The sequence below is a fragment of the Centruroides vittatus genome, unplaced genomic scaffold (genome assembly GCF_030686945.1).
Source record: "Centruroides vittatus isolate TY-2023 unplaced genomic scaffold, ASM3068694v2 contig_1824, whole genome shotgun sequence".
Taxonomy (NCBI): Eukaryota; Metazoa; Arthropoda; class Arachnida; order Scorpiones; family Buthidae; genus Centruroides; species Centruroides vittatus.
Window position 1 is genome coordinate 2,489,073 of NW_027121123.1, and position 72,089 is coordinate 2,561,161.

General features: G+C 29.9%; 4 protein-coding genes across 6 annotated transcripts in view; 1 reads left to right on the top strand and 3 right to left on the bottom strand.

The window, feature by feature from the left end:
• Positions 1-8,315: 8,315 nt before the first annotated feature.
• On the bottom strand, positions 8,316-9,138 carry LOC136969911 (uncharacterized). The gene is made up of 3 exons (XM_067264221.1): positions 9,003-9,138; positions 8,742-8,921; positions 8,316-8,660 (listed from the first exon to the last, which is right to left on the bottom strand). Exons 1-3 carry the CDS (start codon positions 9,100-9,102, stop codon positions 8,473-8,475), a joined length of 468 nt encoding a protein of 155 aa, XP_067120322.1. The 5' UTR covers positions 9,103-9,138; the 3' UTR covers positions 8,316-8,472.
• A 3,378-nt stretch (positions 9,139-12,516) lies between these two features.
• Positions 12,517-15,127, top strand: LOC136969912 (deoxyribonuclease-1-like). Its single transcript, XM_067264222.1, has 9 exons — positions 12,517-12,703; positions 12,779-12,867; positions 12,941-13,030; positions 13,101-13,201; positions 13,268-13,383; positions 13,452-13,606; positions 13,676-13,772; positions 14,623-14,674; positions 14,854-15,127. Exons 1-9 carry the CDS (start codon positions 12,536-12,538, stop codon positions 14,856-14,858), a joined length of 873 nt encoding a protein of 290 aa, XP_067120323.1. The 5' UTR covers positions 12,517-12,535; the 3' UTR covers positions 14,859-15,127.
• Positions 15,128-21,407: 6,280 nt separating this feature from the next.
• LOC136969871 (very low-density lipoprotein receptor-like) lies at positions 21,408-28,770 on the bottom strand. The gene is made up of 12 exons (XM_067264175.1): positions 28,714-28,770; positions 27,683-27,728; positions 25,967-26,119; positions 25,766-25,897; positions 25,037-25,186; positions 24,342-24,497; positions 23,302-23,466; positions 22,203-22,319; positions 22,025-22,138; positions 21,820-21,945; positions 21,625-21,747; positions 21,408-21,542 (listed from the first exon to the last, which is right to left on the bottom strand). The coding sequence occupies exons 1-12, from the start codon at positions 28,768-28,770 to the stop codon at positions 21,523-21,525; spliced, it is 1,359 nt and encodes a 452-aa protein (XP_067120276.1). The 3' UTR covers positions 21,408-21,522.
• Positions 28,771-48,425: 19,655 nt separating this feature from the next.
• LOC136969874 (LETM1 domain-containing protein 1) overlaps positions 48,426-72,089 on the bottom strand; it is a 28,217-nt gene continuing 4,553 nt past the window's right edge. The window contains exons 3-9 of one of the 3 annotated variants that reach the window (XM_067264179.1): positions 71,934-72,046; positions 71,779-71,861; positions 71,515-71,701; positions 60,657-60,758; positions 60,437-60,580; positions 50,577-50,673; positions 48,426-48,735 (exon numbers count right to left, since the gene is read on the bottom strand). In XM_067264179.1, the coding sequence (XP_067120280.1) occupies positions 48,656-48,735; positions 50,577-50,673; positions 60,437-60,580; positions 60,657-60,758; positions 71,515-71,701; positions 71,779-71,861; positions 71,934-72,046 (806 nt within the window). In that variant the 3' untranslated portion in view covers positions 48,426-48,655. Of the gene's footprint in view, positions 48,736-50,576; positions 50,674-60,421; positions 60,581-60,656; positions 60,759-71,510; positions 71,702-71,778; positions 71,862-71,933; positions 72,047-72,089 lie in introns of all 3 variants that reach the window. The other 2 variants (XM_067264178.1, XR_010879884.1) reach the window with 2 other exon arrangements.

Here is a 72,089-nt window from a genome sequence, read left to right on the forward strand (position 1 = left end):
AGTAACTGGCGATAGAAATTTAAATTGAAACGTATTTAACGCTTTAAATTTCAAATTTCACTTATAACGTAATTTTTTTTCATTTTAACGTTGAATTAAATTAATTAACTATATTATACATAAAATTTAGACGGCAACCTTCTACTTCGTAAGTGTATTAACTCCCCTTATTATGATTTAGGCAGGTCCGAAAGTGAAGATATTATTATTTTTTTTTTTTTTTGTAACTCTTTCCGCCCAGTGGGCACTAAGAGGCAGGGCCGGATTTACCAATCCAGGGGCCCTGGGCACAAATTCGGTGGGGCTCCCCTTTAAGAGTAGGCAAATCTGATGATTTAGAAAATTTACACAAAATACTGTACTTTCAAGTAGATTTTAACTAGGAAGTTGTAAATTTCATTTAAAAATAAGGTTATTGTGAACATACGTATACTTTATTGTGTAAAACTAATTATTTTAATTTAATTGAAAAATACCCATGTAAAATTTTTTCCCGAAATTTTCCGATGTTTTATAGGTTTTACCCGGGTTTGGTTTTCTTTGCCTGTAGCCCTTATGATTAGACCACACTAGGCTGTCGCAGTAATAGGAAAAAAAAATTATGTTTAAACATAGTTTTGTAGGGGCCCTGGGCACCGGCCCCAAATGTCCCTATGTAAATCCAGCCCTGCTAAGAGGGCCTCTTATAGCAAGCCCATTATGGGTTCGGCCAGGCCCACAATGGGGCGGCCGGGTGGTGAGGGACGGGGACCGACAAGTGTGAAGATATTGAGGGGAGTCGGAGAGGGGTGTGTCTTTTTCTGAATTTTGAGCAATGACATCGAGTTAACAATTCGTAGTGATTACTGACTACGGCCGGATGGCCGACCGGTCAAGGTGGCAGCCTACTGCTCTGGGGATCCGGGTTCGAGTCCGAACGGGTCAATAAATTCCCAGGAATTTTTCGGGGGGTGGTCCGTCCGGATACGTCGGGTCCCATCTCTCATCACCCAACCGCCCCATTGTGGGTCTGGCCGAACCCATAATGGGCTTGCCAAAAGAGGCTCTCGCAGTGCCCACAGGGTGGAAAGAGTAAAAAATAATGATTAGTTTCTTTTTATTTTTATTTTGAATGTATTTTAAGAATAGTTCGAATCGAATTATATTATATTGGCAATATTCGTTTATTTGTTTTATTATGGTAAATTATCTTTACTGAGTTTCATTGTTACTTGTTGTTCGAATATTGCATCCAACTAATTTAATACTGAGAATGTTATAAATGTGTTTTGAAATATGAGTTAAGACGAATGAAACTCCCAAAGTGATGTTTGTCACGTGTGGAGTTGCATTTTTTCTAACTCTTAGTGGAACTCCCACACAGCCACCTCCCCGTAGTGAGTTCGGAGTTGTCGTTCGTCTGGAAATGAAAAACGGCATGCGAAGAGCTGCTTGTTCCATTTTATCCATTCGGCTGCTGCTGCGCAGCTTTCTTATGCAGTTTGATGTTGAAAACCCAAAGTATTTTGGTGTTTCGTTGAAAAAGTCGAGTACAAAATCAAATTTAAATTTATTATGAACTGCTGATAAGTAATTTACAATTGTCCCTTTTTGTGATTTATTAATTCTAAAATTGAAATATTGGGGATACTATAGATTACCACCTATGGAATTTCGGGACTTTGAGTATATATCTGAACTGAGGGGACCGAGACGAGTTCAACGATACCCTACTTTTGGACCGGAGACGAAAAATAAAAAAGTTATCATACTTTTTTCGGCGATCGCGCGATGATCGGGAGTCGAAAAAAACGTCATGGTTTGCAGACTTTGCCGCAAGATGGCGGTACTAGCGACTACTGCATGATAGCATTAAAAAAAGTATGATAACGTAAAAAGTATGATGACTTTCTTTACTTTTGGACCGGAGACAAAAAATGAGTATCGTTGAACTCGTCTCGGTCCCCTGAGTTCAAATATATATTCAAAGTCCCGAAATTCCACAGGTGGTAATCAATAGTACAGCCGAGAAATATTTTGTTAAATACATTTTATCTATTATACGAAGTATTAACTCCGAGTTTCTTGACGGGTCGATATTGACCAGTGTTGCCGTTCCTAGTACATTTGTACTTTTTCGAGAACATTGAAAGTACACTTAGATTTTTAGTACATTCAGTGGTGATATTCGAAATATTTAACAAACGGTTCGCTAGCAAAAAATTTTTCCCTAACAATCACGGACAAACAAAATGGAAGTTTTGGCTAGAAATAAATACAATGCCTTTTCTTGCGATATATCTAATTATCAGTGGCGTATTTGGAACGTAAGGTGCCCTGGGCGAAGACCAGGTAGCAATAGTTTTTTTTAAACTCTTTCCGCCCTGTGGGCACTAAGAGGGCCTCTTTTTGCAAGCCATTACGGGTTCGGCCAGACACACAATAGGACAACCGGGTGGTAAGGGACGGACCACCCAGTCGGGAGTCGAACCCGGGTCCCCCAGAGCGGTAGGTTGCCACCTTGACCGTTCGGCCATCCGGCCTAGCGATAGTATATTAGTGCTGTCGACCTTTGTTTTTCTTTTTTTCACCAGAGCAGAGAGACCAGACGCAGAGAAAATTTTTACCCCGAATGTGCCATTCGGGGTGAAAAATTTCTCTGATAATAGACAGATGTTATCATCTCTCGAAATGAGAATGCTCGTTTCAGCGGGTTCGAGACAATTAGAAACCAGTTTCAGCGTGTTCGCTGTAAAGCGCTTCTCGAAAGATAATTCACTATATTTCTCATGTCTCGTGCTGATAATAGACAGATGTTATCATCTCTCGAAATACAATATCCTTTTTATTTCGCTGTCCATAGCCCGACACGTGTTCCACAGCCATCTTGTATTATCTCGCGCGCGTGAGATTGTGGGATCTCTCTTATGACTGGATCTAGTTTCAAGAACTCTCTTAAATCGATCGCGATTAAACCTCGTTTCGGTCGAGATTGAAACGGTCGAGAGAGGTCGCACCAAGGTATAGTCCCCGACCTTGCTCACAATCTAGATTGAAATGCTCGGTACGAACGAGGTATAAGGCTCTAGTTTAGTAGTGTTACAGAGTATAATACGTATATTTTAATATATTTTTTAAAAGAAACAAAACCACTGAGAAATGTTACGTGTGTTTAACAAGGTTCGGGAAACTGAAAATTTTACCAACGGGTTCGGCCGAACCTGTGCGAACCCGCTGAATATCACCACCGAGTACATTATAATATTTCAGTACCATTTATGGTACAAAATAATATTTCATGCCTTAACGAGAAAATGCGAAAAAAAAATTAGTTTAATAAAGTCTCACTAGTATGACTAGTGTCACTGCTTGCTAATTGATTTACCCCACGTTTCTTTATGCAGCGCTCGAGAAGCGCTTTACAGCGAACACACTGAAACTGGTTTCTAATTGGCCAATATTGCTCGTGACGTCATTTCGCTACACTCTCGCTGCATAAAAAAACGCGGCCTTACCCAATCACAACATACACATGGCATGTGTCGGTCGACGTCAACAACGTACAGATGCACGTGCAAATGTCTTGACTCAATGGTCCTCTTTCACACGTGTGTCAAACGTTTCAGTCGTCTGCACATTTTCATGAGGATCTTGACAAAATTTTTCACGCCACGTGGTCCAAACAATTCAACTCTGTCAAACAAAAATAATGGACAAGTAAGGAAATCAATGATTTTAAACTTTTGTCGTCAATAATATCAAAATATTCTTTAAGTCAGAATCGAATTATTACAGAAAATAGTTTTGAAATTGTACTGTACAAGTATAAATAATATAAATACTTTTATATTATTTTCTACCACTATAATTTAATTCTTAAATTATGAACTTCAATTTTAGTAATCTTAGTAAAAGAAATAACTTTTGTTAATTTGAATCTGTCCATGCATATTTAATTTATAATTTTTTTATCCATCACTTATATTTTAAAAAAATCAACTTTTAATGCTGTAACTAATAATTAACGTTAACAAAAAACCATACAAACTATTTTCATGAAATCTTTTTATGAAATATTTAATTTTAAAGTATTCGTATTTAACCAGTATTCATGAATATGAATTTGAAATAAGCACAAAAGTTGAGTATGATGGTATATTAATATCAAAAGCAACCAACCATAAAAATAGTACATTTTAAAGGAAAATAGTACATTTTTTGAAGGAGCTTCAGTACGTTTTGAAATTTCATTACGGCAACACTGATATTGACCTTTTAGAGGTCGATGAAAGTTTGCAGGAATAGCTAAAACTTTGCAAATATTTAAAATTTTATACATTTTTCCTGCTCTTAAATAAGTGATTTTTAAAAATTATATAAGAGGTTATATTATATATAATATAATATTGCATAATACATACACATACACACACATACTATATATGTGTATAGTACATAGCATTGAATGGGTCGACAGAAAAAATACTTTTAAAAAAGGGGACAATACACGAAAAAGATTAGGAACCCTTGCATTAATTGGTTTAACCATTCATTTTTATTGGTTTGTAGCAGTGGCGTGCTGTGACATTTGATGATAGGGAAGCTGTGTTTCTGTAAGAAGCCGACTTCCAGGGGCAATCAGTTAATTGCGCGTCAGTGATGGCCTAGGGTCCATTTGTACGTGCGTGGTGGCGGAAGAGACGTATCTGACAAAACCGACAAAAAAGAAACATAAAATAAACATATACTATGTACACAAAATAGTTTGCTTTAGGACAATCAGCCGTTCGGACATCCCGGGCGTCGATGTGGTTCTTTTGATGGTCGATCGAAGATGGCCCCGGGACAGTGGCGTTGACAAGTCTGTAGGGCACGGGGAGACTTCCTCTGTTGGCGTCGGGGACACGGTCTAAGTCCGAAGTGGCATGGGTTACAGGTTGGCACAATAGACGAGAAAATTGTTTTTTTTTTTTTTTTTTTTTTTTGCACGTTGACACACGGCGTTTTGGTTATTCGGAACGTTAACAGAGTGTCAGGTGTCCTCGATTGTCGGGGATTATATTAATCTCCGTTCTTTCTTTCGTCCATTTTGATTGGTCATTCTCTCTCAATCACGCTTCCCGAGTGGTTGGTCCCTCGTTACTAATTGTAACGAGACTCTTACCCTGGGCCGGATTTACCAATCCAGGGGCCCTGGGCACAAATTCGGTGGGGATCCTCCCTTTAAGAGTAGGCAAATTTGATGATTTAGAAAATTTACACAAAATACTGTACTTTCAATTAGATTTCAACTAGGAAGTTGTAAATTTCATTTTAAAATAAGGTTATTGTAAAAATACTTATATTTTATCGTGTAAAACTAATTATTTTAATTTAACTGAAAAATACCTATGTGAAATTTTTTCCCGAAATTTTCCGATGTTTCATAGACTTTTTCTCGGGTTTGGTTTTCTCTGCCTGTTGCCCTCATGATTAGGCCACACTAGGCTGTCGCGGTAATAGAAAAGTTTTAGTTTTGTGGGGGCCCTATTTTGTGGGGGCCCTGGGCACAGGCCCCAAATGCCCTTATGTAAATCCGGCCCTGCTCTTACCTGGAGCGGGAGAAAAGTCAAAATCGAAGATGAATTCGATCTTCCACCGATCTTCGATCTTCTATATAGAATCAATATATATATAAAATTGCTTGATTATGTATCAAACTGGACTTGAATACTTAAATCATTGGACTGTTCAGTTTTTGCAATTCAAAGTTTTTAATTGGATGTAACTTACAAAAATCGCTTTCTGGGAGGATGATAAGGAAAGTATTGATTATCTAAATAGAAATATTGCAGTTGACGATTCGAAGTGCGTAAATCAGTATAGTTCTTTGAAAAATTATTTAAAGGCAAATTCTAATGTAAGTGAAAAATGGCTTGTTTTTTTCCGGCAATAGGCAATCCGGAATTACATTCTGAATTGCTTAAAATTTGCCAATACATGGCAATTGCCCTGTTTTCAATTCCCGCTCACAATGCCACCACTGAAAAAGTATTAAGTCTGGTGGAATCTCAGTGGACGGATGAACGAAACAGAATGACAATTGAAACAGTAAAAAGTCTGGTTATGGTGAAATTCAACTTTAACGATCGTAATTGTTTAGAATTTTATGATAAAATCTGGAGAAACAAATAACTACTTAACAGAGTTAGCACACCAGAAAAATATGATTTAGTGCAGCAATCTTAATTAAAATGTGAACCATTAAGTTTGTGTTTCTAAAATACTTTTAAAAAAAAGGTATTAGTATTTATAAAGGTTTATATTTGAAAAGCATTCGTATTTGTAAAGGTTCAATAAAAAATCCTTTTTTTACAAAAATTTTTGTCCTCCTATATGTCCTATTTTTTACTTTTTCCTACAAGAATTGTCCTTCTTTCGCATCTGGTTATATGGTAACCCTACTGTTATCAATAAATAATAAATGCTAATAAATCAATAAATAATATGAGTGAGATTGATATCCTTGGTGGAAAAGATCCAAAGATCCATAAACTTATTTCGAAACAGCAATAAACTTGATACTTATTTGTTGAAATTAAACAAGTAGATTTTGTATTAGTAAAGTAAAATAAAATGAAACGTTTGCGATTATTATTCGATAGATGTTTGTATGGTTTAAAAACTTTATGATAGTGATCCATGGAATTCGAAATTGTGAGTTTAGTGGTCAGTGAGGTGAGAAAGGTTGGGGACCACTGACTATTTCCCTAGTGTATACAAAACTTCTCAACAGCAAAATTTTTACTGTCAGATATGTTTTTGTAGTCTATACTCTTATTATAGACTACAAAAAGATTTTACGACGCTATTTTTGCATCAATGAATGCCTACTTTTGTATAACAGGATATAATATGCTTTTAATTATTCATTTTATTAATAGAGACAAAAGAATTTTTTAAATTTAAAAATTAATTTGATTTAACAATTTATTTTTTATACTGAATGATCATAATTAAAATACATACTCCTATTCAACAGTGTCTAAATATTAGAAATATAAAAAGAAAGAAATATGTATTAGAATAAAACAGACATAACTTTAATGCAAGTTAAATTTTCTTGTCACGTTGTTATACTTTCTTAAAAATAACTATTATAATTAAAGAAATAACGAAATATGACTTATTATTATTTATATAAACAAATAATTAGCTTCCCTTTAAACTTCGTTAAAATATGATTTATTAATAATATGTTTTAATTCACATTTTCCAACAACCTACACGTAGTTAATAATGTAATGTATTTTAAACAAATTTTTATGTATAAAACTAAAAAAAAAATAATTAATTTAAACAATATGTTTTTACAAATTTTAGTAGAATTAATACCAGGACATCCAAAGCAATAGCTTGATTAAACAATAGCTAGCAGTGTCACTATATTATTCTACATTATACTATGAGTCACGTACTGTACAGTACAATAGTCTTAGTATGTGCAAAAGTTAGTTAAATTTATATTACGAATGGACTAAAGTTATAATTTTAACCTCCAAGTACTTATCTAAATTTTTAATATTTTTAGCCCGAACAATAATAATATATTCAATTAAAGAAAGCACAAAAAAATTTCTTTACTCTGTGAATAAAAGCTAGTTTCTATTGCTGTGCTGTTACTATTATTTTCTCGATAAAGGAAAATAAGGTATGATGACAAATTCTTATTCTCCTTTGTTTTATGAATTGGAGAAATAATTTTGTTATTATACATACGCATTGATATCCGCAGAAGACAAAAAGAGGTAATACATTCTGTTCTTATTCAAGTTGAACCCATTACATCAAGCCGCCTTGTAATAGAGTATTTACGCGTGTTTCCTGTTTCCATATTTAAATATGGAAACAGAAAAGAAACTCTTGAATTTAATTTTCTGTTTGCAAGATGATCAGTATTTCTAAATATAAAAATTTAATCTTTTAAAATAATTAAACGTTATCAAAACAATTTGATATTATAAGTTCAGTTACATATACAGAGGACATTTTACAATAATGTTCTGTATGGATTCTGTGTACAGTATTTTTAAAATTTGTATTAAGATGTGCTTTATTTTAATCATATAAATTTTAAATGCTGTGTAAACAAATGTGTTTATATAAACGTGGATTTGAATTGGGTATAAATAAATATTTTTTTTAAAAAATTACAAAAATTTGTATATTAAATATTTATCAGAAAAATATAACAGTGTCTTATGAAAGAGATTAAACGTATTTTTAATAAGAAATTTACTTACATTCTTACAAAAATAACAATAAAACATAATTATCAAAATTATAGAGCCAATCCCATGTTTAAATAATTAATTTATATTAAAAACAACATTTCTATCGAAAATAAAATAAATCAAAACGTTTTAGAATTCAAAGTAGATATTTGTATTTAGAACGAAACTACATATTTAGAAAAACAAATTTAAATGTAAATTATCCAGAATTTATGTTTAGTTACGGTGCTTGGCATTGGGATACTGGAATACATTCATCTGAATTGGCTCCACTCAAAGCAAATTTATCCTTACATGTGCAAACGGGTTGAGGTCGGAACGGATATCCAGTATAAGCTTGGCCTGGACCGATACAAACTGTAAATCGTCCACTTAAATTTAATTCTGTATTCGGTTCTTGGCAGATACCTGGTAAAAAGGTAAAAATATTTCAAAACGTAAAACGCGTGGCTGTATCACATTAATAAATTATGTAAAGAATATACTTACGCCGACTACATTCTTCTATAGAAATGCAATTATTTGCACTTTTTTCTCTAATTAAATCAGCTTTACACATGCATCCAGAATATTTTGGTTGTCTAAGACAAGGGTCTTCTAGTACATTTTCGCAGGGCGATTCGCAACCCACTTTTACGTATACTTCGTTCGCTCCACACGTTTCTTCGGCTAATTATTTTAAAACACTAAATTATTAAATATCTGTAGAAATTTATAAACTACTTAAACTTTAATGACGATTATACTTACTTATATTGCTCCCAACTACAGCCCAGAGGCTGAAAATCAGACAAATTCCGCAACTGAGAACGAATTTGTACATTTTTATAATGGACAGAGCATGCAACATATGATGCGCGAATAAGAGAATCTACACCGTAAATGATTATATGTTGATAATTTCATGAATTGTGGGAAAGTCCCCGAAAAAATAATTACCTCAATTCTTACAGAAGATAATACCGTATATCCGGATCAAAGTTCTATAAACTAGTTCATCCTAAATATATTTTTATAATACATATATGGTGCTATGAATATTTATTTTTTTAACCTTAAAATTATGAAATTTTCAAAAAATAAATCGCATTGCTTTGTTTCCTCTTCTGTAATTCTCGTGTCGTAATGCGTTGTACGTTCTTCGTGCGTTATCCTCACGCTACAGTCTACAAGTCAGTTTCAAATAAACCGGATACGGTGTCAAAAAACTCTAAACCATTTTAAAAACAATGAAAAGTAATCCTCGTTAGTATTAAATAATTATAACAACAATGATTCGAATGGATGTTATTAATATTTTTTTCATATTAAAACAAAATATTAATAACATCCTTTTTGAAAGAGGATAAAAAAACAAAAGAACGGAAGTTGTGTGGAGTGCATATTTTTGAAAAAATTAAAAACGAAAGGAACTTTCATAATCAGAGAATTATATTTAATTGTATGATAGATCAAGGGACTTCAAATAAATTATTCAATGAAACTTTTCATTCGATCACTGAATTTATCAGAATTTGGAAATAAATATATAAACGTTTATGCTGTGTTTCGGGAAGAAAAAGAAATAATGTTACAATTAAATATCATAAAATTAATTTCGAATTATAATCACATAATCAATTTACCGAAGTTTTACTATTTATACAGTAAAATCTGAGTAAACCCGAATTGCATCCTACTGAATTTTTTCTCGTTTAGGCAGGTTTTCGTTTTAGGTAAGTTTTATTGTATTTGTGTTCGGAATTATTAATATACGAGTATTATGCACATTCATAATTCCATAATATGAATACCTTTATATTATATTATCTTACAAACCATATTCACAACTCCAAATACAATAAAAATCTGCAAATATACATATTTTCATGCTGAGACAATATCATATTCTGCATTATTACATCTCAGCTGAAACTTTGAACCGAATTGAAACTTTCTCAGCACCCTTACGTTTCTGGTTACGTACACATCTATCTAGCTAGACGTTGGCTAAAAAATTAAATATTCACGAAAAATACTAAAAAAAAATAGTTATTTTTATCATTTCTATTAATTTAACTTTATTATATTTGCATTTTTATTTGCATTTATATTACTTAAGAAGAACATTTAATTTAAAGGCCCTATTACATTTTCTATAAGTAAATACGACGATTTTTGAACTTTTATATTTATTATTTATTTCACAAAATTAAATATGGAAAATTCTTATGTTTTCACATAAACGTTTCGTACTGTTGATTTACATTTTAAGTTAAAATTCTGGATATGATTCATCCATTCACAATCGAAAGTAGAAACTACGAGTTCAAAAGCAAAAATTCGTAAATGTTTTCGTTATTAATATATTTTATACATTACGATTAATGTCTTGTAAAAATCATGGAGCGGTCATTTTTTGCCGATCGCCATACTTTCCATCTGTTATATACAGTATAACAGAGCCAAAATAAAGAAAAGCAACAAGAACTTCATGATTTTTCTATTATCTACTGGAAAACAAGAAGAGAAAACCGTAATTTTCAACTGCTACTAGCAATGCAGAATATTCTTCTGTTAACACGTCTGACGAATCCACAGATGCAAAATTGAAGCTGTGACGTCCTGTATAAACAAGGTTATGTAAAGGCAGAATTTGCATTTGTTCCAGTTGCTTATTTAACATACATATTTATTCGAATATAAAGAATAAAACGATTAAATTGCACCTGTAAATTTTGAATATTTCATAGCTTTTATTCGTACAAGCAGTCGATTTAATATTTTAGTAGTGTCTTTTTCCTGTACAGTGCATCATACTTTTCCTATTAACAAGGGAATCACTCCTGTCATCTACCTAACTTCGTTCTGGAGAAAATTTTGAATTGAAATAATCCGACTTACAATCAAAATCGGAAGTTCCTATAAAATTAATGGAGACCTCCAGCTCCTAAGCTTTCCATATCTGGTCTCGACTTTCGTCTATCATTAAGGAAGGACAGACACACAACGTTCACCAGTGGGAATTTATAGGTCTGCAATTTTAAAATTGCAGCCCAATTATGCAGCCTAATTATTTTAATGATTTTTTTCCCCTGGTCTGAGAATAGTTAATTTTAGTAGAATATTTTCATAAATATGAGTAATTATTGTAAACCAGACTGTGCAATAGGAGTTTCCCTTTTACTGATATTTCTACGATGTAATTTTAATGGGAATTTTTTAAAGTCCATTAATTTAGGATACTTACAATCAGAAGTTTTTAAAATGTGAAATTATAAATTCGCAAATAAAATGCATTAGTTGAAATTTAACGAGTAGAATTAGCTACTTAAATATTTAATTTATATTTTTTCTCAACTTTATAGAAGATATATTAGATATAATAAGCAATTAAGAAACTGCAGTAGGTGTGAAATCGGTAAAAAAAAAAAAGACCCCTCTCCAGATTTTTACATTTTTGGACTCAGAGGACCTTGAAACATCAAGAAATTCAAAAAAAAAAAAAAAAAATTCGGAGGTTTTTCATGTATATACCGATGTTTGTGTATGTAGGGGGGCACGATTTTGTTCACCCAATTTACAGCTTAATAACTCCCGTGCTTTTTGTCGAAAGCTCCTGAAATTTTGCAGGAAAGTTTGTGTATTAGGGACATTGATGCCATTAAAATTTAATAATTAAAGATTAAGGGGTTGGAGAGATAATGGGGATCGTGTGTATTTCTAGTAGGGTCGGACTTAATGACGATTTTATTTATTATTAGCATTTGTAATATTTTATAAAACCCACCCCTACTCTTAAAATTAAGGTTTTTGCAATTTTATAATAGTTAAAAATATAAAAAGTTTTAAAATAAAATATCATAACAGATGGCGCCACTAAAAATATTATATGTTGCTGGGAAAATTGAATAATTCGTTGCTGGTTTAATATTATAGCTATTAATTTACTTTTATTATATTTGCAGTAGGCCCATGTTTCACATTCCGTACATGAAGGAGAACATGATTTAATTTAATAAGCATATATTACATTTTTCTATAAGTAAATACGACGATTTTTGAAGTTATTTTGTATTTATTATTTATTCACAAAATTAAATATGAAAAATCCTTACGTTTTCACACAAACGTTTCGTACCGTTGATTTACATTTTAAGTTAAAATTCTGGATATGATTCATCCATTCACAATCGAAAGTAGAAACTACGAGTTCAAAAGCAAAAATTCGTAAATGTTTACGTTATTAATATATTTTATACATTACGATTAATGTCTGAATAGAGTTAAATCTTACATTTGAAATGTTCTGGCATTCATTGTTAACTGTATCTGTGTTATTCCTGCGCGGTTTGTGTTGTAATGAGGGTTCGGCAGTGATTCATCCTCATCTAAGTATCGCCTCATTTAACATTCAGAATTTCGGAGATAAAAAGTTCTGTAAGAAGGATGTTGTTAATGTTATTAAAAAGGTATTGCTTAAATATATTTATTTTATTTTTAAATTTAAAATAAGCATTTTATGATAACGTTTTAACGTTTTGTAGATTATTACACGTTACGATTTAATTTGTTTGCAAGAAATTGTCGCGCAGAAACGGGACTTTTTATCTAATTTGCTGAATGATATTAATCGGTAAGTAATAAATAAATAATAAAAGATACGAAGAAACTATTGAATTTTAATTTTTTCTCATTTTTTTTCTTAGAATTTCATCAAAGGGACAATATGCAATGGCAATAAGTGAATCTCTCGGAAGAAACTCAACTAGTAAAGAGAATTATGTATATTTTTATAGGTATATATTATTCTTTAAATGTGTTATTTAGTTAAGCTGTATATCATTTAATTAATTATTTTGTAATCAGAACGAATCGACTGACGGTTGCTGAAGTACAAGTCTATCCAGATCCAAACAAATTCTTCTTTCGTCCTCCTTATATAGCATATTTGCATTCGCCAACAACGAGTAAGCCAGAAAATCATTTTTAAAAGGAACTTGTGCTATTTTTAATTTTATGTATTCTTTGTTTAGGATCGTTGTCCTCATTTATCGCAATTTGCGTCCACATAAAACCCAACAAATCGGCTAATGAAACCAGTGCATTAGCGGAAGTATATGACTATGCCAAGAAATTATATCGTAACGAAGTAACCGCACTTTCGTCTGTGGTATATAAATAAACTTTATACATTAACAATATAAATATATATAACAGAATAGTGTTATTATGGTAGATATGAATGCTGCTTGTAAAAATCTACGCGTCAGCGAATGGTCGAATATATCTTTGTGGACACGACCAGAATTTCTTTGGTTAATTAACAGTAGTGTCGATACGTCTACGTACACATCTAGTTGCGCCCACGACAGGTAACTCTTGTATTTATTTTTTATTATTGTAATGCGTATCGATATATATTTTTTATTTTTCGTACGCAGAATTATAATAACTGGAGACGAAATGAAGCAAGATACTATATATAACTCTGTTAAAGCGTTAGATTTTCAAGCTGAATTTAATGTGACAGAACAACTGGTGTGTATTTTATATATAAATATGAATTGTATTATAGACACTATATAAATCTAAGATGATCAGGATCGTCTTTGTGCAAACTTTCAAAAAACTGTCCCCTTGAAAGTCGATATAAGTAATTAAAAAATTAAACAATTGATTGAATTGTACATAAGGGGTTATCCATAAATAATTTTTATACTGGAAGGGAGAGAGGAGATAATGACAAGTTGGACAAAATCAGACAAGGGGAAGAGAGGGTTGAACTTTAAAAAACTTATTTTATTAAGTTTTTTATTTATAAAATGGCAAAGATTTTAGGAGGGTTGAGTTTTGTTGGACGTTCGAAGAGGGGAGGAGTTACAGAAACTTTGACAAACTGGAACAACGGGAGAGGGAGAGTAAAAATTTCAAGAAAATTTCGTAATTTATGAATCCTAAGATCACAGAAGATATATAATAAAGACGCAGCAAAATTATGACGATGTCGAATGTAGACGACAGATTCGACCAATCACTTTTTTTATTTGTCAAAGGCAAAAGAGACGATTGTTTGCAGCAGTCGTTGACATCAACATCAGCCTTAATTTTGCCGCGCCGTGTGCATCCATTTTAACATAATGACAATATCAGACACGAGCAATCACGGCCATATTATGTCTAAATGAATACAGACAGGATACATCATACGGACATTGTGTATATAATTCTTGTATTCCACGGTACAATGAAAATAACTTTCATTATATATTAAATAAATTAAAATTTTGCAGCCGCCCTTGTACAGTGAACAATTGCACACTTACATGATCCCTGATACTTTGATATTGTAAAATATTGTTAAATCTTAATTGTAATTATATCCTTGCAGACTAGACAAGTATCGGATCATTATCCCGTAGAATTTCACTTAAGAGGAAAAGGTAATTTTACAATTTAAATGTAATACAGTACTTAATAAATACAATTATAAAATTTTGTTTAATGTTTCAGTTCCTAACGTGTTCGTTGATAATATTCTCACGAATATCTGCATTAGTGTTTATGATAAAAGACCAAGCAAACACGTGTTTCAAATTTTAGAAAATAACAATATTCGTAGGTTGAATTTTAACGTGTACAAGGACTTTAATGGAAGTAGAGCGAGATTAACAGCCATTAAGAAAGCGACAAACGTTCAAGATGTATTATCTTTTCTGGAAGACTTCAACAAAATGTCGAATTACGTTTTAAGTCCCGAAACAATTGAAACTATTCGTTTTAAAACAAAACATGGATCTCTGCTGGACTCGGGAAGTTACAGTTCTATTGTCAATGCAAAATATACTTCAAATATTGACTGTAATTTAATTACTGGGTTGTGTGTAGTTTATACCTGCAAGCAAACATTTTTAAATTAATTTTTGTGTAAATTATGTATAATTTTAAATTATATAATTGTCTGAATTGTATATTCCTTTAAAGAATTTAATAAGGTAATAAAAAAATGCATGATATGTAACATTAATTAAGCATTTATTCGTGTAATTTTATATACTTCTGAATGAACTATTGAATTATCTATAGGATCATTGCTTAAATTAAATTAATTAATAATAATTCTTTTCACACTATCATATACCATTAATAACAATACTTGTTTTTATTAATTGTACGTCTTACCAATTTCGTTTCCTTTGAATAAAATTATCGGTTTTTGCTTTTCAAGGCTTAATTCTAACTACAAATTTATCTTATTGTTTATCCATCTGATATTTAAAAAAAAATCAAAATCAAAGATCTTTTAATAAAATATTCAGAACAATATCGTTACATTTGTTAAACTAATAAACAAAATCTCTACTAATCATTTCAACAGAATGTAGTAAACATATTGTTTGAGATAATATATCATATAAAATGGGAAAGCCAGGAATTAAAATTTATTAAAGATTAACAAACTTAAATTACAATAGTCATATATGTTCTTATATTACTAAATTCTAACTCCGTTCTCGAGATTAAGGAAAGACAGACCATATTTTTAAATTTAAACAAATGTATCATTTTCATATATAGTTCTTTGTTTTTAAGTTTTAGTTTATGCTTAGTCTCCATATGAAGTTTCACAAAAGATAAATAGCTTGATCTCATTTGTATAGAAATAACTCATATATTAATTTTTTTTTTTTTTTTGTTTGTTTTCACGTTATAGTCCAACTGAGCTAACAAAAATACATGCCATGTCTCCAATAATCGCTGTTAATATTCTAATAGCAAGCAAAGATACAAAAAATATTAACCATCTTCTAAGTATATGTGGGAGGAATGAGAGCGAAGATAATCTGAAAGAAGTAAAATACTGAAAATTTTAAATTTTGAGTAAAATATATCTTCCAGCCCGTTTTAAACAGGAATCTAAAATAGGAAATTTCTTTAAAAAATAAATAAAATAACCTACTTTTCAGTTAAAAGTAATAAAATGTGAAATATAAATCAATAAGGATTGTATTTTCTAAATCTCTTCCATTAATATTCATGGTATCTTTGAGTTGTACGATCCACGTTTCTGATTGCAGTCGAAGAGAAATTAAATTCACATCATTGAATCTAATTAGTTTCTGAATAATATTCTGAAATTCTGCAAAATAAAATTAACAATATTATTTATTAAAAATTGATTTAATAAATATTATCTTCGTTTATCGTCATCATTTGTTATGGTAATTATTGTCCTCCACATCACATCACGTCCACACTAAAGTCTTTTTTATGGAAAGCGGATTTATCAATTGTTCTCCATTTATAACGGATATACATTGATATAACATCTGCACCATGTTTTCTTACAACAGATATTGAAATAGTGCCGACATTCTCCTTCAGAATCATACAACTTTTTTAAATTCTAAAATGCCGGGTTATACAACATTTATAAAAATGTTAAATTTACTTATAATTGAAATGAATACAGTATAACCAATGTAAGGGTTGGAAACTACTTTTTTTTCCTATTAATCTTCTTCTGCTACTACAGTCCAATTCTTTTTAATCTATTGAACAATCCATAAAAAATTACATCTTAGTATACAACAACAATTAAACAATCATCACAATAAAAACAAAATAAAAAATTGCACACATGCACATGCATCTTTAGTGGCATATTCTATGACTGTGAAGCATGGGTTTTTCACAAGGAAGCCAGAAGACGACCAGATGCCGTAGAAAGAAATGGCATGGACGAAAACTACTCAGAGTAGATTGGCATAATATGGTCACAAATGACGAAGTCTATAAAAGAGTCCACTCAGCAAAAACGCTATTCCAACGGGTTATCCAAAGAAAACGGCCTTCTTGGTCACATCTATAGAATGAGTGGCAACAGAGCAATTAAAACTATATTACTTGGAATCATGGATGGGTCAAATAAAAGAGGTAGGCCACGTAGGGAATGGATGGACAATATGAAAGAATGGTACAAGAATAGGAGTTGGATTACCGTGCCCAAATAGAGAGGTGAAAATAGCATCAAGACTCCAACGGGCACTGGTCTCATGGCATGGGCAGTGATGATGACATAGGAGTCCAAAGTCTTTAGGCTTATTGAGGAGATGAGGTAATATAACACATGGACAATCTGCCAAAGAGATTGTCTCTCAGAAAGACTTTCCAATTTAAATTGGCTCTGACTTAGATTCGTTGGTCAGCGCGAACTTACAACCAGTGTTCAGTGTTTTTTTTTTTTTTTTTCATTCGGCCACTGGTGGGCTCAAATGATAGTGAAAACATAATGTGCAATAAACTAGGCCTAAAAAGTTTTATAAGTAAAAAGAATAAATAAACTCCAAAACCCTCTTTAACCTCTAAAAATCAACGTGAATATATTGTAATTAAAACGTGTTGCATTAACAAAGCACTATAACGCAGGTGTACATAAAGGACTATAAAATAATAACACATGCTTCTAAAAACTTTTATTATTTGTTTGTAGAATTTTTTCAATTCATATACGAGTAATTCGTATAACAATCTAAACATAACTATATACTAAACCGAATTATTTATTGTGACATCACAATGCAGGGCTGCAATTTTTAATCATATTTTAATTTATTTAATTTAAAATATATGCTCTCCTTCTCAAATTAGTAGTGGCTTGCCCCTGTACAGTACATCATACTTTTTCTTTAACAATAGAGTAGTGCCAGTCATCTATTTAACACCGTTCGGTGGAAATTTTGAATTGAAATAATGTGACTTCCGGTTTGCATCGGAAGTTCTTATATAAATGACCTCCTCCCAAAAAGACTTTTGGACTCGAGACCTCGAAACGTCGAAAAATGAAAAAAAAAAAAAATTAGGGAGTTTTACTGTATGTGTGGATGTTAATGTGTGTATGTGTGAAGTGGGCACGATTTTGTTTACGCTGTTTGAAGCTTATTAATTAAATGGTATTTTATCATATAACAACTAATTATTAGTATTTCATTACCACATCATTTTGATATTTTGAAGAAATAATTTTAAATGTTAAATTTATTTACAATAACTTTTAATAATAAATGAATGAATGAAGTAGTAAATTGGGCTACTTTTAGTGCTGTTATTAATAATTAACTACTGAGTAATTTGATACTAGAGGTAAGCGTTAGGCGCCATCTCTTATTAAATTTAATAATTATAACTAAATTAATATTTACTAAATAATTTAAAATATTCTGGAAAAGATTAGTCCGATTCATTACGGTCATCGTTTGGTTTATTAATAATAACTTTTAAATAAACCTGATTAATTCTTTTTTATAATATGTAAAAAGTATTTTCAGTAAAATATCATAACAGATGGCGTTACACGCAGTTTTAAATGTCTCTGGGAAAGTATAACATATTTGCTGGATATTTATGATGTTACTTTCAAGACGTCTTTTCTCGCTTCTTACCCGACCACATTGTGTTATATTAGGAAAATTTCATGAATTTTGAAGATTCGTGATTGAATTTATTAAATAATATTCTATTTTAAATAATGTTTTAAACTTAATATTTTAATTATTATATTTAAATTACGAAAGTATAAAGCAAACATTTCAATAGTTCGTAATAGAGAAATTCAAAATTTAATTACCATGTAATCCACCAGATGGCAGTCACGATAGGACGAACCTTTTAACCACGTGTTAAACGCCATCTTTTTCAATAGTTTAAAAAGAAATTTTTACATTTTTATTTCATTTTATTTACTTGTTATTTGCATTGTACTTAAACATTTACCTATTTCATTATTACCAATTATTTTTATTGCCAATTATTTTTCTGTTTTCCTTATATTTTTGTACCAAACATAAAACTTTTTCGTATTGTTATCTTGTTTTGTGACGAAGCTAAACTTTATTTTATTGTTTGAAAAAAGGAGAGATAAACCAGTTTCCATTTATATAACTTCTTTATATATTTTTTTTTTTCCAGTTTATTGTAATTTGGAATAATATGTTTCTGTATAATAAGTGAAATCAAATTTCACTTATTTATAATTCATTAAGTGATAATTAAAGGGTTTTAAAAAAATGTTATACAGAATACATGTTAATTAAAACGTAGATTTAGAGTGGTAAAAGTATTTTAAAATTTATTAAATCCTAACATATTTAGTAATTACTAAATTAATTAAATCCAAATTAGTAAGTACTGTAATTAAAATATCTTTAGAAAAATATTGTATAAAATAGCACAGAATCTAAATATTTTCTATAATAAAAAATAATTGTGTTTTATATGACTTCAAATTAAATCTTTCGTGTTACATGAAAATGCATTTTTAAATTTTATTTCCTGTTTTATTTCTCGTGGAAAAGGGCGGGTTTATGAGAAATTAACACGTTAATGTCCGATAGAAGCGATTAAAAATGTTTTACTTTTCCGGCTTTTTTAACAGAGGGAAAGTATAGAAATCGGTCGAAAAATGACTCTCCTCTCCAAGGTTTTTACATTCAAGGACCCAGGAGACCTTGAAACGTCGAGAAGCGCAAAAAAATAAAAAATAAAACAACTCGGGGGGATTTTTCTGTACACGTAAAAGTTTGTGTGTGGCACAATTTTGTTTACCCACTTTAAAGCTGAATAACTCTTGTTTCTTTCGTCGAAAATTTCTGAAATTTTATTGGTAGGTTTGTGTATTATGGGAGTTGATGCTATTAAATTTTAGAGATCAAAGGTCGAGGAATTGAGGAGATGAAGGAGAAGACTTAATGACTATTTTACTTGTTACATTTACATTATTTTATATAAAACTCATTTCTATCCTCAAAATTAATCATTTTGTCATTTTATAATAATTAATAATATAAAAAACTTCTAAACATAATCTCGTAACAGATGGCACCACACACAATTTTAATATTTTTGCCGGGAAAGTTACACAACTCGTCGCTGAATTTCTTTTTTTTTTTTTTTTTTTAATTCGAATTTTGAAGGTAACCGTCTTGTAATAGTTAATTTTTTCTCGGTTTTCAGAAAGGTTTTGTGTTTTATTTTATATAATATAATATATTCACATTATGATATGATTATTAAGTCACTTATACAATTGAAAGAATGCTTACAGCAAGATCCTTTCTACAATTATCAGAAACTAAAAGTTAAATTAAGCTCATATTTTATTGTATATCTATTAAATATCAATATATATTATTAATAAATCATGCAAACTCATTAATTTATCATATTTTACGCGTGAGTTTCTTAATTATATTATTATACAGTGACAAAAATAGAGAAGTCACGCAACATGAGCGCATCGTACGATAGCTCAAGATAATTTTTAAAGCTGTGAGAACTATTTAATATATTCAAAAAGAAAACTTTGAAAGTGGAAAGTTCATTTCAGGTAAGATAAATTTAATATATTATGAATGAAACAGAAAGATTAAGTCCATAGAAAAATTCTGTCAGAAATGAAGATATATGAACAGAAAACAAGTCAAAGGCTTATGATTTTATCAGTTTCATCCAATTATGAATCCAGTTTGTAATGTTACATTTGGACATGAAGAAGTCGTGATAATCATAATGATGTGCTGTAAATGAGAATAAAAAATAAAAAAAAGCTAATCTTCCTTTAATCCTTTCTGGTGAAATAATAATTTACTTAATTGTAACTCCCTCCAGCAGTACTTTCAGAAGAATTATAATAATCATGTCTTGTATTTTCTGTAGTTTTTCATAAAAAAAATTAATTTATTTTAAATGATAATGTAATATATCAACCATATAGATCTTAATATTATAGAATAAGTCCACTTTTTCACAACTTAAGAGCATAGTTTATGATAAAATGCAACGACCAAGGTTAAAGTTGCAAAACTTAAAACAATAGACAGAGGAGGCCATATTTCTTAAAGAATTTATGGAGTAGGCTTGAAAACAAGGCTTTCAAGAGCCTACGCATCGACTGAATATTTAAATCGGTTGATTAAAAATAAACATAATATATTGTTAATTATCTTCGGGTCAAAACTTTTTATTCAACAGTGGATTGTACAAGATACATAAAACTAACCAGATAAAAACTTCCACCCAAAACCAGGATACTTCCACGAGTGGTCGGAGCAGAAGATAAATGACGTGCATTATTTACAGTGGAAAAACATTAGCAAATAAATAGAATCGTTAACAACTGAACCGAAGGAACTCATTTTTTTTATGTTCTGTTCTTAATTGTAAAACCTCGGTTCGGTTCGACAATAAATGAGGAACCAGAGAACACCTTTGAATCCAAGAAGTTTCGATAGTGTCATTGTGGTTTCTCACAATCTAAAACAAAATAAAAAAAAGGATATTGCTTAATCTCTATTTGAGCATATAAATTATTAAACAACTGAGATTATAGACTTACAACATATTTCGCAATCCGTTTCGTCACTGTTATCGCCGCAACCATCCATGCCACTACATAAAATGGCGGTCGATCTACAACGATTGTTTTTGCATCGAAAGTGATTGGAAGGGCAAGTAATTCCTGTATATAATCATAATTTTTAATTTAAAATCGTCTTAAAATTTATATACAAATTATTTTTAAGATATTTACCTTTCTGACAGACTTCGTACGTTTCGTCACTGCCATCTGCGCAATCAGAAACGGCGTTACAAAACGAATATTGAGGTAGACACTGTCCGTTGGAGCATCGATGAGCTTTCTCGTCGCACGGTATTCCTGATTTAAAAAATATATATATTAATCTACGTTGATTTAGTATTTAAAATTAGAATTTTATTAAAAAAATAAAAGTTACCTTTGTAGCATCTAGCTTCGTCACTACCATCAGGACATTCCCATCTTCCATTACAAACAAGACCACGCGAAAGACATGTGCCATCGTTACATTGGAATGCTTCTTTAGGGCATTCTACGGAGATTGTTAATTGAGTTTATCTGGAGATTATTCCATTTAATTCACTTTAATTACTTACTGAAAGGAATGCACTCGTCTTCGTCGCTGTTATCTGGACAATTAGTTTCCTTATCACAGACATAATACCAGGAAATGCATTGACCATTTCTGCACTGGAAAGTGTCGTTGTGGCATCCTATTAATAGATTTATAATTTGCTAAATAGCTCGACAACAATCTCTTAAATTTGATTGACTTTCGTCAATGCCTTATAATTTTACCACATAAAATCACACTTGGACGTTTTATTTTTGAATAATAATGCTTTTTAATGCACGCTCTTAATTGTCATTAAATCTGTTTATCTTAATAAAATAGTTAATGGGTGTAACGTGCTACCAAAAAAAATAAATAAATAAAAATAAAAACATCAAATAGAAACTTTAATAAGTAGTAAATTTCAGGTGAAACTGAACAAAGAAGCCAAGTAATCATTCATTACATGCATCGTACACATAACGAACATTCATCATCATTACACAAAAATGCGTTTTTGTCATTTTGCCAAGTGGCACTTCCTTAACTTACACGGGGAAAACGGATACTTTACCTCTAAATTACAATGCAAATTGTTTCTTTGTTAGCGAATACAGTTTAAAAGAGCTTCAAAAATTGAAGAAACAACTATGGGCAGTACCTAGACGATACGAAAGAGAAACGAGGAAATTTTGATATTGAGGAAATGGAATGGAGAAGCAGCATTTACGAGGTCACGCTGTAGAAAGTCAGACCGGTCAAAACAGTCTCGATCTCATTAAGCGGGACGAGCAGTCACTATTCATTACCAGGATCCATTTACAAAGCCCAGTGACAGTAAAGAATTTGAAGCAGGAAAACTAACTTTTAACTACGTTAAAGACGTTGTAATTTAAAAAGTGTGCTAAAAAATTACGGAAGTAACGTAAAAAATTGACTAATATATTAATACAACATTACGTATACATTTTCTTGTACTTTAATTTTTAAAGCATGATAAATCAAGGTCGACCATGCGAAATGTGTCATACTTTCTTCAAAGATGGAATTTTAATTTTTTTTTTTAATTATTATTTTTTGATTAAAGAAGAGGAAAATTTATAAAAGATAGGCTACTTTATTCGGGTGAATTATCTTATTACCTCGGTTGCCAGAGTTGCAGTTTGGTGTCGGCTTGATGCACTCGCAGATACCATCGATGCATGAACTGTACGGATCGCGAACTTGACATTCTGAATGTGATTTACAGGATCTTCCCAGTGAGACGGGTGCTACGTCTTCTTTGACGGACAATACCAAAGGTTTATCTGACAGAAGAGAAAATAAATCACTACAAACGCAACCTTCCCCTATTGTTTGTTCTAATGGAGGAGTCAATCAAACTTTGTTATTCTTTCTCTCCTCCCTCTTGTAAAAGTTGCTAGACCGAAAACATTGTTAGAAAAATATTTATAGATCGAGAAAAAGAAAGGAAAATATTAATAATTACTTTCTTCGCAAAAATTATAAATTGTGGATAGAAATTTAAATATCTCTTCTTTATAAATAACTAGTCAAGAAGAAAATATATATGTGCCAGTCGAGTAATTATTGAAAAGTAAAAACTTGTGGAGCATTTTTTTAAAGTTCTTTTACAATTCTTCTTCTTTCACTAATTTATAACAAGAAAAATTGAATAGAAATTAAAAATCATATTATACGTTTCAATAATTTTACACTCGTTTATAAAAATATTATGGTTTTTGATATATTTTTTCCCTTCTTCTTCTCTCTAATTTATTTTTTTTTAAATATGAATAAATAAAATTATATATTTACATTTGCATAATAATATGCAATAAATCCATTAGGTTATAATTTCAAGTTGTTAATTCTCATGCAGGAAGATTGTATAGATTATTTATAGAGTTAAAGGCTAAGAAGATCATTTATAAGGCTGCACCTAAGCAATCTTTGACTCTATTTTATATATTATACACAAGTATGGAGTCATAAACACCGCCTAGGCAATTCTTTCGTCTCATTTTTAGGCAGAGTTACAAGTGCATAAGTCACAATAGATCATTTATAAAACCATGATTAAATGGTCTATCAGATTCTATTTAGGTTTGTGAACAAAAATTAGTGCCGGAGAGACCGCCCAGGTCATTCGTAATAAAAGAAAAAGAAAAAAATAGTGTACCTTCTTCGGTGTCTGGCTGACAAAACATTTTATTCTTTGATATATGAAACCCTTGACGACACGAACAAATGGATTCTTTTCCCTTTTGCTGTTGGCAATAGGAGTTTGGTGTGGCATATTCGCAATCTTCGTTGCTTTGGCACTTATTCTCCAAATCTGTAATTATTAAAGTTTGCATCATTAAAAAAATTCTGTAATAATAGTTTTTTTGTGTAAAATTTCTATTACAGAACGTATCTTTTGTTAGGTGTTTTTTTTAAATTTCTTCAAGGAGGAAAAAAATTCAAAAGAATGGTTTCACTCAGATGAGTACATAACAGCAATGAATAAAAAAATTGAGAAAAAACCAGGAACATACAAAAATAATATAGAAAAATATGAATTTTTTTATTATTTTAAAACTCGTGTTCAGGCACTAAGAGATGAGACCAGAAGAACAAGACGAAATCTCAAGTTTTGTTTGCCATTCAACCAGTTTATTTTAAATTCCAAATATCCTAAACCAAATCCAATTTTCATATCAAAAGATGAGGCTATTCAGGATCTTTAAAGATTTAAATGATCTTACATGCTTATATAAATGTCTGTCTTAAGGACCTTGAATATAATGAGATAATTTGTGGTAATGTGCTTAAAAGGTCAAAGTTGTTGCATGCTTTCTATTTAAAAAAAAAAAAAAGTAAAGGCTTACTCACAAGGAAGGCATTTATCATCTTCCGTGACTAGATAGCCATATGGGCATTGGCATTTTCCGTAGATCCTTGGTATGATGTATTTGCAATAGCTGAAAGGGCTGGATAAATGGCACTGAACATTATTCAGACAATAATCTCCAACTGTTGCAGCTGTAAAGGAAGAAAAAAATAATAATGAAAATTGGTATATAGCTTACATTTTTCCTTCTCGGTTATCGTAAATTTGATTGCAAAAGAGAATAAAATTATTCCCGATGCATGAAAAGTATCGTTACAAAATATTACGGTTGGGTTACACATCCTTTTTATGGAAATCATCTCTATTATTCACACTCCATTGAGCTAACGTAAATTTTACAGGATGAAAAATTGATGCTATTATTTTCTCCTTTGCGAAAACCGGTGCTAAATCTAACAGTAAAAAGCATTATACGGATGGTACTTTTATATAAATGATGTTTAAAAATGCTATTCATATCCATTTTGAATAATGTCATTCTGTATAAACGTTCAGAATATCGTATGCTAAATTAATTTTAATTAATCTAATCACTTAAACATAATTTACACTTTAAAACGATGACAAATTCAACATTTTAGTATGTAATTAAGCATGGTATAGTTTGAAATATAGTTAAGTCCGCCATATTTGATTAATTATACTTATAAAAACAAAAGTTTTTATGTAATTAGTTATAGTTCGATGACGTTCTTAACTAAAATACTTACGTGGAAGGCATTTGTCTCGACGAAGTGGCACATGATTGGGTTGACATTGACATAATCCATTGATGCATTCACTATGCGGTACTTTCAGAGTGCATTGCTCATCGACCGCACATCCGAAACCAAGCAGCGAAGCTAAGGGAGAAACGAACTTTAACCCTCAAAACAAGACAATTTTGCATTGTTAAAGTTCATCATCTTTACCTGGCAGACAAGCGGTATCATTATATCGAATGTGGTAAGGTTGGCAGGAACAGATCCTATCATCCCAATCGCAGAAACTATGTTGGACAAATAATAGACATTCTAACGATGATCTACATGGATCGTCTAATTTCATACTCGTGGGTAAAGGTGCTAATGAAAAGAAAAATAATCTCATTAGTTAATGTATTACAATACGCGATGCTTAGTTTACCCCAAGCAACACATACTACGCTTTAATTTGCGTTAATTTTGAGTGGACCTTATCCACAATAACGTTTAAGATAGTTGAGGGATGAGAAATAATATCCCTTTTCTAACTATCTATCCTGAAAATATATAATGATTATGCTCAAATTTGAACCCAGTCCATCAAGGCATTTTATTTCTTTAATTGTTTCCTCCCTGTATTTGTTTAGAGGGTCTCATTCTATAACCACTATTGGTCTACAATGAGAGTGATTGGATAATGAGGAATGGTTTTAGTTTCATGGAATAAATCAATGCAATACAAGAAAAAAAAAATGCCTTCAAGGATGATTTCTATGAGAAACTGGCCCCTATTTGGGTGTTTGACACGTGATAAAAACCCGGAAACTCTGCGGCCAGCCTTTTCATCATACACGAACCTAGTATCAACTATCAGGGTTCAGTGATTCCAGGGCTTTTGGTGGTCAGCGAGGGACATGATATAACACATCCAATCAACTCACACGTAGAAACTTCTTATTCGAATCCGGATCCCCAAGAGATTGTGTTGTTGCCTTTTATCGCCTGAGTCATCTACCCATCATCCTTACGAAATTAATAAGAGAGATACCATATTGAGCCTCATCCGGCAAACTTAGATAAAAATTTTAAAAATATTCTCACGAATGTTGAAATTCTAACAAGACAAAATTAAAGGAAACGATCACCTCCAGCAATAATTTTAGGAATTTTGGTCACCCGGAGATAGGGAAGCCTAAAATTAAATTGGTAAATGGACGAGGAAACATTTTATAAATAAAAAAAAAAGAATAAACAGGAAGTGAGAACGATGAAAACTCGTGCTTAACCCCGAAGGGACGACGACGCCCTAATAATCTGTTAAAAAATATATATATTTAAGGGAGAGTGAAAGATCGATTTTTGTCTGGAGGCAACACAAACTGTTGTCGAACACACCTCGATTCTAAATACTTAAAATTCTGATCGTATCTCTCCATCGATTATAAACGAAGCGAGCATCGACGGCATTACTTTTGTAAATTTATATTTAAATTTACTAAAAATTAAATATATATATTTTTTTAAATTATAATTTAACACTTAAAACACAGACCATTATCTAATACAGCCGTACAACCAATCACGAGCTATATTTTTAAATCTCTCTCGCAAAGAGATCTATTTCTCGCGAGATTTTAATAACGAAGCACGCGGATTCGTTATTAATTTATGACGTCACTACACTTTAAAAATTTAAATTTAACGTAATTATTAAAGCATCAAGCCGAAACGAAACGTATTTATTGAATTTAATAAAGTTCTTAAGCAGAACCGAAGCATCCGGATGCTAGGGAGACAGTGGTATTAAAAAAAATATGAAATTTTCAGTAATTAGTAAAAGAGAGGAAATAATTTAGTTGATAATTTAAGAAAAATGACATTTAAAAATAGTATTTGTTTTAAGTGTGGAGGTCAGTCGGTCGAGTAGCGAAAATAATTTCTCACCATATTTAGCAGCTATAACAGGATGGACACCGATGAAGACAGTTACCTGAAAACAGAAAGGAAATCGCCGTTACTGTCATATTTATCACAATTATTATTTACTTTAATTATTTTCTAGTCCGTCGGTTGGTAAGACATTGATTGAACGTAGTGTGACGTCTTTGTTCCACATACGAACACGTGCTGCGCCTCTCCCACTTTCGGTGTCAGTCTCATCACGTTGGCCTATTATTCCTAAGGTTAGATAAATATATCTTGCACTTCGCACAGAAATACAATTATCGTCGCCATTTCCGGCCGTATGTCAAGATTTTGAGAAATGTTTTCTAGATAAACGCTGTCTTGCTTGTTTTCGTATGCCTTCTGTTTCCTTTTGTGGTTGTTACAGTGGCTCTCTTCTACTCTATTATAAAATATTTAAAGGATGATACGAAACAGTTCGTTGCTTGCTTATCTCCCCCGTAGTTTAAAGATGTAATTTTATGGTAGTGTGTAAAGTTTTGCCCTCTAAACACTACTTTATCGCTGTATAACTAGTATTTTTCTTGTATTTTCTCACTCTAAATACAAATAAAATTTTAACACATTTTTATATTATCCTCACTTTTACATTATTCAACGGTTTAATAATTATTGCAAGGGCCTCTTAGGGCCCGCTTAGAGCCTATAATAAGTGTAAACTGGCGTTAAATTATCGCATGTTTTATATTGCCACATTACGAGCAAGACCCGATTTAGACTTATAGGCTCTAAGCATAACATACGAGAGGCCCTTCCAGTAATAAATAAGTTTTCAAACTGATGCCGTAAGCTGTAGCTTGTGTATAAATTCGCCTCGGGTGAGTACTAAATTACTGCCATAAATTCATCGCATGTATTTAATACAGTTTGTAACATCCCGACAACTTCCTTATATTGGTTAAAACGTATTTTTTAAGACGAAAATAAGAAAATATATTAATATTATAAGCCGTATAAGGTAATTAACCAGGTAAATTATGGAAGAAACGATTTACTTTTAATGTACTTACCAAATACAGTAACTTTGTCGTTAAATCGTAATGATTCGGATCGTCTTTCAAGACCATTCTTCGCCGAAAACCTGAAATTATGAAACGATAAAAAGTTGTTTAATTGAAGACAACTTCCTCTAGTGAATGAGATGAGAGTATTTTCTAACATTGACATTATTTTTGACCCATTTTTTTTATTATTATTATAAATAACGACACAAATATCGAACGATTCGAGGAATTTTAATATTAATCATTTTTTTGCTTAAGTTTATTTGATTTTATATTTAATTATTAGTGAAAGAACAGTAAGAAAGAATAATAGAAAACAATTTGAGTTAGATTTAAATGGGTCAAGAATATAATAATTATTTAACTATAAATATCCTCTCGCGACGAGTGTAAAGATGTATAAAATTAATAAATTTCGTTCGAATAAACATGCGTATTATCTAATGGAGCCATTCATTTCACTGTATAAGTTATATTTAGAGTTAATTTCTTCTGATTTAGGCGTTACGCGGGCTTTGCCGGGGATGAAGTTGGGTGAGAGATGATAAAAACAATGGCGTTTAGTAACTAAAATGTGCATTAATTGATCCGTGTTTACAATAATGAAACTGCAAAATACAAAAAAATTACTCGGGCTTAAGTGGGAGGAACCACCATAGTATTTTTGCTAAGGTGTCGAAGAATATTCGTCCCAAATTTGGCGCGGATACGTTGAATGGTATAGAAGGAGATTAATGTTGAAGTGCGATGTGACACGTCAGTAAATATGAAGAAAGGAGAGTGCTGCATCACACGCTGTACACCACGATGTTAACTGTAAATTTAGCTTGAAGTAGTAGCTGTTTATTCTTAAAAACTTCAATTTTTCCCGTTGGAAGTAAGATAATCTATAAATCAATATAGATGCAACGTGACGTCGTGGGTGTAGTTTGAGCGTGTGGCTAATTTATCTTCGGGCTTAGCGATCAAATTTCATTTCTTATTAAAGTGGACTTTCATATTAATCGCGGATCAGTCATTTCCTATAAAAGGCATAGATTTTAAAATAATTTTTATGCGAATTTTAAGTAGAAATATTGAAAATTTATTATTATTACAGTGAAGCGCGCCGTACCGCGCGACGAGCGCAAACATAAGTAACGCGATAAGAGTATTTCTAATTGATATAAAAGCTACTTTAAAATTATAAATAAAAAAAATTTATAAATAATTTGTCTAAAAACAATCTTAATTTAGTATTTTCTCGAGATAAAATCTCTGTAAATAGTCGCATTTTCGTACAAATTGCTGAGCAACAATCAACAGACAGTGAAGTCTTTGTTGAAGTAAGAATCAAACCAACGATTTACTTCAACATCTCTAAAGAGAGATGGATAGGTTTTAATAAAAATCGAATTAAAGTTGCCTTTTCATGTCTGTTATACCTTACAAATGTAGTTCCAGACTTAGTTTTCCCTATAACAATTGTATATACCAAAGGATTTTTTGGTTTAACAATCGCTCTATTCTTGTCTAGAACCGTTCCGAATCTTTATTATAGATCGAAATTACCATTCCACATGTCGTAAGATATTCGGAATTGTTGTAGGAATTTTTCTTTTTTCTTCTTTTAGTAATGGGCTGGGTTCGCAAATCCCATCATCCCGTAACTATAGGGTGTTTTGAAAGATTCTAAGCGAAGAAAAATTACATTTTTCGGTTCTCATTTTCAATACCGAAAGACAAAGAACTGTTGTGCAAAATACACCCTTACTACTACTAATAGTGTCTGGATTTATATTTATATATATATTACCTGTTTCTCCAGTATTGAATGAGTCAGAGAGTTTCGAGTTTCTTCAGGTGTGTGTAGAGGGGGTTGGAAGAATTGCATCATTACTCTATTGTGAGGCATTATACAAGATCAAAGATATATTACATTATGTTTCTAAAGGCAACGTGTACGAGAAACGTATTTTATTATTATTAATACTTGTTTGATATATCCGTTGCTTACACCGTAAAAATGCTTACGGACGGGAAGAGAAATCGTCCTATCGCTTTTCTATAAAATTAACGCAGAAAGAATACTTTGTTTGTTTTAATTAAAACATAGTTTTTGTCTCTCCGTCTAGCTCTAGCCTATGGCTAAAGAAAATAACAGTTCGCTGAACTCAACGACCCATCCTATAGCATTCTTCCTGTCGTGTTGGTATGTTGTATATGGATCCGCAATATCCTCGATGTATTTAAATCCGATTAAATCAAACTTAATTTCGAGAAATCTAATTACATTCTGTTGGTAGTAACCAGGTGAAAAGAACTTTTTTTTTTATTAATAATTCTTCTTAGGTGTTTACGAATCGGTGAAAGGAGCCGAGTGAGAAATAAATCATCTCTTCTCGAAGTATAAAGAAAAAATTATTCCGGTTATTGACCGGTTTAAATGTATTCAAGGAGCCAAGACGTAACTGTAGAAAAATGGAAGACGTCGATGATAAATGTAAATTCCCCCCCTTTTATTTTTTTTAATTATAAAATATTTCTAAAGGTGTAGACGGATCCTTAATCCACGCAACTCCTTTTATCTGTACGTAATCTTTCATCTCCTCTTAAGATAAGAACAATAATAATAACTTTAACAAAGGAGAAGAAACTTTCTATAAGGTGTCCGCCATATTTAATACCGAAATAATTGATCTTAAAGCTGATGTTAATCGAAATTGTATATTTTTATATGAACTTTGGTAAAATGACGTCACGGTCGAAGCGACGTCACCGAAGCGTCGGCCAAATCAAGGTCACGGTTCAGAGGTCGAAGAAGTGTGACCAGGATATATCCGTACTAGGTGAGGCAATTCAGGAAAGAGAAAATGGATTTCGTTCGAAAATTACTATATTATTATTATTCCCGAGGTGAAGACACTCGAAAATAATTAATACACGTTTTATATTGTTATTAAAACTTACAAATCCTCCCCCCAACCAGACCGGAAGCCACTGATGTGTACTTTAAGAAGTGTTAGAGATTCGAGCAGGTTACAGTGATAGATTCTCCTTGAACTCTTTAACTCGAAAGGGGGCTTCATTTAGGGACCGAAGACTTCTAATTGCCGAATGGCGATTGTGTCTAGCAAAGTGTGAAAGGCATAATTACCCCCCTTTTTAAGAGGAAGGGCGGTGTCCTTTGCTAATTACAATAATGTAACTAGTGATAAATAACCTATAACCTATAACCCACTAACATACAGCACTCGAAACACTTAACTGCCAAAGGTCTTTGTTCGAGTTGTAAGATTGGAAAAGGTTTGACACGACCCTCGAGGTCGATAATCATTAGTTAATGTCCGATGGTCGGTATTTTTTTTATATCAAAGAGAAAGTCGTTTCTAGATCTTTATACCAAGGTCGTAACCCAAATGTTGTTGACCAGATGAATTTTATTAATTATCTTTCCTGCTCTCTTTTTTTTTTTTTTTTTTTTTTTTAGTTTTCCCTTTCCAATATAATAAAATGAAATCAAAAAAGTAGGCATTCTAGTTGGAAGATGCGCTTATAACTCGAAGATTAGAAGGATTTATTGATCTTAATGCTATTGTCTTGCTTAGAGACATACTAATTTATATCTGGTGGCAATATTTAAGCGGTTAATAGATCCAGAACTTATTAAATTGGGGTGGTTTTTTTATAATTTTTGCAATTTTAATTTTATTTATTAATTACAATAACATATTCTCTATAAATTTCAATATATACATGTTTAATTTTTATGCTTTTGTGTATTAAATTTTTATACTAAAGCTTAAAGTTCTGACGGGTTATCGAACAAATTATACATAGAGATAAATTGATCTATAAAAGCAAAATTTATATATATGAAGGCCGTTTTTTTATGTTTTATTGCTCATATATTGTTCAAATTAGTGTTTACAGGTCGATGTTTGTTTTGATTATTTAAATTTTATTTAAATATAAATATAAATCTTCACGAATGGATAAAATTTACATACTACACAGTGCCTGTCGACATTGGATTCTATACACATTCATTAAAAAAAATGAAATAAAATGATGATAATTAACTTCAATTGCCCCCTTCATTGATTTTGAAAACAGAAAATGCAAATGATATGCAAAAGTAATGAATTGCAAAAAGCACTTTGGCGGCTTTCTCGTTCATCGAATTACCAACAACTGAGACCTGCAATTCATTTGCATGCATGGCATATTACTTGATATTAACAAGATTTAATTTAATTTTCTTTATTTATATCCTAGTCGAAGGAATTTCTGGTAAATCCGTATCGAATTTTTCGGTACACAGTATTTTTTTATTTTACACGTAAAGTTGACCTATGCGATGAAAATGTAGACAGTGACAACTGGGCTTTCACGTGGCACTCTATCTGATCACGCTATCATCATTTGCAGATGGGCGTAGGACTGAAACATGTCGTCGGATTGATAAAACAGGATAGAGTGTTGAGGATATTTCCTTAAAAAATGATCCGAAGACACACAAAATTCTTTTGACAAAATCTTATCCAAACAACGATAAAAGGATTATTTTTTTTTCTCCAATTAAAGTGTATAACCGCACAATATGAGGAGGTAACTTGTAATAGGGAATACATAGATACTGGGATGCAGGAAGTGAAAAAAGAAGAGAGATACGCTGCACCCACGACACATTCCCAAGAAAATTATCTCACGTCTTGCCTTCATCTTTAACTAAATTTAGACATTATCTTGTCAGTTGGAATATACTGGACACTTGTCTAGACTTCAAAGTACTTACTGTGAAATCATTGTTTTAGATCACAGGAATTACCTTGTTTATGAAAGCATTTTATGCAAGAGAATTGATTATTAGTTGATTTTCTTTGTAATTTTTCCCCTTAAACTACTAACTTCCGGGCAGTAAAAATTGAAATTCTTGTACGAGTAACGGTTATTTTTTCTAAGACACGTGAAAATTCAAATTCAAATAGTTGTTTTTAAACGAAAAAATCGTCTGTTTATTAAGATAATTTGCTTATTTTCCTTTCCCCCCCCTAAAATTTACTAATTTTAGCAATGAAATTCTAAACTAGTAACAAGTTCGATACTTTTTCCGCGATGTACTCGAATTTTTTCAACATTCACAAATTTTTTCCTCGTTCTGTACCACATTTTTTGTACAAAAAAAGTTACCAGATAATTAGCTTACTACATAATTAACTATTTCAATCGATAATTTCTTTAACCTTCATCAGCCTTTTCCTATAATGAAGTCTTTTTGTTACATGAATCAATGACAAATCGCGACCAGGAAGTAAGCCAAAAACAAAAACAAACAAAAAAAAAAATTACTGGACAAATATCGGGACCTCTACATCATCGTCACCATTAACATCTTTATCTTCATATTTTGTATGCATAACATTATTAAAATGAATGAATTTTTTTCTTCACCACACTCGTTTAACGTATCCGAGAAATTAGTATGACTTCCATGACGTACGAGATATTATTCGCATGCTGAAAGTTGGCATGGCATAAATAGTGATGAATGTTTTATTATAAGTCACTTCACGCTTTATTATCCGGCGACATGCGGACTTCAAACCATTCTAAAGATTGTAGACTGATATATCGTGACACTTCTCAACAACTTCACCATACTTCCGGGTGCTGTAGAAAACTTTTGCTCCTCACGTGACGTTTTCCGGTTTATGGTAATGTTTTATTATTTCCCCCCCTTCCTAAGTTTCTGCGACGAAGAATGGCTTTTCACAAAAAGACATAGTTTAATCGGGGCGCGGTTTATAGCCCGGCTCCACCCAATCCATCTTCCTTAGACAAGAATCTACTCTATAGACCTATCGAAAGGGTCAGGTTACAGGAGGGATGTTTGCTGATGGCCACCTAAGATGGCAAAAAAAAAAAGGCATTCGTTACAGGACACGTTCTTGTTTTAAAGGCCAAATTACGCTCGTTTATCATAACCGAACAGGAAAATAAATGGCCATCTTGGGTGCTAGTTTTGTCTTTGGGGTTCCTTACCTTTGTCATTTGCCTCACGCACTCTAGCGTAAGATATAATTTAGTAAAGGTGTGAATTTTTGGTCGGAAAAACTTCCGCAGCTGAGACAAAAGTCTCTAAGAGTTTAAGAATGTTATGCACCGACTGGTTTTTCTAACGAAATTTCTATAAACGGAAACGTTGACTCGACTTGGCTTTTGGGGTAAAAGTTTAACTGTTTTGTCTTCTTTGAGGGGAAGCTGGCTTACGGATTTTTAAGAAGAAAGGAAAAAAAAATTAAAAAAAAAATTATATCAGTTTAAAGAAAAAACGACTTCTAATCTCGGTTATAAAAGTACAATTTGAATTCAGTAAATGCGCATAATTAATATCCAGTTGCGTTAATTACCTTCATTTATACATTTTTATAATGAAATTTAAAGCTTAAAATAATTTATTTTTCTCTGCAATTCACTTTATTAAGTAATAAATTATCTACATTTTCAAAATTTCGTATAAAAATTTGAATTTTTTAAATGAAATAAGTGGTTAAACTTTATATTTTTAGCCAAATCGACTATTAAAAATTGTCGTTTTTAGCGAAAATAAATATTAAAAAGTTAACGTTAATTAACATAAAACGAACTAATTACTAAAATATTAATTTTTTTAAAAACAAATTTAAAGCACCAAAAACTTATAATTCGGCATTAAAAAATTACATTTTCAATTTTAATTTGTAATTTTTAAAGGAAGCGTTTATTAGAATTGGCATATATTTAGCAACACAACATTATAACAAAAGAGTGAGGTATTTAAATAATTTTAAAAGAAGAAATTCTCGAGCGAAATTGCATGAGGAAGGAAATTTCAATTCGAGAAAAGCTACGTTTCACGCAAGTTTCATATTAAATAAATTCAGCAAACTATAACGGCATAAAACTACGATAGTTTTAAACTAACGTAACCTTAACAATCTAAAAATATATTAAAGTAATTACAAGCAATTCCATACTATTATTAACCATTAAATAATAATCAAGTATTAAACTATTGAAGCGTAATGAAATTATTTTTATAATAATCGATGCAAATTGTCACTGAAGGCTGGCATCCAAAAAATGAAATAAAAGAAAATTAATGTAACATTTTAACATTTTCAATGTCTAAATATCAGTATTATACGGCAGTTTCTACTTATTCCATCAATTTTAATCAATAATTAAAAGTAAAATTTCGACTTGTAATTATTACTGACCCAAATTAACATGGCACAGAATTGATGTTGCAACGTGTTGGGATATTTTTTTAATTCTTTTTAAAATTATGCACACCCCCTCGAGTTCAATTTCTATCGGTTCGAAAGCAGAAAACATGGAATATACTCCGATATGGATAAATATATTGGCTCCATTTTGATATGGATAAAATTTACTCACCAGATGTGTAACTCCAGTTCGAACTCCACTTTTCTATTTTCGTTAAATTTCGTTAGGAGTTAAAAGCACGTGATGTGTACCGAGTCAAGTTCAGGGTTGATGTGAGCATCCAGGCCGTTACACCCGACCTATAACTATGAGGGAAAGCCAACCAGTTGAATGTCAAGTTTGAGACAAGCAGTTTCCATGCATGGATGGTTCGCCAGTGAATTACTGAGATGACCTTTCGTCACGATATAGCTTGTTTTACCTATCAGTCTGAATTGCCTTCCCACAACGTACCAGTAAATGGTGGTATTAAGAGGGTGGTCCGAAATTCGACAACGTAACGGATCTTTGGACTTTATTTCCGGTTGATTGTTCTTTAATATCAAATTGTTTATACCTTTAAGAAGACATAAATTGAAATTATTCTGCCCGGGTCATAGTTTCTTTCTCATATTTTGCTACCATTACAATGTCCTCGTGAGTTTCGAAACTTATCGAAAGCTCGAGTGCAGTTACTGTACTTTTCTGTACACTCTTCGAATGGATTGCTTGCTTTCTAAATGCAAAAATTATAAAATTTCTAAGTTTTCGATTCGATTCCGATGTAATTTTCAATGTAGAACGTTGCAGTATTCAGTCATTAGAATAATTACTATAAAAATGGCTGAAAATCAACGATAAAACAGCAATTTCGCATGAGTAAAATTTAATTATGAAATGTATTTTCACAAAATTATTAAAATACTGTTCTTTTTAATAGCATTATACATAATTGCTAGCAAAAAAATGGGCCTGTAGAACATTCTCTTGAGAAATTTCGAAATACGGTTTCTTTGGCATAAAAACAGTTATAGAAGATTTACAATACATCATCTAGATTATAATTAAATATTTGAATTAATTACAGGATGTACTTCCGACGAGAAATTCGTACAGTTTACCACACGTTTTCAATAGATCGAACTTATTTCGGTGGCATTATTATAAAATTTTATTACTTCTTACTACATTCTAATCATTCGACCATTACTAGTATTATCTAGCCCGGAAATACGTCGTATAAAAAGTGGAATTAAATCTATGTAGGCTTTTGTCTGTAAGAAAAAAGAAAAAATGTTTAAACATACTGAAATAATTAGTTTGGCTGAATGAATCTGGTTCATTGAGGCACGGAAGGAGTAAGAGAAAGATGAAAAATTGACTTTCCGACCATTCCACTTGCTAGAAATCGAGGAACTTTTTACAATTTTAGGTGACATACTAGTTTTTAAAAGGCTAAACGCTTGTTACAGAGTTTAATTAAAGTACAGTAAGTACGGTACAGAATTACGATCCACACTTTAACAGATCTTTATGTAAGGATCCAATCGTAAATCGGCATTTAAAACGTTTAAAAAAAATAAAATAAGAGCTTTATTTATATCAACAAATCACGTTTATGTGGCATCGGAGCTGGTTCAAAACGTTGAATATTTTATCCGAGTATCTAGAAAAAGTTGTTTTATTAACTCTTATATATTCTTCAGCTTACAAGTTAGTACAAATCTCGAGTTTGTTATCCAACTATGCGGAAGAGACGTTGGAGTTCGTGTTGATTCATTCACTCTAGGATTCTTATAGATATTTTTATTGCGTTATTTTTATTCTTTGTAACTTTATATGGATATTTGTAACACGATTGTATGAAAAATTATGATTGAATAAGTTATTAAAGATAAGTTCTTAAAGGTCGAGAGCATCCTGTTCTCAAGAATCAATTTAAAGTGATGTAAAACGTAAAAATACCCAAATTATAAGTTAAAATAACAATTATTTATTTTAAAACTACGTCTTTAGATTAACAGCGACCAATCTAAAGAAAACAAACACGTAATTTTCCAGACAGTGAGTTCATAACCCGATCCAAATCGTGCAGAAGCGGCCTTTTGTTCACTCGAGATAACTGACATTGTGAATAAGAACTAGATAAAATATACTCTCATCTCTTTTACTTTTCCTATCGATCTATAAAAAATGGTGGCCTGGTAAAAGAATCTAAAAATCTGAAGATTTTTTATTCTTTTTAAAATGGTACACCACTCAAAATTGCAACTTTTAGAGGAATAAAAAAGAACCACACGTACCTGTCACGGCTCCTATAGAAGCAATATGAAAAGTGAACAATATTGAAATTTATAAACGATTCAATATATTAACGGAAGCCTAATGGTCCAATCACATTTTGGTTTTGCATCATTACTTTAACGACGTGACCATGGTCAATAAATAGATTGCCGGAAAAAGACTAAATTTCTTACTTTAACAATGAATCCTTTTATAAAAGTATTCTCTTAGTTTTGCTCTAGTGAGTTAGCACGAACGGGTTTTTTTGCTACAGAAAAATCTGGAGATATGTAATTTATATAATTCAATGTTTGGTATACAAAGGTGGCATTGTAACGTCTCCTCTCCCTCTTATTCATATGCATCCGATCCATAATCCCGACACGAATTTGCTACTTCATAAACTAAGGAGTGAAATTGCATTTTTAGAGCTCGTTCATTACGCCAAAATGGCGTTACCGAGAACATAAACAATACTTTTCATGCTTTTTTTATCTCGTAAATTTGTTCTAAAAAAATACATATTGCAAATTATCCGATGCAAAAAAAAATCAAAGTTTAGTTGCCATAGGTGAAGGACCCAAAAGCTTAGAATGTAATCTTTACGGTAGCACCATTGCGACTGCTTATAAAAAAGATCGGATATTGAAAACGTAACTATAAATTATTGGATTAGTAGAACGGGAAAAGAGTGATCAGGTGTCACGGAGGCCCTCGCTGCGGGCTGATTTTAGCGATTTTTTTCAAAAAATCCGGCATAAAAAACCAGATAATCACTGCAATGAATAGTCGAAGTTGCCACGCCATTATCCAATGAGGGAAATTGTTTGATAAACATGCGATAAGAGATAACGAAATTTAACGAGTCATACAGCACCTAAGAATAATTAACAACCGAAAAATATCGTATGCCAAACCGTTCTTTTAATGTATTCTGATCAGAACTTGATTTTTAAAGACCGGATGCCTTCGGGTATTTTCAGGAACCCGTACAAACTATACATTATCGGGTCACAAGTCGCGAGGGAAATACTAGATTTCTAAGGGAAAAATGTGTCCTCCGATTTGTCGTAAACATCCTCCTCGAGGGGATTTATTCTTGCATCACGAAGAGGCATAACCTAAAGTTGTTCCTACTTAAAAATTTTTCCTATCTACGATATTTTACATTACCGTTATCGGTCACGGATACCGTAGACCACGTCGTTGTAAATATGAATTATGGAAGATCCAGGCATCGAATGTTTATACAAAATAAGTGAGGTCATGAAAAGCAACACCATACTTCATAATCTTTTTATTATTGTTACCGATAGCGTTTCTACAGGAACTATTAAAGAATATACTTATATAAGAGTGGCATTCATTTTTCATCAAACTTCTTTAGCGTAATCTTACGTTCGATCTGGTTATAGTGGCTTTACCAACCGAAATGGCAAAGCTCTCTTGAATATTATAATCACCACCAACGACTCCCAGCAATAAACTCAGTCGAGATAAGATATACAGTTAGGCGTGGTTCCATAGACGAAACCTTTTTGCAGTTCGCTCACGCGAGGTGTTAAGAGATGTTTTCCTCTCAATTTTCTTAATGGTTAGTAACGAAAATATAACTATTAAAGCAACTGATAATTCGGTAATCGTTCGAAAGATTTAGCTTAAATAATTACATTGTGTCACTAAACATTACTTTCCTAAAGTGAAGAAAACGTTCAACATACATTTAACTAGAAGAAAAATAGGGATTTATATCCGGTAAAGGAATCGTCACACGTGTATTGCTAGAAAACTTATTTTTTTACTATTGTTAAGAATGGCTATTGTGAAAAGTTGATAAAAACTTCTAATTTATTATTAATACTTCTTTCCAGATATCAATTTTCTTCTCTGAGCCTGGTAGTGCGAATATCTGCATCCCGTGATTATTTTAAGAACACGATTCAATTTATTGTGTGAGTGCAGAAGGGAGTAAGGATATATTCAAAGTTATAAATTTATATAATTACAATCGAGTGACATTTGATTACGCAGTTCGATTATAGCCCTACACATTTGTACTGTTGGAAAGTTTTAATTTTATTCTCTAACATCGTTACTGAACGAGATAAATTCGTTTAATATTATAACGGGGAAAATATTATATAACAAATTTTTCCTTGTTAGTATAAACTATGTATTTAAATTTATTCAATATTTATGAATTTAGACTTAATTAATTTTCATATCTCATTCTCTAGTCAAGCTATGGCGATACAATTTATATGTTTTTTAGAGAGAAGAATAATATTTACTTTTATGAAGAACTATATTGTTGGAAAGATTGTTAATATAATTACTTCACACTGTTGGATATAAATGAATACATACGAAAGTAAGTACTTTCGTATGTCTTAGTTAATAACGGAAGGATATCTTGGGTGCCCTCCTAGACATCAACGCTCTAGTGACTAAATTCATAACCATGAAATATGTGACCTTGTAGACTGTGACAGGTGAGCATGAATGACAAGCGTATCCCACTGACAACTCAGTAGCAATATTTCCTCCCAATTTATCATTCTCCTACCGATTCTCCCCATTCACATTGCACTACTTAAACAAAATACTTACTTAACTGTGTTTACATTGGTTAATGGGTGGCTTTCTTCTTATCCAGACCGATATATATAATATATATATACTTTTTTTTAAAATAAATATAATTGTTCTCATACATCATACTTCTCTTCCTACACTTTTTTGCGTGGGAATTGGTGCAGTTTCACTTTTCCCACGCATTTCTGTTATCATTAGCGATGTTGATCGAAATTGCTAGACAAGATGGGGGAGAAAAATCTTTGTTAAACAGCGCAAATCCGGGTATTTAGTAGGGTTAAATACAGTATTTCGGTGTTAAAAAGTTGAATATATATAAAGATGGGTAGCAATATAAATCGAATTCTTAGAAAACTGTTTATTGGGAATAATTATGACTTCCCACAATATAAAAGACAGGAGGTTCTTTTTTTAATTCATTGTATAAGGCAGAAAAATGAAAATTCACGTATTATACACAATAAGTTATTTTTCTAGATAATTATCTAACTGGCAATTGCTTCAACTGCTATTTTTATTACTGAAGGGAGCTAATCTCGCCAGTGCGTGTTCGAGATACAAATGGCCGTATCTATACAGCAACTATACATTGTTTGTTGAATATTATAACAATAGACGAATCGGAAGTTAAGTTTAGATGAAAACCATGATTAACGGTTTTAAAATGCATTTAAATCGTCCAATAGCATTCCTCTTAACGCACGCCACCTGTTGGAATGTTCTGTTGCACCGAAAAAATAATCATAATCATAATCATGCTTTAATAAACACTAATCAGGGGATTTTCTGTTAGTTCTTCTACGAAATCATTCAAATTTTTTCAACAATACGAGCTTCTTATCTAATTTTTATTATTTTTAGACTTTTTTGCAGTGGTCGTTCCGTAAGATTTAGTAGGGGGAAAAAATGATAATCGAGATAATAGCGAAATTAAAGGATTTGATGCCATAAAAGGCGAACATTGGCACCGAAATTTTTACCAAATGCGAGCATTTAATGAGCATCTTGGGTAATATAAATACACGTAAAAAGAAATTCGGTTGAGTTGTAAAAATGATCGCGAAGGAAACATTTTGGTTCATATGACTATCAGCGATCTTGAAACTGAAATAGCAATCAGTTTCGCCTTCCTCATTGGCTCACTGAACCGAAAAATGCAGTCTTGTATTCTTATTTTTAAAATTGCTAATAGAGCATGATGCCTATAAGAAGAATCTAATACACAGAACCTCGTTAACCTCCAGTTTTATAGAATTTCTCTTTACATTATCGAAAAACTGATTCGGTCTAAAGCTTCTATTGACTTAATTCAGTTCTTGCTTTTAGATATATACATTATACAATTTTCACTGTAGCTCGAGTTAAGATCCCACTTAAATATTCTCCAACAGGATGTAAATAGCGTGGTAGTCTGATGGATTGCATCCCTCGGAGCTTGGCATCAGAGCAGCGATTATTCAAAGTTTTATCGTTTCGAAGGCCGTCATTGCACTGATACGTTGAAAAGCTGCAATATATTCTCTTCCGCACACTGAGAAGTTTTTAGATGACCTGACAAAATAAAGGATAGAGTTTTATTTCGTGTTTCCTGGAATCAAAATAAAAACCTGTAAACCAGAAAAAAGTGCACGCGTGTCGATAATGCGGGTGTCGCTCTTCCAAAATAAATCGTAGTGATTTATTTATTTAATTCTTTTTTTAATGTCATTTGCTTCGTAGATTTTGAGAAATGATTGCTTCTCGACATTGAGTCATAGCTAAAGATTATATATTTTTAAAAAATTTCCTGTCGAAATCTTAAAAATGATTGACAATGAGTCACAAAGCTGGCACCGAGAATTATCTGCATAACCAGTATAATGCAAACCGGCTCTTGACCATACTTTTGGGTACGTGAATGTTATTTTAAGTTGCTGAATTGGTTCCTCCTGTTTTATGGCAAGTCACTATAAAACATGAAAGAGTCATTTTTAACCGCTTCATTATTTTATAACAGTATTGGGAGAAGGTTAAATGAAATCTTTATACAATTTAAGTACTTATTTAAAAATATTTTATATTTTAATTGAAAGCATCTAACCACATTGAAAATACGTAATTAAGAATTAATTGATTTTAATCATTCATATAAATATGATTATCAATTATATCGAAATGAATGTTTTATGCATGTTTATGTTAGTAATAATAATTTCCTCGGTGTACTGTCAACAGCAAGTTCAATTCTCAGTGAGACCTCGGTTAAGTGCTACTAGTGATGAAAACTAGACGTAATTCTAGCTCCTCTTGACTAGAAAATCAAGTAATCTTTCATTTTATTACAATGATTAATGCAGTTTTTTATTTATACTATTATAATAAAGAAGTTAATGAATTACAAATCTTCAACTGTCGGTAATTCCAGTTTGGTAATTAACCTATGTTTACAATTTGATCAAGTGTTCGTTTCATTTATCTTTCTTTTCAGTCAGAAATAAATGTTCTGATGCGGCAAATTTTTTTCTTTGTTCAGAACTATTTACTGTAACTTTTACAATATGAATTAACATAATTTCTTTAATACATTTTATATTTAACAACGATCCAGTCACTTGGATGGCAAAGATCTATTTCATTCAATCCTTCTGAAGATATAAATCAGTTGCTTCTTGTATTTGTTAATAAAGAATTGACCCAAAAATAATTTGAAAATTTAAATTTACACGCCAATTTTTTATTTAGTTACATAAACAAAGGTGTATTTTCTTCCCAAGACAGGAACTACATAGCGATTGTTTTACCGAAATATTTTACCATTCATTATAAAACGCGTTTCAGACTCTCTTCGAGATTCTCGTCAGTTGCAAAGTGATACCTGGACATAATTTTTTCCAATTTTAAAAATTTCCTGATACAATCGTTTATTCTACCTTACAATAAATTTGTTCATTTGATAATATTCCCATTCGAGCCAAGCTCACTAAAAAGTCCAAATCTAGTATTATAATCGTTAAATCGACCCCCCGCCGCAGTTTCTATTTTAAATTTACAAAATTTTGATAGTAAACTGCTTAACAATGCGATATTTTGGACATGGAATCTATTAGTAAAGGTTAAAGCGTTAAACTGATAAAGGTATAAAGGTACTTTGTATAATAAGTAAATAAAATTCAAGTTCGACTGGGGATAATATATATGACCCGATGCTCGTAGTTACTAAACAGGAATTACCTATATCAACATTTTTACATTCGTTGAAAATGCCTAGAAGCATTAAAAAAAGTCAAGGAGCTGTAATTCATCTCTAAAAATGAATGGAATTTCCACGATATAAAGAGTTACGTGCATAAAAAAAACCCGACATTTTGCATAAACGAAACAAGAGATACTTTCTTTTTCGGTTGTACGATCAGCAACCGTATCAATGTGAAATTTCAAATAACTCATCCACGAGTAGAATCGAGGAAAGAGTATCAATAACCTCTTTTTTTTCTAACATATCGCCTCGAGCTTTTAAATCGATAGTTTTCGGGGAACAAGCGGAGATTCTAAATTGATAAAAGTTAGCTTGTTCACTATTGTTTGTTTCTTTTAGACCCAAATATTACAAATTGTAGAATTTCATACATAAATGCATAATTATTCCATAAACCTAGATGAAGTGGTTCATAATAGCGACACATAGTGCTTAAAGTGTTTATCATCATCATCATCATCAAACACGCAACATGCAAAACGTAAAAAATTTTTAAAAAAATTCAAGATTCATTTTCAGATCGTTAATGAAGTCTTGTCAGCACCATTTCTTGCATATGACATAAATAAGTTCCTCCGTATCATTTGTTACAGATGAGAGCCATCTTATTCTGTAAAGTATGATGCACGCGATGAATATAAATTGTAGCCCGGAGCCAAAGTGACAATCGAATGCTTTTTATGCACACACGACAGTAAATATGTTCTAAGTGTTATGCAATTTCACAACTCATTGCTCGAAAGTGCCGCTTTCAATTTCGTTGGAGTACACGGGTTTCAATTAATCTCCTAATTTGAATGTTCCAAATCACTTTCTAATCGACCTAAACAGGTGCCGGTTGTAAATATTTCGTATCCAGAATCGATCTATCGTTTGACAAGTCGTTACCATATAAAAACTGTAACCACGCGTGGACACGTGGCGATAGTCAGGACACACACACAAAAAAATACAGTAGCGCTAAGCACCTTTGCTTGATAGAGTTCATTACACTAAGAAGCCAACCGAGTGTGGAGACGTACAGTATTTGTACTACTTACAATTATTGTGTTGTCAACGAACAAGATGTGTACTACCGCTTAAATATATTATTAGTAGAGAATATATGATCATTATATAAAAAGCGTGCTTCGTATCTTGATAATTGCAGGATAATATGATCTATCATCATCTGTGAGAGAATACATGAATACGTAAGTATTCGCTTCTACGATTATATCTTCATTTGTAGCTAAAAAGATTATAAACTGCTTGATGATATATTGTTTTGACGTAAATGGAGGAAGATATCTAGAAATTATCTATTCCCATGTTTTTAAAATTTCTCTGTGATGTTAAAATGCATTAAATTACCTTGTGAAAATTTTGAATCACTTCAATCAACTTGTTAATTAGTGTTTTCAAAGGAGACGTACAGAAAAATAAACTGAAGAAACTATTAAAACAGAAGGATTTTTGGTACTTAGTGATCATTAAAATGGAGAAAGTACTATAGAGAAATAAACAATTTAAATAATAGAAAAACAATGCAAACAGAACAGTTTCCGTTTTCATAACTGTATTTAAATTCTGTTCTCTCTCTAATTACATTTCTGGAAATACAAGAATGCAAGAGTTATCAGAAGGAAATTTTTTGGGGAGAGCAAAAGAATTGCGCTTAAATGAGAATAAATTTAAAAATAAAAATCAATACATAATTGTATCGGAATAATTATAACAAAAACAGCAAAACATAAAAATAAACAGACGTATAATTGGAGCGTAGGTCGTGGTACAAACTAGAAGATTAGAGAAAGACAAGAAGATAAAACAGACAGTTGAATATAGAAAAGTATATATAAAACAAGAGCAACAAATTTTGAAGAGATGAAAACAAGACTAATTACAAGCTCTGAACAAAAAATATCAGTAAAAGATGGATAAATTTAATGTAATAGACGAATATTTGAAGCAAAATTTAAGCTCCGGACTGGATTTTAAACGCAAAAATGATGAATTGAATCACGATCAAATACACTTTAAAATGTTAAGTAATAGAAAAACATCTCAACAGCATAATGACTGCAGCATGACTGTTTTTCAAATATAAATGACAAAATAATCAAAACAAATGTGGAGTAACTAAAATTCTTTCGATAGAAAACGACACGATTTACCTTAAAAACAAGAAGATTGCACAAAAACATCAAAGAACGTTCCAGAGAAAAAGAATGGTACATTATAGAATGGAAGCAGCGAAATAGTTGAAAGAAAATTAAGGGCGAAGAAGATACACAAGTTCAAGTCGACGTTTAGGTTAATGGAATCACATCGATTAAAAAAGTTTATACGTTTTTACACAATTCTAAAACAACAAAAAAAATATTCATAAAATAAACTGCAAACATAATAAAGATCCCATTAATTGTCAAGAAAATGCCACCATTTAACTTGATTACGACGATAAAAAAAATTAATTTTAAGTAATATTTTCGCATCTGTGTAATGTTTAGCCATGAAACCAGCTGTTAGTACAGTAGACGAAGAGGAAACAAGCGAAGAAAACAGCTGTCGCGGTGTCCGAATCAGATTAATAAGGCACAAACGAGTCAAACCATAATACTATATATTATAGATCATCGATGTGGCGATTCCTAGTAATGGTTTCTAACCATTCGCTGGTTAGTGATCCACAGCCACACGGAATCACTGTTTGTACAGAGAAGCTTGCGGAAGAATTGTCACTCTAGCAGAACTAATGATTATTTTCAAAAGACGAACTTCCTGCTGCAATGAGAGTTTCCCATGTTCGTCCCCTAGCTCTGTCTCTTCTTACTCATTTTTTTATTTACAACTTAATTGTTTTGTCATTTAAACTAACGGTTTAATCTCGTTACAAATTAACTTCTTTTTTTCTAAAAAAATCAAATACAAAAAGTCTTTCTTTCTAGTAAAATTACGACATGACCAACGGAGGATGTTTACTTTTATTTTCGGAACTTTACGGCTCTAATTAAGTAAATTTGTATGACTACTGGATTCCAGCAGAAGGTAACAGTGCTTGAAATGAATAGATATTTAAATAGAACTCGTCCCTATCAAGTAATTACTCTCCAATGGCGGCCAGCATCAAAGGAATATCAATTTGCATGGCTATTTTTGTCTTTTTATGTTGATGTGATTTATTGACCAAACATACAGGAAGGAATGTTTTTATTATTAAAAACTAATTAGTGATAGTTACGATTCGGGTTACCGACTTCTAAAAGAAAAGGAAGTCCGCACCTAAACTTCATTAATTCCTCATTCTTTGTGTTCCGGAATCAGCGAAAATATTTAGATTCTGATTCAATTTACGCTAAATTACGAATTACCTGAAGATCTTTAATGTTCCAATTCTAAAATAATAAAAACTCAATTCTTAAATCTCTCACATTTTAAATTTGAGATGCTCAATTCAGATAAATGTTAAAACATGTCGCTTATCTTTAACATTCCAAGTTATTATTATTATTATTATTATTATTGTTGTTCTGCTTTATTATAAAATACTAAAAATCAAAACTGAGTACGTTCAACTTTTTTTTCCTTCAACGACGTTAGTGCAAGGTCATATTCTAATTATCTTTAACGTAGACATTCTCGAAAAGTGAGGTTAACCATTGAATCGAAGTGTTAAAAAGTGTCATCTACATCGACCCAAATTTTTCACTCGCCCTTCAAATTGCATGCCTTTCCTATAATATACATAAACTTAACTATCGTCTCTTCATATACATGTAAATTTTTTCGTGTTGCTTATGGTTCTATCATTCTCTAAACCATTCCTAATTCGTCTTACTCGGAAAAATTAACTCATGAGAATTCTTCTTCTTGCATTTCATTGTCAAAACTAGCCGAACTTTCAAGAAAAATCTTCACAGATAATAAAATAATGACGATTTAAAAATTACATCCTTTGTTTTTAATTTTAAAACAGGAACTTTCTCACACCAGGATATTGAGATTTTTTCTTTTTAATTTTCTTTTTGGGTGCGTGTAGAATCCGACAGATAGCGGATCGTTTCCTAAATTTCAATTGAGACAGATAACTTCCGGCTTTGTTTAGAACTGTAGTATTTCCGCCACTTAGCAGATGTGAAGAATATTTACAAGGAAATAAACTGATGCGTCATTGACCTCTGTAAATCTTTAAAATAAGGAGGATGATTGGCAGTTGACTTCCACTAGAAAGTAGCACCTAACTCCGTTTCAGATAATGTTTTGTTTACTTTAAACATCCCTTAGAGAGGACATAATGTGGAAAAAAATGCAATGGCGTTTCCAGTAATTTCTGTAGATATTCGACTGTAAAAGTGATGAATGATGTATTGTAAAAACGGAATTTAAACAAAAATAATAATTCCTTTTTTTATTATATTATTATTATTAACTTCTTACAGAAAATAACTAAATGACTTACAATGAATGAATAAATTAAATGTTGGAAAAAATTGACAATAAGCAATTTTTACATTCTCTGCTTAGAGTTTTGACAGATTTTTTTGGATATATCTTCTTATAATCGACATAACTATGTACAGTGTCGATTAATAAGTATATAAATTATTTTCGTATGGGAGAAAATTAATGGATGAGAATCCAATTACTGGAATAATTGTAAGCTAGAAGAATAGGACAATGCAACAATAAGGAAAGAGATCTACCTGCAGAAAAAAAAGAGAGGAAATTTAATATTAAAAACAAATCTTCATTCTGAAATTAAATAGTATTTTGATAAATAATTATAAGTACGAAAATAATTAATTCTTCAAAATATTTTGTAGTTTGTAACTTAACAAACCAGAAAATATATTCTGTTATGCTTACTAACTTCGTGAATTACTGTAAGAAAATAATTTCAATCTCTTGCCAACTGTCCGAAGATAATAAATATAACCCAAAGTAAACAGCGTGTGAATCATATGATAATTAATTTTTGCAAGTGTTGAAAATGACGTGCAAATATTAATTTTGTGCCCTTAATTTATCTTAGTTTCTGGAACTGCTAAGAAATTATTAACAAATAAATTGTATACCTTTATAAAAAAGAAGAAAAAAGTACAGACTAAATAATAGTATAGAATAACATGTGGCTATTTTAAAAAAAACTACATCTGAATGTATCTAAATATTCTTTTTACTTTTCTTAATTGTCACTTTGTATTGTTTAAGCTGCCATCATTAATACTTTTTGGTTCTCATATGGCGGATCAAGATATTTAGCTGTCATAGCATCCTTTCCTTCATTTACCCTCGGGAAAACTTTGGTATTCAATTGAATTTGGGGAAAAAAAGTCAAGAAATGGCTACATGACAGGAAAGTTGTTCAAAAATTTATTGATGTCAAGGTATGTGAGCCATACTATAATCATTTGTGCAATAATGATCTATATACTATATACTATCAAGACAGTCATTTTTTAAACAGAATTTTGATAATGAAATAAATATAATTTTCTACTCTAGTATGAGTAATTGTCGGATACCACCAAGTATCCATTTTCTGTATAGAAAAATGACAGTTCGGATAGTATTATTACTAATAAAACTAATAAAAATTTTTAAGTATGCAAACTGTAATTTCAGTTGTATTTAATCGTTGACATATATATGTAGAAAATATGCAATATAATGAGATGTTATTAAAATTTTACAGGTAACATCCATAATAATTTTACACATTTTTCTCATCGCTACGGGCATAAAGTGTACCTTAAATATAATTAGCAATTTAAAAAGGTCGGACCATAACAAACTGATGAGTCAAAGTGACTAAATGTCATTCCAAAAAAGCATCGAAATGCTAAGACAAAAAACAATTTGGAAAATCGGAGCGTAATTATTGCCCAAAGCATAGTTAAATGAGAGTCAGAGGTGGTTAACCAGTTGAATGGCCATAATTAATAAAAATAAATATATTTAAAATACAGCCAATTTCAAACAATAAGACTCTGCAATCACTCATTTTGCTTGAGCATGAATATAATTTATCTGAAACCTGAAGCCATTACTATTGAACTTTATGCAAATTATAAATTAATGTAATTTAATAACTAATTTTTAGGAATGTGATAAAATTATTTAATTATTTCCCTAATTAAGCTAATCACTTTTGATAGTAAAATAACTTACGCGACTGAAAGCACTAATAGTTAAATTTGAAACTAATTAAGTTTGAATAGTTAATTGTCGGAAAAAAATAATACAACTGTCAGGCTAAATGATTGAACACAAGACCTCAGTCAGTTTTTATTTATTTTCTGTTATTAATTATTCAAATGGTGCAGAAAGAATGAGAATTTTTCAAGTTTATCCAAGTGGTGAGAATGAAAAGGAAATTGAAAGAAATGGACTTTGGCTAAGACTTAAATGATCGAAAGAACAGTTATTATTTTTTTATAAAACATTAATTAATTAGTGCAGGTAATTTGCTTTAAAAATATTTAAATTTAATATTACTAAAAAAATTGTTTTCTTATAAATAAACCAGCAAAAACATATTTACTATCTATATTTTTTGAAACTAAGGTCCATTGATTTAACCAAGTAATCATTTCATCTCTGTGAAGGCCTAAGGGGCTTAATCCTCTCATAAAACAAGCCTAGAAAAATAAAAAATTAGAATATATTAGTATAAGTTTAAAAAATGCCAATAATAGTTATTAATAGCTAAACATTACATTAATTTTGATAAATTTTACAGTATAAGAAACAAAATAAATCAAAATTATTTCCTTATTGCACTGTCCAAGCTGGTCAGTGAGTAGATCAACTTGCAAAGATATTCAAAGCATCAGTTGTAAATGGATTATTTAAACAAAAAAAAAAAAAAAAAATCAAAAATTTTATAAACTATACAATTCCCTAATATGCTTAACTTACACTCAGTAATTTCAAGGTAAACAAAGGAACACTTTATGTACTTTTACAGGTAGTGACAGACACATTAGTCAAGACAGGTTTTCCAGAAATTATTTTTATATAAACCCCGTCAACTTGAACTTCACATAACTCAAATTTTTTTGAACAATTCACAGTAATTTAAAGTTTCTCGACAATAGAAAAATTATAATTACTTGTTTCGATATCCAGAAGAGTTTGCAATACTGTGCATTATATTACTGTAGTTGGTAAGTTACTAAAGACTGTACCTTGCTGTATACTGTACTGTTGGGAATTGTACAATACTGTGTGTCTTTTTAAATTCGTCTCATATAATACATTCACAGTATAAACTAATAAAGCTCAATAAAACTTCTATACAGAGCCAAACATAATAAATTACCTGTACTGTACATTCACGTTCTCATTTTCCATATCGTCGGAGAAAACCCTGCTAACTTGAACTTTTGTAAACTTGGACAACCTTCACCCTGTTAGTCTGAATTAGTGGAGATTTACTATATTTGGAATATATAAATACGTGCTTATCTACAATTTATGTACAATTTGATCCACTGAGTAAAAAATCTGGGTATGCCGCTATAAGTAAGTTAGAAATTTAAAAGTATTTGCTGCTTTAAAATTAATAAAATTAAAACAAACAAATACGACACAAACAAGACTGATATTAAAAAAATGAATTTTTTAAATTAATGTAATATTTAAATTTTATATTCTTCACATCTAAATTAATTTAATTGCATAGTGAAATTTAAAAAGTTTAAATAAAGAACAAACTCTATCATGCATTTAAAATGTCCATTGAACTAAATAGATTTACATGTAACCAAATTTAAAAACACATCCTATCAACCACATATTTAAATGCTAGAAATTAGAACAACAGTTTCCTTAATTATTTATACTGCAAAATGTTTAAGTTAAGAATATAAATTTCTTAGTATATCTATTTTAATTTTATTTATACTCCGTTTTAAAATATTCAAATTAAAGACACTTCACATCCATTACCAGCAGTGTGTAATGATGTCTTCTCTTATTACAAGAAAAACTCTCAAAATTCAAATGGATATTTTTATATGCTAGATGATAACTTTTTAATTAATTATATTAAATAAATATTCTAATTAAGAATCTCTTTGAAATTAAAACCCACTTTTTTCCATGCTTCCGAACTTAAGCTATGATACATTTTTAACAAGTATATCAACTTTAAGGCTAATTTAGTATATATTGAATAGTATACAGCTCTTACATTACCTCATTTCAAATACTTAAAAGCTATTTAATATGCATTAATCCCAATCCATGAATCAAACCAGTTTGTAGTGTTATTTCACTCAAATTCTGAGAATTTATTATTTTATTTTTTTTGAACTACTTGTCGTAAATGAAAAAAGTTCAAACTCATTTTACTGATATTTTGAACTGTCAAAATTAATTATACATAAAAGCAACTTGCAAGGTAATCCATTTTGTTCAGTGTAACTTAAAATAATTTTAATTTAATAAAATAAAATACAGGAAAATAATTATTGTATTCAATAACTATTAGGAGTACTATAGTCGTAAATGTAGCAAAGCTTATAAAATTTCTCTACAATATTTTTTCAATGTTTAAAATTGGTATTGAAAAGAAGAAAATAAGTACTTATTTTAAAAAAATGAAGATTTTTGTTTGATTATTTGAAATAATAAATCTAAAGAGTGATTTCTTTTATCAAATATACAATATCTTTTATCAAATATATCAAATAATCTCTGGTTACATAAAAAATTATAAAAATTAATGGGTATACAATATTTCTATTAAAAAGAATAAGATATATGGTGTATACTGCTATATACTCTCCAATTATATCCCTTCAAATTACGTGGTAGGTGCCAAAAGTTTCCTGCCTAACTATATTTTAGACATGATAGTATCAGATAGCACCATCTATATGTGGACTAATAAAACATTTTCCTGCACCATTTGCATAAATCATTTGGAAACATTCATTTTAGTTAGATTTGTTGCATTAATTTGCATCATGTTCACCTCTTGCAGGACAATGCACTAGTGCTAACAGTTGCCATTGCCAAGACTTCTGTGAAGGAGTGTGGGTTTGAGGAGCTTGGACATCCAAGCTATAGGACATCCATCCTATAGCCTGGACTTGGCTCCTAGTGATTATTATCTGTTTCCAAAACTAAAAAAGAACCTTCAAAAATATGATGAAGAGTTGCAGGAGGCAGTTTATGAGCATTCTGCAGACAAAACTGCAAGGTGACTATATTGAAAAATGACATCATTGTTTTATACTGCTAACATCTAAAACACAGTTAGGCTGGAAACTTTTCGTGCCTACCACGTAATTATTTCACAAAATATTTGTCATATAAATCTAATTTAAAGGAATAATTTAATAATCACCACCACAAATCAAAAATTTTAATTAAAAATTCTAAATTAAAAGGTAGCTAAAATAATTTGATGCATTTTGTAAATCAATGTTTCTGCACAACTCATGTATGAAAATTGCAACCCCAAAAAATTGTCTGATCACATCATAACAAAATTTCGATAAAAATAGACATTTTACAATAAATAGATATTTTTATTGATAATGGTGAGCTTCCGGTTAGAACTGTAGCTTAAGCAAGTGTGTTGTTACTCCAAGCATTGATGTGGATAAAGTCACAAATTTACAAAAAGTTAAAATATTTCATGAAACGGTAATGTATGTTTTCTTGCTGTTTTCAACAACCTACTTGCAAAATGCAATTTTTTGGCTATGAAAAACAAACAGACCAACATTTTTTAAATAAAAACAAAAACATAGAAATTGGCTGGCTGCAAATCGCACACTTTGTTGTGCAGGCATTTCGTCAATGACACTCAAAAAATTACGAAAAAATAAAAAGAAAAAATAAAAAAAATCACATGATTACGCTTTATTTTATGTACAAAATTTCTATTTTTGATTGCTGTTATTTTAATTTTGATTTATTTTGTTAACTAAAAAAGTGACAAAAAAAACGGTATTTTTTGCAGGAAATTCTTGATAGAAAACTGAAAATCAGTCCATCCATGATATGTTTTAGATTGAAAAACTCTATTATATTGTACAAGATTTTTTAAATTTTAACAATAGAATTTGATTGAATGTCGATAAAAAGAAGAGAGATTGTTATCTCAAGTTTAATTTTATATTATTTAATTAACCAAATATAAAATTAATTTATATCATTTACTAATGTAAATTATTTGTAATTAAGAACTATTTTAGCATGAAAATGCAGAGAGAATTATTTTATATGCTTAATTTCTTATAAATTATATATTCATTATCTACAAAAACAACCACTCATACCTTTAAATGCATTGATTTAAAACTTCAAAATGCAAACTGTTCCAGAGGTCAGCTTTCATTCTTATTTTTAAATTGCAATCAGTTTTTATCCTGCGGAAGGTCGTTTAAAACAACCAAAAACATTAGAAAAAGTAAAATTTGCACTGCACTTATAGATATGAGTGGTTGTTTTTGTAGTTTATGACAAATGCAGTTTTACCGATTACAGCTATTCATTATCATCTACTTCTGACATTATACGATTTTTATTATTTTATTAATTCTTTAACCTCAGGTTATTACTTTTCTACGTTCTTAAATTAATATTGAAAATGTTTTATTAAAATTATCCAGTATCTGGCTCAAAGTAAATATAAGATTAATATAAAGTCAATTAGTTGTACAATTTCAAAATTTTTGTGTGATCAATCAAAATTAAGACATCATAATGCAACAAAAAGAATCAATGCTATTATTATTAACAACAACATATGTAAGGTTTCTCATCATTTTTTTTTATAAGTGAAAATGATATAAGAATACATTTACAACAGAAAAAGAAATCTTGCTGCAATCACTTTAGTAATTTATTAAGCTTTCAAATCAATCAATCAAGCCTTGCAGATCAAAAAATATGTAGCATCAATCATAATCACTCTTCCTCTTAATTTAATAAGCATTATGTATTGTGAAAGTTTAAGTTCTTTCTGTTTATCTAATGTATCTAATGTCCAATATCTACAAATAAAAAATGCTGTTAGTTTGTCACAACAAATATTTCAATTAACCTGAGATAGGAAAAGAATGAATTAGTATCATAATCACATGTTTAGAATTATTATTTAAAAAATTCTATGAATATTCTCTGCATTGAGACTGAATGAAGCTATTATGGAAGTACATAAAAATTATATATATATTTCAGAAGTGTTATCTGAATCACAACAAAGCACAATTTTATAAGAATATTTTATTATTGTAATTTATATAATCTTCTAAATAATTTTTAAAAATAGAAACAATAACCATAATATAGGGACATTTCTGAGTTAATTCTGAAAATTCAAGTATTTTTCTGACACTTTTTAAAAGTTATTCACTAGAAATAATAAACTTTTATAAATTTATAACTATACAGTAGAATCTCCTTATTGTTATGTCTTTGAGTGATTCTCTATACTGATGATAATAATAAATCAATGATATTAAGTGGGATAATCAAATAAAATTAAATTTAGCAGAAATTCTGGGTTTTATTAACTATTACATTAAAAAGATATATTAAAACAAATTATAACTTCAAAATTTATCAATTATAGTTATACAACAAATGTCAGCTACTTAAACTGTGAGCAAATAGTGATTAAAACAATCAGCTTAACATTTACAATACTTCACTGAAAATAAATGTTATCAGCAACATATTAATATCAATAGTGTTAAAGACAGCTAAACATGTTAACTGCCATAGGTACCATTTGTATGACTCACTAAAAATTTCTCCTAGCGCTTGGAGGTACAAGGTTTGTGCCTCAATGACTAATTATACAATATGCTCCACAAACTACAGTAGTACCACACAGAGCATTTCAGTAATGTAGTTTAATTTTTCTCAGCATTTATTCAAGCCTATTTTAGTGAATGATTTTTTAAAATAAATTTTATGTTTAAACATTTTTTAAAATCAATTCAAAAAACAAATTCTGATTTTCTGATATGAAAAAAACATAAATACGGAAAAAAGAAAATGGCCCCAAAAAAAATTTTTTTTCACTGGTGGCATGTTAAAAACGTGCATTTACCTAAAAATAATGATAACTATAACCAAATTCTGATAACAATAAGCAAAGTTATGAGCAAAATATACTTACAAATATAACAAGTGTGTTCTGAGACAAACTAATTCTAATGACATTAGCTGATTGATAACAATATCTATAATAAACTATTTCTACAGTGCATATTTATATTATACAGTATATATATATAAAAACAGTAAAGTTTGGAATGTACAGTACTTCAAATACCTGTTTCAGTTCCAACTATACTAATTATTTGAATAAAACAGTCTTTAAAAAAAAGTTGAAAAATAACAAATTTTATTTAAATTATTGATCTCATTCTGAAACAATTTTAAACAGTAAAAACAATACAATTAAATGAGCAACTATTATATACAAAGACCATTTGTATATAATGGTTTGCTCAAAACATACGCATAGTGTCAGGTTTTAATTCTAAATAATATTTTCAGAGTTAGCTTTATAAAAAAACAACTAGTATACATATAATCTCCATATTTTAGTTTCTTTTCATTCAAACAGGAATTGCATATTGATTTTAATCATTTATAACTATAATTATAGATTTGTTGCAGCTATCAGTGTCATGCTAATCATCCAATTAAAACAAGTAATTGAACTCGGTTCATTCTTCAAAAAACAAAGAAAATAAATAATGTAATTTTAAAAAAGTGCATTATTTTTAATATTTAGACTTAAACAATAGATTTATTTTATAATTATTCACCATATAAATAGTATTGATTTAGTATTTCTAGCACTGTATCAAATTAAATCTTAAATAATAAAAAATAACAATTTTTATAATTGTTAAAGGAATGTTATTTCATTAATTATAAATATCTATTCTTCTATATACATAAAATCATTTTACAATTCAGATGACAGGAAAATAGATGCAAATAAAGTATCAAATAGCAAGAGAAGATCAAATAAAAAATATATATAAATTTATAGCTTAAACTGTAAGCAACCATAAAAAAATCATAGTTTAAATTAATTATTGAAAGTAAATTTAATTCATAATTTTTTAAAATGTGCTTGAAATTCTAATTTTAAGATTTGATTAGTATGTATATATGTCAAGTCTAAAAACAATTGTTATATCTAAGATGACAATCTTCACACGCAAAGTATAGAATAAATTTTTGCAAGATTATAAATAACAAATTAATACTAAGATCATAGAATTTTTATGAGTAACAAGAAAACTGAAATACTTATAATTCCTATGAGTCATAGTTTCATAGACTATCTTAAATCTTGTAAATATTTTATAAATGAAAATATTTCAATTATGTTAGATGATTGAGATGAAAATATCAACAAAATATCTAACATAATAAAGCCTCATTCTTAAAATATGAATGAATAATTAGTCTCATTTATTGATATGAAATATTTGAGTAGATACAGATGTGTTACAGAAAAACAAAATGATAAATGGTGTTATTGGAAAGGGATATTAAATAAGTTAACAGAAAAATTTCTAATCAACAAGTGGATGACCAAGGCAGAGTTAAAGTATCAATTCATTACTCTGAGGAACTCAGGATATTTGGTTAGCAACCCTAGGAATTTTTCATGGGTGATTTGTCCTGGATACATCAAGCACAATCTCTCACCATACAGTCACTATCATTGTAGGACTGGCCAAACCTAGGATAGTTATGATAAACAATAAAAAAAATTAAGTTATTTTATTAACAATAAGATATCAAAGTATTAACTATTTTCTATTTTCAAAGATATTTATCATCATCAGCTTGCACCACATAATTTTAAATTATAATGTTCTTTGTTTTTTTTCTAAATAAATTTACATTAATATATAAAGCTAGAATTGTCTTCAAAGAAATGTTTTTAAAAAGAAAAAATATGGAGAACATTGGAAATCAACATGAAACACTAGGATTACTCCTAGTATTTCAATAATCAAACAAAGGATTCACATAAGGAAACAAAAACGAATACAGAACTTACATCATTTGAACTGTCAAGATCAAAATGGTCCCAAGTTCACTCTCTTCTCTATCCACAAAGGCTACAACAGCTCTTTGTAAAAAAATGGAAGGTGGTCATGATCTGTTTTACATTGAAAAACCAAATTTTGCACTTTAGCAGTAAGTAGAGCACCTAAAACTTTCTATAAATACATAATAAATGTAAAATTTTCAAAAAAATGCACTTGGGTCCTTTTTGAACTCAACAGTTTATTTGTATGAACGTAAAGATTGGAAATAATACAGAATGAAAATGAATAAGATAGAATCTCAACTTTCATTCTACTTAATATACTTTTAAATGTACCATTTGAAATATTTCTAAACTTTTGTGTAATCCACAATTATTTTATTTAAAATATTAGATTATGCCTTTTTCTCTGTATCTACATCTTTTGAGATACAGATTAACTGATTTTAAAAAATATACAGATATAAAAAGCTTCATTACACAATGATTAAATAATTGACATTATAATCCAAGAGTTTTAAAATTTAGCTTTCTAATGTTGTTAATATTACAGAAATTTTAGAAAGTAAAATTTTGTGTTTCCCCTCTCATATAAAATTTAAAACTCTTGAAGATAATTATATATATTATGAGAGTTATTTGACATTTTATAATGAAGCCAATTGCATTAAATATTGAATTACAGTGTTAATTTACTAGAAAATTGTTATATTTTCAAACACCAAACTAGAACATAAATTTCATTGTAATTAGATTAAAAAAAAAGTTGATGTTACTTTTATGAATATGCTATTTATCTTCCTTGATATTGTTTGAAGTGTCAGGATGTTCTTTTGATACTAGACAATGTGATTATCATTATTTATTTGTTTAAGATTTGACAGAGTCTAGAATTAATACTTGACTTTCTCAACCACAAAACAAGAATAGTTTATTTTGTTTGTTCAACCTGAATCTGAATACTTTATTTTGTTGTTTATTTAAAGTCAAGTTTATAATTTAAAATCCTCATATTATTCCATTTATGTAAAAAAACTTTATCTATTTTTGTTAAGAGACAGTTTAATGTATTCAATTGCACTGCTTTTATTTTATTAAGAAAAGTATTTTTAAATATACAAAATTTTTGAGTTTTTACAGCTACTGTTGTAAAAACTCAAAAATTTTGATGTTTTGACATTTTCATTTAGTTCTTTTATTTATTCTTACATTATAAATTTCTTCATTATAATTTTTGGAGATTTTATATAATATATATATGGTTATATGGTTTTGCTCTGTGTGCATACATCTCAATCTATCTTTACAACAAAAAATATACATCATGCCTAATTGAGGGCTGTCACAAGCACTCAATGTTTATGAGTGTGGAATAAAGATATATATCTAAAGATGTAGATACTTCTCAATTGCTTGTGGAAAACTGGCAGGAGAAGAAGGATTAAAGTCCATAGACATACATTTTTCTGCTGCATAGAGGAATGTTGCCAGATTTTCAAATAAAGTTTTCACTCATACTGTCTTCAATGTACTCTTACTGAACCTTGTTTTTCTTTTTTATTGCAATTCAACAGGTAAAAAACATCCTGCAAATATTTTCTTCCTAATTACACTTACCAAATAAATAACTAAGGATATTATAAAATTTCTTTTTTTGCAATTATTTTCTCTAAATAGTCAGAATTAGATAACTCATCACAATGTGGATCAATTTGATAGAAAAGGCATAGTTTTGTGTTAGAAGCAATATTTAATCTAAAACTTGCATATTTTGTTGATTTGCTAGCTCTTTGGAAGAATCACAATAACCAGGAAAAAAAAGCACATTTCAGATAACAATACCTTGAATAAAAATTCATATTGTTGAATCAAAACTGTATTAATATTGACTGAAACTCTTGGTGCAACAAAGAAGGAATGTCCAGGGACTTTGCACAACTACATCATTTCACCTAATGGGAAGATTTTGGGGGCATATCCTCTATGTGGGTCACTAGGGTTTTTCCCAGTGGCCCAATACTTTAAATGTAGCACAGTTTTTTTTTTTTTTTTGTATATCTCAAAACATGGACCTATGGACTGACACATCCTTCTTGAACAAACTTCTTCAATTAAAAATAGTTTTAAAAGAAAAAAATTCAAAATGAATCCCTATTTAAAAACTGTAAAAGTCAAATTTATCAAGTTTGGCACAAATTTATTTGTGCCAAACTTGATTGTTTATAACAAAGCTTTAAAAAAATATAATTTTATGTTTCATAAACACTATAAAAATTTGTGTGAAAATATATCACATTTGAATATTGATTATATGATAAACACTAGAGTAACAATACCTAAAACAAAGTTACCCTTCGTAATTCATCTAAACTCATCATACTCATTCCTTCACGTTCCATTGCAAGATCCATTTCTCTTATAAAACCAGCATGATTCCATAAACGAGAACTTTTAAAAGGAAATGCAGAAAGTCCATGAAGTCGACATAACCCACTCTATTAATATTAACAGTTTATTTTTTAATATAAAATAAAAATAGAAAATATTTTAAAACAAAATTTTTCCACTTACCAGATGACTAGAGCTAAGTGATCTTAAGCTGTACGGTTCATTTACAAATAATGTCTTTACGTCTAGAATTTGATTAACAGGTGGATGAACACCACTGCCTATCTACCAATGAAAAATTAAAAATTATATATTTAGATTAATTTGTAACAAAATATATAATCTCATTAATAAATATACCAGTTCATTTTCCCAAACACTAGATATTTATGAGCATGTAAACTTTAGATGTAAACTTTTTCAATTCAATATCAACAGTATATAAGTAAGAGTTTATTTCTATATATGCTGTATTATTAGAAAATACTTTATTAATATAACAATTTGAAAATATGCATAATGGTATAAATGGGAATATTACTGTATTTTTTTAATTAACCATATAGGCTTTAACATATTGATGTCATTTCTTTTTTAATCATTGTTTAATCATTTTTAATTAGGCTATTGAAGAGAAAATTGTTAAGGATTTATATATATATATATATATATATATTGGCATGTGTTTCATGTGTATCATAAATAAATCTTGCTTTTGTTTGAAAATATCTGCCCCAAAATTTTGTTACCAAGTTATGTAATTGTTATTGACTGTGGAAGTCAGAGATATTTGTACATAAATAAATATGTAAGTAGATGAACATTGTATTAAATTTTCTTTACTGCATATCCTCTTAAAATTTCTCTGAAACTGTAGAGGAGTGAGAGATAAAGTTTAAAATGCATTATAATTCATATATGTAAATATATTGTAAACAGAATTCATATTATTATTTCTTTGAAAACAATTAAATCCCTTCCAATTCTAATCAGTGGATCTTTCTGATCTACTGATTAAAGTGGTTAAAAAACAGAAACAAAGAAACATACAAGAAATATAATTTTCAATCTTTTTTATTTAAATGCATTTTTTTAATCTCAGTTTAACATGATTTCTGTAATCTTGCATGATGATCTTACAAATTTAAATTACTTCTATATTGTCACATTAAAATATAGAATTCAATGTTCCAGAGTACTGTACAAGTACTGTATTAATATTTTCAGTTAGTAACAAGTAAAATTATTACATTTAAATTCGTTCAAAATTTATAAAACTTCTAAAAAAACATTAATATCAGAATAAGAAAAATGAAGGCAATCTTCATTGATTCTCCTCTTTTGAATCACTTTCTTTTTCAAATTGACAATAATTACTTTCATCCAATTTTTGACATTTTCAAATTTTATTGATTTCTCATCATAACCGAGTCAGCTAGAACAAGATTAACAATTAAAAAAAAACAGCTTGATTCTTCTTAAACTGTAATGCGTTTTCAGTTATATAATGGTAAATAAATACAGAAATATAGAAAACAGTCCATAAATAAATGACATCATCGTCATGAGAAGTCGCGTCGGAACAGATCAATGGGCTAATGGGCAATTCAAGAAAACAAAAGAATCTAAAACAGTTTTGTATAAACATTAAATTAATTTAAAATTTGAAATAAAATTTATATATATTCTAATTATATTAATTAATTTACCTACATTAATTAACAAAAGTGAAAAAAAAGCAATGAAGTATCTGTAATATTAGACCTTCATAAAAACTTTTATAAATAGTATGCATAAGAATTAATCATATAAACTTACTGTACTTTAAAATATTGAATAAATGCCTATGTCATTTTATTTTAAGAATACATTATAGTATTATTTACACAGAGAGATATTAAACTTCGCCAAATTTCAGAAGTGAAAAAGGAGATCTTGAAACAGAATCCTTATTCCAAATAATTATGTTCAAATAATATTGCATAGTAATCTGAACAGCATTATACGGTTGTGCGGAGAATCTTCCTTCTAGACACACAAACATTAACTCCAAATGTGAACATTATTGGACACACTTGAATGCTTTTAACAATTTGCTAGCAAGAGCAGAAAAGTTGCTATTTTTCTTGTCTATCATGATACTTTTGACTGTCAGCTGACATTATTATTATATCTTTCAAAATGAAAGAAAATAATGATTGATTGCTTTGTCAATATAAGGTAGCACTGCATTAAGACTATATAGTGCCACAATTTTCATCATTACAGATGAATCTGACTCATAACAGGAAAAATAGTCAAATAAACAATAAAATTTATTAATAAATGATTTTCTGATTCAGTAATATCTGGTTAAAAGTAGATATAAAATGTCAAAATATATTTAATATAGTTAATTGTTAATGGAAATTGTTTTATGAAAATAACAAAAATGTATCAATTATTACAAATATAACATCAAAAATCTGAAAATTAGTTAAAATAAAAATATAATACCTATATTTGTTAAGTATTTTGGGAGATACACAAATTCACTGTGGGAAAATCTGTTCTGTTATAATATATTGCAGTATTTAACAAAATAATGCACAAAAATAGACTCGGTAATTATCATTGATAAAAAAACAACAAAGTAACTAGTGGCCAAAAATAAAACAGTCTGTTTCCTACAGAAATCAATATCAAAGAATTTTTTCTTATTCTAGGCATAATCTAATAAAATTAATCCATTCTTAAATGAATTAGAATTTCATTATCTTATTTAAATGCATGTTTTTCCAATAAATGTAGAACTTCTATATCTTGTGTTGCTAGAAAAGTCTATTCAATAAATCTATGTCAGCTGCAACATTCTTATTAAATACTTTGATCACAACATGTGTTTCAAAAATTTTCTTTTTTTCCTCTTCAGTTATCAGAAAATTACTTCATTTAAATTATAGAACCTGCAGTAATCCAAACACTGATTTTTTCTTCTTTTCTACTGCATCTTCCAATCAAAAAATTAAAAGGTATCACAGATTATTTCTTAAAAAAAAAACAATAAATTTGTCAAATTAATATGTACTATACATGTTAAGATAAATATACAGTGTAAATATTCATTAAAAAAAAATATATATATATATATATATTTGTCTGTAATCTATAATCTTTTGAAATTTCCTTTCTTTTAGATATAAACTAACTAATTAAAACAAACAATTATTTATATATGTGACATTGTCACAATGCCAGGCTGCAATTTTTAATTAATTTAATTTAAATTATATGCTCTCTGCCTCAAATTAGTAGTGACTTTCTCCTGTACAGCATACATTTCCTTTAACAATAGAGTAATGCCAATCATCTATTAACTGCTTCTGAATTGAAATAAGGTGACTTCCAGTTTGTATCAAAAGGATGCATATAGTAAATCGGGGCCTTCTACCACTGGTCTCATCTTTCATCTATCTAACTTTGTTCTCAAGTTGACTATGAACACAATATAGTGCTTATGACGATCACTTGGCTTTTCTTCTCCCTGTTATTCAACTAAATAACAGGGAGAAGAAAAGCCAAGTGATCGTCATAAGCACTATATTGTGTTCATAGTCAACAAGAATCAAGTATGACACGGTTTCAAGTCATTAATTTGTTCTCAAGATTAAGGAAAAACAGACGGACAGACAATAGTAAAAATTTATACGTCTACAATTTTTTCAAATTGCAGCCCAACAAGCAAAAATTTCCTAGCCTGAGAGAAAGCAGCTAGGATACAAGCTGTCTGAGAAAGCACTAGCTTCTTCCTGCTTTCTCAGACAGATGCAAGAAGTTGATTTCCTGGCATGCAAAAATGTTGATTCTTCTTTCTGATGAAAAAATGTTCCAAACACAAAACACATTCAACAGCCAAAATGTGTGAGGCTTAGGGTTTCTCATTTCCCGGTATTTTGCTTCTCCCGGGATTCTGGGATAAAAGTGAACTGTTTCCCGGAATCCCGGGACAAAATTAATTATTTTTAAGATATACAAAATATCATGAAATCAAATGATATAATTATTTTTTGTTTTTTAAAGTAATTTAATACGTTCTGTAACCTCTAAAATCATATTAATAATGCTGTGTAAGATATATATTAAAAATTATCTTTGAATTACGTAGAAATTTTCACAAATAGAAAAAATTTATTAAAGTTTGCTAGAAACTGTATACAACAACAAAAAATGACTTTGAATTGAGTTGAAAATTAAAAAAAATGAACTTAGATCAAACTTCTAACTTAGAAGGTAATTTTTGTTTTTTTAAATAAAATATAATACAAAATACAGTAGAGAGTGGTTTATCCGAATTGTTGGTTATCCGAATGCTTTCCAGTCGGACTGTGAATCGAACTTTTTTGATACTAGATTTACTTCTAAAGTACAATTTTCGTTTTTATATTTTTCAATATATTTATTTTGTTTGTACAAAATAAAGAAATAATTTTTAATGATACAATAGCCTCGATTATTATTATAAAAATTTTCGTTAGGCTTAACATCAACGAAAATTCAACACGAAGCAACACGCAACGGAGAAAAATTTCAACATCGGACAAGTTAATATATTTTTTTGTACATAATCAGTTATCTGAAAAATCAGTTATCCAAACAACCCCAGTCTCCAACTGATTCGGATAATGACGCTCTACTGTATTGTATATTTTTATAAGATTTTAAAAAGCAAAGATGGTCAATACTCTGATCACTCAATCTAATTCTTATTTTAGTAATGAAAAGTCTTGCTACCGAGAATGCCTTTTCCAATTCAATTGATGTTGATGTGATTGGAATAGTGTTTAATGCATTTAAGAGAAGACAAATATGTGTTTTTCATCTGTATCCTGAAAGATTTCTAGTTCATTTTAGAGAATGTAGTACTTCTTTTGTTCTCTAGTATTCTTGATTTGTCTACCTCGACTGCTTTAATAAAAACATTATAGCCCAATAATTCGGTAGTTTGTTTGTCTTTAATAATCAGGTTATGAAGAAAAAGTTCATACTTGCAGACTTTGTACTCGTTTGTATCCTTGCCCAATTTGAACAACTTTGTGTTACGCAGTTATTGAAGCTACTGGGCATGGTTAAAAATTAAGACAGCATATGCACAATTATTCCAGATATTACTGGTAAAGAATTTTGAGAGTCCTGCCAAATGCCATAACAAGCAAAAATTAAAAAAAAACTAATAAGTTGGTTTAAAATTAATAAACACAAACATATTCTGACAGTTTATGAGTTAATTATACTTTCTATTTGCAAAATTTCCTCAACCTTAACATAAAATAAGAAAAAAAGTGAATTTTTAAGAAATTTGCAGGATTTCCTGGGATATTTCCCGGGTTAAAAATACAGCCAGAATCCCATTTAAGAAACCATAGAGTGGCTATGCATGATTTGTGGAGGATATTCCCAGGGACAAAATACAGGTTCAGTACTTTCAGAACATATCTCAAGTTATGGCTGGCTTTGTTCACAGCAAGCTGCTGTTGATATTCATCAAATAGGAGTCAAAGTGAACCAGGATTACTGTACAATGCACACCTGGAGGGTTGTCTAAAGCCAAGTGCCAGGAATGAGTTTAGAAAATCCCATTTCTGCTTTCAGTAGAATTCTATTATGCCACACAAGGTCAAGTGTATGATGCCTGGCTGAAGAAAACTGTGCCCAAAATTCATGCTAAATGAATGATTCACCTCATCCCCAGATTTTAACCCACTAGACGACTATATTTGGAGCTATATGCTGGGCAAAATCAACATCAAGGGCTTTATGGCCCAGTTGGATATGATTTCGGATAAAAGTATGATGTATATAGTTCATCCACATGTAATGCATTCATTCCAAGGATGAAGATCACGCAAGTGAAAGGAAAATAAATTGAACTCAATGTTTTTCGTAATGTAAACTATTTTTATTAATACACAAGTGACACCCTTTCATTGAAACACCCTTAATTAAACAGCCAGAGTAGTGAGTGTTGTACTATATATATATTTCAAGTTAAAATTATATCCACACTTGTTTTGACATAAGTACAATACATATATACATTCTTCTGTTTCAAATCCAAGTTTTATTATTTTATGTTAGGTAAAGGAAGGATAACATTCACATACATTTTATTATGTTAATTCTAAATTTCCAAATTAAAAATAGAATTAACAATTTTAATAATTATAAATATAATTATGAAAATTGTTAATTATTGTGAATAATTAACAATTTTAATATAATTATTTATTGTGACATCACAATGCCATGCTGCTATTTTTAATCATATTTTTAATTTATTTAACTTAAAATATATGTTCTCCATCTCAAATTAGTAGTGGCTTGCTCCCATACATCATACTTTTCCTTTAACAATAGTCATGTCGGTCATCCATCTAATACCTTTTGAGGGAAAATTTTTGAATTGAAATAATGTGACTTCCACTTTGCATCAGAAGTTTGTATATTGTTAATCGAGGCCTCCTGCATCTAGGGTTTCCATATCTAGACTTGTCTTTCATCTATCTAACTTCGTTTGAGATTAAGGAAAGACAGGTGGATGACAGTGGAAATTTACAGGTCTACAGTTTTTTCAAATTGCAGCCCAATTACTAGCTTGTTTTAATAAAAAACATTCATATAAAAAAACTAAAATTTCATTTCTGAAACAATTAAAAATAATTTTTAAAAGCATTTCTTATAAAAACTGAATTTCTAAATCATTGTATCCCTTATTCATCTTTACTATATAATTCATGATTCACATTAACTAATCATACAGTTAAGGGAAGAAGAAAACCAAAAGTAAATAAGGATACATAAAAGCAAATATGCCTTTAACTTTAATTTTGAGGAACATTCTAAATATTTATTTATACAATGTAATTTTCTGATACTTTAAAGATAAGTGCACACAGACATTGATTTCCTCCTTCATTTTTGACTTTTTTCTATCCTGCAGGTATTAAGAGAGCATTTTTTCAAGCCATTATGGGTTCGACCAGGCTCATAATGAGATGGCAGAGCAGGAAAAGACATGACCCAACATATCCAAGACAATTTGCCCATAAAAAATTTGAGGTTGCTTACTCAGATTTGATTCTGGCTCTCCTAGAACAGTAGGCTGACAAATTAATCATCTCAGCTAATTGGCAACCAGAAAGCTTTAGTTACTAGCATCAAAATAATACATTTGTTTATATCTACAACCAAGCATTTTGATTATTTGGGAAAATCATTCTTTCTTTCTTCTGAAGCTTTAAAACTTTAATTATCTTCTTTATGATTTACTTAAGAAATATTTGAAATTTACAAAACTTTTTACAATATCGTAGCTTATGATATGCTTTGTGAATACAAGACTTTTTGCATCTGGCAACTTACGACGAAATTCGTCGTAAGTTACAATACAAGGTGTTTGTGAATCCAGGCCCCAGAATACTAATTGGATAACATTTTGAGTACATGAATATGTCTATTGTGCTACTGAATTCAAATGCCCTGTTAACTGTTAATATTTATGAAAAATCATTTTAAATCTGTTTGCATTAAGTAAATAACTTATTTTGGTTTCATTTGAATTTGTACACTTATAAATTTATATTATGGCTAGCATTAATAATTATAGTAAATGTAAAAAAATTTTCTTCAATTTTACTTCTGTTAAAGAGTAGATGAATTGAATAATAATAATCAGGTCATAAATACTAAAAACTACAGAAAACATATACTCAAAGATACAACACTCACAAATGATACATGCAGAAAATGTCATATTATGCCAGAAACTATACAACATATCACTTCCGGTTGCAAGCTCTTGGCACAGACAAGATTATTTACACAGACATAATCACTAGCAAATATAATACATCAAGAGCTTGCAAAGAAACACAAATTTTCCATCTAATAAGATTGAAAACAGTTTTTAATGCAAAATTTGTTACTGTGTAAGAAAGATAAATAACTAGTTTTCTTATAGACGAACAAAAAATATTCTTGATAAATACAAAAAAATGAAGTTGTTACAAATTTTGTGTTTAATAAAATACAAAAACAAGCTTAAATAAAGAAATTAAAAAAGATTAAATTTTAATTCTTAATGTTTTTATCTATGTAAAACTTTGTTAATTTATTTATATTATAATTTAAAAAGATATTCTGCTAATTAATTAATTTACTTTATTTTTTATTATTCTAAAATTTTTATTATTGTTTATTTTATAAATTTGCATTAGTTCTAAATTTAAAATATTTCATTCTATATTTTCTGTTCCAATACATTAGCTTCTGAAAATAAAATCTGTTATATTTTGAAATGTTAAATCTTAATTCTAGACATTTTTTATTTGGACTGATTTGTTTTACTAGTTTCTTAAATATGAAATGAAATTTATAAATATGGCAAACATCATTGTTTGTATATTATAATTGCTTCAATAATCCTTTTCAAATTAAACTTGAAAAGGGGAAAAAAATTTTCCATCTAATAAGATTGAAAAGTTCTAAAACAGTTTTGTAAATATAAATTTATTTTTATTTAATTCGGGACTTAAACAGTTGAGCAAAAATTAACATAAAATAAATAAACAAAAGATAAGTCATAAGTACCTGAAGACATCTTAAAATTTGAAATGTTTATTAATAAAAACTAACTTTTACCAATCTACCTTACATAAAACACATGTAATAAGAAGTAAAATCTTTCTCTACAATATTTTTAATATAAGTTTTTAAAAGTGAAGTGAAAGTCTGGAGAAATTTTGTTTTATTAACATATTAATTTGATTTTAAGTTCTTTAGTGAACTTTGAAGTTACAATAATTTTTTATTTCCATTTATATATATAATAATAATAATAATAATAAAGTCATAAATACTAAAAACTACAGAAAACACATACTCAAAGATACAACACTCACAAATGACACATGCAGAAAATGTCATATTATGCCAGAAACTATACAGCATATCACTTCCGGTTGCAAGCTCTTGGCACAGACAAGATTATTTACATAGACATAATCAGGTAGCAAATATAATACATCAAGAGCTTGCAAAGAAACACAAATTAGTAGACATCCATGAACCATACTACAAATACATTCCACAGACAGTATTGGAAAACAACATGCACAAAATGTACTATCGACAGAGCCATAATCACAGATAAAACAATTTATCACAACAGACCAGACATCCCAGTCATTGACAAACACAATAAAATCACATACATTATAGACATATCCATTCCAAACACTCACAATGTGCAAAATACATTCACTGAAAAACATAGCAAGTACACAGAACTCGTTCATGAAATAAGGCATCTGTGGAGGATGGATAAGGTGCTTATTATACCTGTTGTCCTCTCCTCAACAAGAGTCATACCACACACACTGCACAAAAGCCTGGGCACATTACAATTGAACAGAAATACATACATCACACTACAGAAGGCCACTATATTGAATACATGTCATATTGTGAGGAAATTCCTGAATACTGACACACACACTGATACACTTCTTTAATTTTTGTTTTGGTTACTATGCCTTGACTTTGGTCCGGTATAGTACACAGCCACTGGTGTTAACCATATATATCTCACTTAACCCAACATAATAATAATAATAAAACTGATACAATTACATGGTCAATTTCCTAAAAGAGTATTAGATCAGGGCAATATAGACAGAGAGCTTGCATTTAAATGGATTAAAAAGCAACAAATAGACCCAAGAGTTGAATCATTAATATTTGCTATACAGGACCAAGCAACGACAATATCAATGTGACATGTTAAAGGAGCCACTGGACAGGAAATGTCGCCTTTGTACAATCAAAGACAAGACCACGCAGCACATTATATCAGGATGTGAAAAACTGGCGGGGACTTGTTATGTAAAACGTCAAAATAACCTTGCCCAGTACATCTACCGGTGCCTGGCCTGAAAACATAAAATAGAAGTTCCTAACCAGTGGTGGAAGGAAACATTAATCTAGCCACAAGTTAAAGAAAAAGGTGTGGCCAAGATCTTATAGGAAATGCATGTCCAAATCGATATCGCTATATCTCACAATAGACCAGATTTAATTTATGTTGATAAAAATTGCAATAAAACATTCTTAAATAGATATAACTGTACCATCAGATTACAACATTGGTGCTAAAGAAATTGAAAAATTAAGTAAATATCATCTTTTGAAATCTAAAGTTAGCCATCTATGGAATACAGACGACTGTTGTCCTAATAGTAATAGGAGCAACAGGAATAATAGTGAAAAACATAAAGAAATACATAGATCAATTAAAATCCAACATTGACATCAGCATTCTTCAGAAACAGGCAGTGATACACACATCCCTTATACTCAGTAGAGTGCTTGATAACACTATCTTTGTGGTCAACACACCAGATCCACTCAAGCATAATACGCAGCAATCTCAAGACATACAGCAATCACCAGACATGCAGCAATCATCAGATACACATCAATCATCAGTTAATCCAGAGTTACCCAATATGACTGTTAAGACTAGTACACAATGCTCATCTGGAAACCTTTTAAAAAGAGGAAAAGGGAAGAGAAGAGGAACTACTTGCATGTAAAGTGCATCTAATGCAGTAAAGGGGTGGAAACAGATACCTTCTTTCCCGTGGATTACGGGAGGAGGTATTTTTTACTCCGATGTAAATTGTGTAGAAATATAAAATAATAACAATAAAACTGATAAGTTAAAAAAATTTTCTTGGAATAAGTTGTTTTATTTTAAATAAAACATTTACACTTTATATAATAAATTCTAATTACAATTAATACTGATAGAAAATAATGATTCATTATATTAATAAATAAAAATAAAAATTTGCAGTCATTACAAATTTAAAAACAGAAATTTGTGATGTTAGTAATTGATAATGCACAACAAAATGTTTCCATAAAGAAAAGTATATTGTAATACTTTAAATAAAAAATATTTTAACACTATATTAAATAATCTTAAAATACAAAATTCACTTGCCTGATGTAAAATGTTAGCCCACTTTCCCTTTAAATCTTTATCATTTATGGTCAAGAGTTTGGCTTGAAGATGACGAAATACTGGACGGTAATTATATAATCGTCTTTTATGATGATTTAAGGCAAAATCTATCCTTTGTTGCAAACTCCAGAAATGTGATGATAAGAAGTAACGAGGAAATAAATAACTGTTACAGAAAACATATTTTCAGTCATAACAATTTTTCTAATAGTATTTGTTAATTGTTAATTTTCCGTTACTTACGCTAAAGGAAAAACAACATAATTTACAAATGGAAGCGTTGAAATGAGTAAAACAGGTACAACTTTTTTCATATCTTTCGGAATCTAAAAATGAAACAAATCGGCTAGCTAATATGTTCATTTTTAATAATAAAATATAGTGTTTTGATTTAATACTTGAAAATATATTTCCAATTCCTTTCTTGTCAAATTCCTTACTGACTTTCCATAACGTAAATCATGAGATATTCTCATATATTCTTTTATATCTCGATATAATTCTTTGGTTCCTTGTTTTCAAATAAGATTTTTATATTATAAAAATAAATATAT

Bases quoted from the DNA above. Each gene is read 5' to 3' on its own strand.
- LOC136969911 (XM_067264221.1), bottom strand. From the start codon at position 9,102: ATGTTGCATGCTCTGTCCATTATAAAAATGTACAAATTCGTTCTCAGT. The intron at 8,922-9,002 runs GTAAGTATAATC...TAAAATAATTAG, and splicing joins TGTAGTTGGGAGCAATATAA to CCGAAGAAACGTGTGGAGCG. The intron at 8,661-8,741 runs GTAAGTATATTC...CCTTTTTACCAG, and splicing joins TATAGAAGAATGTAGTCGGC to GTATCTGCCAAGAACCGAAT.
- LOC136969912 (XM_067264222.1), top strand. From the start codon at position 12,536: ATGTTCTGGCATTCATTGTTAACTGTATCTGTGTTATTCCTGCGCGGT. The intron at 12,868-12,940 runs GTAAGTAATAAA...TTTTTTTCTTAG, and splicing joins TTGCTGAATGATATTAATCG to AATTTCATCAAAGGGACAAT. The intron at 13,384-13,451 runs GTAACCGCACTT...TATATATAACAG, and splicing joins AGAAATTATATCGTAACGAA to AATAGTGTTATTATGGTAGA.
- LOC136969871 (XM_067264175.1), bottom strand. From the start codon at position 28,770: ATGGTCTTGAAAGACGATCCGAATCATTACGATTTAACGACAAAGTTA. The intron at 22,320-23,301 runs GTAATAAGATAA...ATCTATTAATAG, and splicing joins CTGCAACTCTGGCAACCGAG to GATGCCACAACGACACTTTC. The intron at 21,748-21,819 runs GTAAATATCTTA...GATTATATACAG, and splicing joins GTACGAAGTCTGTCAGAAAG to GAATTACTTGCCCTTCCAAT.